Genomic DNA, 72,089 nt, shown 5'->3' with positions numbered 1-72,089 from the left:
ATTAAATGTATTAAAAGAAAACAAAACTTTCAGGCTAAGATTGAATCTGATATTTTATCCTGCTATTTTTCATGATATTAAACACCAACAGGAACCAATTTAATACCAACCTCTGTACATAAGACCCATCGGGCAAACATCTCACAATGACTGGAGGCAGACCTTCTTCAACCCACAGCCTCGATACAGCTTACCTTTGACATTCACAGGGACTCTGAAGAAAGAAAGAAAAAAACTTTATCACGTTGATAAAGGGGACTAAAACACAGGCGTGGAATTGGACCCAAGCTGGCCTCTAGCTCAGACATTTGCTCATGGGGCAGCCATGGATGGACGAGGCAGCCTAGCAATACGGTAATGTCTGAGTTGTTGGCGGACTTGTCTAGCTTGGTGTGGATGTAAGAGAAGATATGATGGAGCCTGAGGAAGTCTGGGAGCAACTCAGAGCCAAGCTGTTCATGCTTCTCCACCTGTGCAGCCAGCACTCATGGAGGTGTGGAAAGTGCTCATGTGAGCACTGGGTTCTGCTCCCACATGAAGACAATGTATGACAATGGTCCCGGCTCCAGCAGACACTCAAGCAGCTGTAACTACTGCTTCTGTTCTGGGTGCTCAGTCATCCACATTAACTGCTTCATTGCTCTAAATTTGCTGGAGCAAGGCTTGGGACACATCATTCAGAAAGCCTCTTAACGGTATGGCTGGCAGTGCCAGGTTGGGCACTGGGAAGTCCAGAATGCAGGGCTCAGCAGTGCTTATGGACTTTTCACTCAAGCCTCCCTGCATTCTAGACATCTGTCAGAAAGCACAGTTCAGTACCTCCTATGCAGGGGTGAACTTTTCTGTGGTGGATGAGTTGTGCTATTCTACCTCTGTATGGATTGCAGGTGCCAGATAAGTCAACTGGTCTTTGGGGTGCTTCTTGAACCATCCACTAGATTTTGGCTGAAGACTTGAAGCTGCTGAAGGAGAGACATAGCCCTGAGTTGTGGAAGCACAACTCTATCAATCTCCTGGTCCAACAGCAGCTGTGTAGAAAGAGTGCTGCCAGTCCTACTTCTGAATGTCTTTGAACTTATAAATGTTTTGCTCCTGGCGTAATGTTGCAATCAATCTATCTATCTATCTATCTATCTATCTATCTATCTATCTATCTATCATCTATCAATCTATCTATCATCTATCATCTATCTATATCTTCTTTCTATCATCATCTATCTATATCAAGATATATATATATTTTATACATATATCAAAATATATATATGTATATCAAGAAGGAAGACTTTCTTGAAGCCTATTCTATAAAGGGAAGAGACAGGAACTCTGAGCTCAACACAGCTGGAGCAATGAATGGGTGGGAGAGTTTTGTTAAGCCAGTATTGGGGTGGGTGGGTAGATCTAAATTTGCTGAGACCATCTGTGTTTGCTAATGGGCCTTACCCAAAGGAAAAGAAAACTTTCTCTTATCATCATGACAAGAAGCAGTTTTACAACTTGGAGTAGGATGACCACCAAGTTACAAATGACTATACCATAGAAATTAGAGATAGAGGCTCTATCTTTCTTTATAGTTACATTTCAAAGGGAGGACTCTCAGGCATTTGACAAAGAAATCCCTGTAAAACTGGCAAGAGACTTTTAGAAAGATATACATCTTAAAGAAGCAAATAAAGAATTTATAATTACAACTCTTCTAAAGTAAATGCTCTAAGAAAAAGGGAAGTCATGAGTCAGAAAAAAATTTTGTCTAAAACTTAGTAGAGCTGAAGAAAACTTTAAGACCAAGGCTAATTTAAAGTACAGCAGGGTTATTTGTAAGATTCAATCTTATATATATGTTCTATTTATTTTGTGGATTTCCTCACTTCCGGAAGCTTTCTTAATTAATGCATATGGGGAAAAAATGTTTGATGGGAAACTCAGAGAAACATTACTAGGATTTATTTTAGGGATCCATTCAGAAGGATGAAATGTAGTTAAAGAAGCAAAACAAAAATTAGTTTGGATACAGATGGACCTTAATCCTCTCTACAAAATGGCTATTCAGGTAAATTAAGCAAGCTGAATTAATTTTCCATTAAAATTAGTTATTATTAATGCAAGTTTTTTGTTTGTTTTTAGAATATCCAATTTTGTTTAAAGGAAAGAAAACTTACAGAGCAGATGAAATTAATAAGAAAGGTTAAGCATAGGTGATAAGTAAACTAGTAGCTTATAATACTAAGCTCATAGGATGTGCTAAAAAATATATAGATAATAAATACTTAAGGAGCTTGTGAGAAGGGTAAATAATAAATAGGTTAGTAATTGGTAAGACAGGCTAAAGAGAATAAAATTAAGCTGAAATAAATGTGTAATGTTTAGATACAAAGTGACAGAATAAGTAAGGTGCTATTGTACCAGTTCTAAGATTTTAGCTACGTTATTCTTAAATCAGTCACCTACTGACGACACCCAGTGTAGTTTTATTGTGGTTCCATATGTACTCTGCTCAGAAAATTCTGGAAAAAACAAAACTCTTTAGTAGCTAATTGGTGAACTGTGTCTGTGGCCATGTGTCTTTCTCATTTTATCTGTGAGCCCCCTTGCTCAAATCTCAACCATAAGTGTATTAACCACATCATCAGCAGGGAAGGTTGGAATATGGCAGAGAGAAAGACAATACGTAAGAACTTTGCCTAGCATTACCTTCAGATCTACTCATTTGGACCTTATATTAAATATGTTAGCGTATTCCATCCATTTTATCTGTTCCTTTACCAGCTGTTATACATTGCATTAATTAACCATATAATTTGAGCATTTTAACTTGGTCCATGAATCTGTTCTGTTTCTCTGGGAGAGTTTGTGTGGAAGCCACCACTGCATCAAGAGTCATTTTCCACATGACAGTTATTGTACGTAAAACACCTAGCACATGGACTCCTCACAGTGGATACTCAATGAATGATTACTATCCCTTATGATAATTTTCGGACTTGGCATCATACTGTAGTTCTTAAAAAGGAGGAACTTTGCCCTCGAAGGAATATTTGACAGTATCTAGAGACCCTTTTGGTTGTTACTACAAAGGGGCTGCTGTTGTCATCCAGTGAGTAGAGATCAAGATGATGTTCAACATCTTGCGATGCACAGTATAGTCTCCCAGCACAAAGAATTATCAAGTCCAAATGCCAGTATTGGTGTGGTCGAGAAATCCCATCTAGAAATATGCCCCCCCATTTTTATTGAAAATTTTTATATCCGTCTAGAACTAGAAATGTATATTTCAATTAATAAATTCTACTTCAAGAAATGTATTTATTTTTAAATAATTTTGCAATAGTGTGTCTCATGTGATTACTTCAGCCATTATTTAGCACATTAAGGTACCAAATGATCATTATAGCAAAATGACATCACAGAGATTTAAATTCAATTCTGAGTATTTATGAAAAAACAAGAAAACTGATTAGTCCTTTGCTCTTAACATTTCTCAAATATTGTCAGCTATGATCCAGAGAACAATATTCCTTATCAATTATACTTTGAAAATATTATCATAAAGAAATATTTTCTTCAGGGCTCTGGTTAAGCCAGGGACATTCTCTTGTTAAGAACATGAAAGTCAGCACTTTAGCTGTGTCATACTAACTGGCTAAAGGTAGTAGAAGGCAAGATTTAGTAGGGACTAAAAAGTAATTGCCAAACTTAGAAGATAACCAAGTTTATCTTCCCAGTTGTTAAAGGAAGAAAGGCTAATTTCTCCCTTGATTTCATATTAGCATTAGACAATTTTAATTGGCTGGTGTCTCAATGTTTTTTTTCATTTAACATTTCACACTTTATTTTCCAATTTCTTTTATTACATTTATATTTTTTATTTAGAAAAACACAACATCCTTTGTCAGTAGTGTGTTAAAAAAAAAAAAGGTTGAGTTCTCAAAGAAGAGGAATAAATAATAGAGGGCATAGAGTAAAATTGATGGTCTGTTTTCCACTTTCTTTTCTGTGGAAACCTGCCCTGGTCAGCACACAGAACAGATTGATCCATACATCTGATTATCATCTGGACAGACAGAAGTTGTATGTGATGTGAGAGGGGCCAAAGATGAGTTTTACATTGGTGAGCAAGTGGGTGGAGTGATTGGCATACTGTCTCCCCTCACGGCAAATACTTCACATAATGTGCCAGACAGTCTCGCCATTCTATGTCCTCATCTAACTATGTTCACAGATGTTAACCACCCCCCCTCCAAAATTTAGTAGACAATGTTTTTTAATATTCTAAAATAATGAGTAGAGCCTGTGATAATAATGCTCCCCAAAAGATGTTAGAAAATTAATATTTATAAAATTATCTACACTTCAGAGAGAAAGGAGGGAAGGGTCAGATTGATAAATAAATTATCGGAGCCCTTACTCTGTCATATAGCACCATCAACATTTAATTCTTGCTCTGTCTCCTATGAAGGCTTGAGACTATTCCATTATGCTACCTTTAATCCTTGTGGGGTCTTCATTCCCAATACAATGCCACATCTCACTTCATTTCAATACCCTCTTCTTTTTGTTTATCACATCTTACCATTTTAACTGAAGCTGTATTGAAGGCTAGAGTACAGTTCAGCTCAGACTGATTTCTCCTTGTCTGAACTATCCAAGAACATTGGTTTGAATCATTCACACCTTTAAAAATTTAAACAAACTATATAGTTTTATTTTTTACTAGATTGCATATTCCTTAGCATGAACTACACTTTATACCATGTAATGTTCAAATGCTTTATTTCTAATATTAAAGATACTCTGCAGGATAGTCCTATACATGTTCCACCATGGTTGTTGTGTGGACTAATTGAGACGAATATACGTGAATGTACCTCAGTTGATGCTTGTCAGAACAGTGCATAAGAACACAATAAATATTCACGTGTATAAATATGTAAGACAGATGGAAGAGTGAGAGCAAGAGGAAAACAAAGCGGGGCAGGATGGAGAGCTGGAGAGTTAGAGATAGAGATGATGGGAGAGGGAGGGTGAAGGAGAGGGGCAGCGTAGATTCCAGCAATTACTCTTGCATGTGTTTGGCAAAATAACACATTATTTCAGAGTGACACATCTCATGAACTATCTGTACCCAGACTGGTTGCCAAGAAAATACTTGTACTATTTGTAAATTAGAGTTATACAATACTAATTATATCTAATTTTTATACTCACATTTTAGTTGCTTGAAAATTTCTAAGGTATTCTTGCTGCCTACCCATATCTTTTATCCATCTTTTTTTGAATCTCCATATTAATATTTAAAATGACTGTGTTTGTAAGAGAGGGAGCTTCACTACAGTCTTTGTACATTTTCTTCAGCCATGAATATTAGTTAACATCAATAAGTGTGCTCATTTCATGTTTTCTGCTGCAGTGGCACTTGGTAAAATTTAACTATTGTGTAAAAGTAGTTATAAGGACATGTGAATACATCAAGCATATTTTTTCAACACGTGTTCAAGATTAGAAGGATACTCTGGCAATCTGAAATGCTGAGGATCCGTGGAAAAGTCACATGATGATGGCTCAATGCTTTAGGAAATATTAGGCTATATTTTTAAAGGTATATATGGTGCCATATTCACTTTTGAGTCTTCTGTTGAATCCAGATCTGGGACATATATAAATTCTCAATAAACATTTACTAAATTGAGTGGAAGTTGAGCATTAATTCTTACTGTAACTAGAAAATATTACCCTAAGAAATTGTTTCCACTAGATGACTGATCCAAGTCAGAAATATCGAGCCTGGTTTAATCTGGATGTATCGCTGGGCATAAAAACCAAATAATGATTTTTGTCTGTATGGTTGAGGGAGGAAGGTTGCGGAAAAGTAAAGATGGACATATCACAGTTTCCAATGAACTTCTACCTCCCCCTCTACCCTTCAATCCAGAGAGTGTTTAAATTGCAAATACTTGGTATTTAGGCCAAAAACACCATTAAAATACTGTTACAGAGACAAAGAACCTGAGCAGATAGCTAAGTACCCCTCTTACACATTGTCTAGTGTAGCCTCATTGCATTAATGCAGATAGGTTTGTAATTTGTGTAATAGAATTCTGAAATATTATTAAGTTTAAATGTTATGGTTATATTTGTTATAGAGTAAGTGGAAAAATATTAAGATCTTATTTTAATTAATCCTCTATTAAGAAGGCAAACATGATTTTTGAACTCATGTCAATTATCCATTGTTGCATAACTAACCTCCTCAAAAGTTAGTGATTGACTGAGCTCAGAAGGGTATTGTATGAGTCTCTTATTACAGTTTCAGGCAGGTGGCAGCTGAGACAAAAGTCATCTGGAGGCTCCATTGAGTCACTTGGACATAGGACAGTTCGGTCTCTCTCCCTTTATATGTAGCATTATAGTCTCTCCACATCATTCCTTTATGGTAGCTGAACTATTTACATGACACCTTAGAAATCCCAAGAACACAAAATTGAAACTTCTAGCCTTCTTAAGATTTAGAAGCAAAACTGACAGTGTCCCATCACAACCTTCTATTCATTAAAGCAAGTCACAGGATCATCTAACAATCCTTGTTGGGGAGGACTACACAGTGGGATGAATGCCAGCAGTGATGGTTCATTGGGGGCCTTGTTTGGAAACTAGCTACCACAAGAATCATTCAAGATTCCTTTAATTGAGTAGCTCCAAGAGGCAAAAGGAAATATGTTGAAAGGAGGAAAAGAAGCAGCATATGGTTTAAACAGTGAGAAAATTAGCTACACATATGTGTCTACATTCCCCATGCAAAATCTATTCCCCTTACAGTTCACTGTATTCATATTTTTATGAAATATCATATGTTCTATGTCAAAGCAATTTTTTCCATTGAATTCTCCCTGGTAATTGTTTTCATGGAGATAATGCTGTCTAATATATTCTCTTTTTCTGAGTCCTGAAACAAATGTGAAAAGATAACACTGAAACCACCTGCTCTATATGGTGTAACTATTGACCCTAAAATACATGAAAGTTATGTTGAGGGCATTTATTACTGTAAGGACTCCACCAAAGAAAAGTCACATTTGTAGCCTAAATTCAAAAGGTAGCACCCAGATAGTGTTGATTTTCATAGATATGCAAAGAACATGTTTAAGTTTTTCTTCTATGACAGAGTAGATAGCATTTTCAAAAGGGAATTGAAATACTGAGAAGCAAAATGAAGCCGTGCATGAAGCACTCATGATACATGAGGTACAAAGGGAATGTATGGACTTGATAAAGGTTAAGGGAAACCACCCAAAACTACAGAAAGTCGATATCCCACTTCCTGTCTGTCTGTTGGGAATTTATTATTTTTAAAATTATTTTAAGAGCATTGTTTCTACACTAGGAGAGCAGGAGGGAGAGCAGTAGAGTTGGCAATTAAATAAATATTGACACTGATGATGGAAACTTGCAGTGTCTTTTAAGTGCTATTTCCTGCTTTGAGTGGGGTGTGTGTGTGTGTGTTTTGAAGAGTTGGAGTGTTTAGCTATTCTGAAAATACACTAAGGTGGAAGGAGGTTGTGAGTTCTCCATTTAGATGGATATCCTCTCTGAATCTTCTGCTTTTTAGTGCTATGCCTCTCCTTAACCTCTGCTGAAACAGGTCAGCTGTGCCTCTCTGATTTATTTTCCCTGGAAAATTTGTCTCTGGTCTTTTGGCTGAGGAGTGGGGAATGAGTTGGTGGGTGGGGAGAGGTAACAATAGTTGCATAGTTGCTTAAGGGAGAAAAACAGCAGACCAGAGTTTCCCACAGCCAACCTGACTTTTCCACTGTTCAGAACAAAAGCTTCAACTAATCTTTCTACTCTCAAACCCTTGTCCTACCGCTGCCCTCTGTGAGGCCGGCTGTGTTTAAAAGCTGAGCTTCTAAAGAGGTTTTGTGGGGCAAATTGACTTAATTCATAATGTTTTCCCCACTGCAGTCAATTAAAGTATACCTTCCTTTGCATTCTTAAGTCAGTTATTACTCTTCTACCTAAATAACTTCTTCCAAAAATATATATATATACACATATATACATACACACATATACATGTGTGTACACATGTGATGTCACTGTTGCTGTTGATGCCTAATGCCTTTTTAATTTATAAGTACCATTTCAGTGGGATTTTGTAAAGGGTAAATGACAAGTACTCATGCTCAAGTTAAAGTTTTAGCTGTTATTTTTATTTATTTATTTTTGCTATATGATCTTAAAATTGTTTTGTAAAGTTGAACAGTCAACTCTAGTAAACTAAAAATAAAAATCACAAGTTCTTTCCTGATTGAACATCGATTCAAACTTCTTTGGTAGATTTCTTCTAAAAGTGTTTCTAGTTATTTTTTTTTCTCTATACAGTCTTTTATAAGGAATAAGTAGGTTATTAGAAAACATAATCCAATATTGATTACCCCCAAGTATTTTTGATTTAATAGGAAAAACTACCAAGAGCAACGTAAGAATTTTCTCATAATATTTTTATCACTCACTATCTTTTAATTAAATGGAAAAGTGAGATGCTGACCCAGAAATCATGTTAGTAATGCTCTAAAGACCAGTACTCTAAATATACTACCAAATAATTGGTGCTGGGAGATTGTCTGATAATCCTTAGCCTCTGTCCTCTTAAATGTATTTCAAGTCTCAGTTTACATTGGTATTATTTGCCATTTTATATGACTTTAAATTGTTATTTTTACTGATGATGGAAAATTTTGCTTTAGAAGTCATCATAAGAACAGCTAAAATAATTGTTTCACTATTGTGAGAAAAATTGCTTAATAGCAATTATGAAAAACAAAATTATTAGAGTAAATACTTCCTTATGTTAAAAATGAACATTACTAAATATTTTTATATAGTAGTTCAGTTTATTGATTCAATACGTAGCTGTACTAACAAAACAATATTGACAACAAAACTATTGTAAGATCTGTTCTTGGGTTTTTATGACAAAATAAGTGAAAATGCCATGGATACAGGTAATTAAGCTATTTCAGAACTTCCTTTTCATCCTGAGAAATTGTGAACTTGGCTCACATGTTCGCAGATTGCTCAGACAATTTAAAAAGTATAATTGCCTTTGTGCTAAGCAAGAACTTACAAATTTTTATAGCAAAAAAATTATTTTGTTGTCTCTTCTCTAGGCTTTTAAATTAAAATCTGGTTGGAGTTAATTCCTTAGAAATAAATTATAAAGTATAAAATAGGAAGTCATCAATATTAGAACCAGAAATGATAATCATGTTAGAAGTTAAGAGATAGTATAGAGATAAGTGGCAAAAAATTCATCACACAAGAGTTACGCCCTGGTAAGAAAGGAAATAGAAGGATATAATTTACATACTATGCAATTCAGAATTTAAAGTGTACAAGGCAATATTTTTAGTAAATACACGAGATTATTCAATCATGACATTTCCATCTCTTCTAAAGAAATCCTGGACCACTTAACAGTCAATCTTCATTTCTGACCACAGCCCTAAGCAACCACTAAGGTACTTTCTGTCTCTATAATTTGCCTGTTCTGGCAAATTTCTAGGGACTTTGAGATGTTTGTTTGTTTGTTTGTTTGTTTTAATGTATTTTCACTGATTAAATTGTTATTTTGTGGGAAGAGTTCCTTGAGTTACTTACTCTGTCATTCTGTTAAGTCCTGTTCCCTCCAGTTGTTCTGACTCATTAAATATTTTAATTCAAACAATATTAAATTTAAACAAATTTTAATACAAATTTTGAATATGTGTTTTAGAAGAAATCAAAATAACTGTCCACTTCTGTTATAGACAGAAAAACGGCATCCCAAAGATGTTTATGCTGTAATCCCCAAAACTTGTGAGTTCTGTATCTTTCCTGGCAAAGGAGCATTAAGGTTACAGATGGGATGAAGGTTGCTAATCAGCTGACCTGAAAATAGAGAGATTAGCCTTGCTTATCTAGGTAGATAATCATAGAGTCCTTAAATGTGGAAGAGGGAGACAAAAGAAAAGATCATGTCTGAGTAATGCAATATGAAGAAGACTTGACTGGCCATTGTAGGTTTTGAAGATGAAATGAGATCACAAGTTAAAGAATGGGGAGTAGCTCTAGAAACAACAAAAGGTAAAGAAATAGATTTTCTACTAGAGTTTCTAGAAAGGAATCAAGCCCCCTGACATCTCAGTTTTAGCACGATCAAACTTATTCTGAACTTCTGAAATCCATACCTGTATTACTCTATGCTGCCAAATGTATGTTGTATGTCACAGCTGCAATGGGAATCTAATACATCTTCTATCTCCTTAAAACACTAAATCATTTTGAAATTAAAAAACAAAGTCAGAAATCACAAAAATCTTTGATTTAAGAGAAACTTCTGTTTAACAATATGATACCTGTAAGAGGGATTGAGTTTCAGAGTTGAACAAATCTTTTATTTTATAAATATGAATATAAATATATACACACTCCCATTACATAGCCCCAAATTACAGCTAATTCCTCCAACTAAACTTTTTTTACATATAGACATCTGGGGAAAACAAAGATCTTAAACATCACATCACCTTGCTGAATTCTTGAAAGAAATATTTTCAGAGAATGCTGTCAGTGTGCTATAAACTAAAAATTACATGAGATGTCTAACATCAAATGAAAACAATAAAGTTGAACATGTAAGAGAGACAAGAAATAGTAGTAAGGAAGTCTAAATGAAAGGGAACATACAATCTATTTTAATCGTTGCACTTGAAACAGAATGTATGTGGAACCAGAAGCTGCTGATAAAAATATTTTCATTTAAAAAATAAATTATTATAAAGTTACTTCAGAATTATCACTATTTTTTAAACATGAAAATTTGGCACATTTGTAAGAAATCCAGAAATACAAATTTAAATTTCAAAGACAATTATGTTTCTTGTAATCTTTGTATTTGTCAAATACAGATTCTTCACAAATACATCAAATGTTAATGATTATCTCCAATGTGAGATGACTTTCTTGAATATAAACACGATATAACTCCATCAATTGGAACCACTGAGTTTAGCAAGGTGACTCAATCCTGAACATAGGTTCTGACTAGAATTAAGAACTTTGGTTCTGGGGGAATCAAAAGACACTCCTGATTCAGATCATGACTCAATAATTTACACTGGCTCTATTAAATGTATTTAATCACTTCCTACACTAAGGCTTGTTCTGGAGTTTCTCCTTTGTATTTTTACTATGGAACACTGATAGAAGAAGGTGACAAGCCAATTAAGAATATCATATTTAAAATTATATATTATTTCACATCTTCTCTCCCTCAATTTCGTGGGATGTAAACCATTCAGAGAAAGGAATTAGGGCCTAAGATTATTGGTGCTCCGTTAGCAGTTATTTTCGCCTTTGGAATTTGTTTTGTTCATAGTCCATCTTCTCTATTCATGTAACAACTACAATGGGTACATTATTATTGAATAACTGGTCTGTCCTCTCTTTGTCATTCATTAACTGTGGATTAGTGTTCAGAGAAATAGGTCTATTACTTTTTTTTTTGTCACTTTATTGTCAGAACAGAGATCAAAGTAATTTTTTGTTGTTGTTGTTATACTTCTGTAACCCTTAGTTTTTCATAGACTTGTGCTTCTCACTTGTATTTGTCTTTGGTTATGTGTCCTTATTTCCATCTTTTATACATTTCATTTAAGTCTTTAAAAGTTGTGCTGGTTGGAGAGCTCTCTAGACTCTCATCCTATTGCTTTAGGCACCTTCTCTTTTTTTCCATCATAAAAACAAGTTATAATTGCATAATCAGAAATATGTTTTTGAGAGCTTCTCAGCTCTCCAGGGGTACTTTTCCTCTTCCAGCTTCAAAATATGGAATGGCCCAGTAGTCTCTGAGTCATATTTCTTTCTATCACTTTTGTGTTTATCTCTTCCTATTACTCTTTTTTAATGACGATAATAAGTATGAAAGTTTTCCTCAGACACTTCAAACTCCAGTACAACTGTAAATTTTCATTTTTTTACATTGTAGTTTTTTTCTTTGTCCTATGTGTTATATTTTCCACTTACAATCATCTTGACACTCATTTTGATTTCTTTCCATCTTCATAATCTTATAAAAACAGTTTCTTTTTGTATTGTTTCCTGTTTCTATTTAGGTACTCTTCATTTATTCTGATAAGTTAGAGTGTAGAGAGAAAAACATGCCATTTTTCCTTCCTCTAAATCACGTGGCTATTGATTGCCTTAAATGCTAAAGCCCTGCAATAGTTCCACTGGAGTTGCAATCATTTTTTTTGTGATGCAGTTTAGAGGACACCTAATAGTTGAAAAATTCTTCAACTCTACCCTTCTATCATCAGACAAAAATGGGTCAAGTGTTCTACTTGTGTCTCCATATAATTCTGTACAAACCATTGTATAAACATTACTGCATTCCATTTTAATTACCTGGTTACTTAAAATTCTTCTCTGTATTACTGTTATCTCATTGGAGGGATGGATTTGATAAATTAATTTACTGTATAATTGAGAGATATGTTGGAAGTAGACTAAGTAGAACCTGATAATTGATTGCATGTGATAGAGGAGTAAAAGTGGGTATTTAGAACCGTTCATAGGGTTCTAGATTAGTGAATAAGTGGAAAATGAGGCCATGAACCAAAATATGAGATGTAGGAGGGAGATTTATTTACATGTATTTTCATGTAGGTTATTGAGCTGGTTCTTATGATAGCATCCATTTTGAGTATATTATGGTTGTTCATGAATAGTAGCAATATTCTAAAATAATAAGATTAAAGTTCAAACAGTTCATTTTAATTGCCTAACTTCACATAACTAGTGAGTTCTAGGAGAGAGTCTTGGACCAAATGTCTCAAAAGTGTCTTCTCCCTTCAGATACCTAATGATACCCAAGGTGTTCCAGAGTCTTTCAATGTCAACTTGAGTAAAGTCTTTATAACTTATTAATTATTCAGCACAAGACAAATGGATACCTGAAAGTAAAATATTTTCAGAAATCTTTAATCTTATTAGAGTTCAGGAAGCTAAATTTAGAGGAAATGAGGGAGAAAAATTCACATTCCCCTCCCATGCCCAGAAACAGTTTAGCCTTGGTTTATCTTGATGTTTCATAGTCTTTAACTTAAAATCGCTCAGTCAACAAACTCAGTTAATTTTCAGAGAAATTTGATCACTTGGGAGTAGACTTTAAAATCAACCTTAAAAAATCACGTTAAAAAAAAAGATACTGATTCATTAATCTAGAACATAGAATAGCAAACTACCACCATGATCCAAACCTGTCCCACTGCATGTTTTGTATGTCCCATAACTTAGGAAATGTTTTTTTCTTTACATTTTCAGATGATTCGAAATATCGAAAGAAGAGTACAATTTTATGCCAACTTTGTGAAATTAAAATAATATTGTTTATAAATAAAATGTTATTGACGCATAACCATACAACCTATTTTCATATGGTATAAGAATACTTTCACATTCCTTGAGTGAAACTGAGTAACTGCGACAGAACTCTTATGATCCCCAGTTACTCAAGTATTACTATCTGGTCATTTACAAAAAATAGTTTGCCAGTCCCTAGTCTATAATAAGGAACATGCATTTATAGTAATGTACTTTCACAATTTAATATAAAGAATATCCCCTTCCCTTCATCAAGCACATCAGAAATAAATTAATAATTAGTTGATTTCAGCAAGATGAGCATTAGAAAGTTTGAGGAATATATATTACATATTTAGAGAAGCTCGATGATTTATTATTGTCCCCAAATAAGGCCAGATATAAAAGTGCACGGGGCCATCTCTACTCTTTTCTTCCAGCAGTATTAGGAAATGTTGACTGATCATTTGGGTCTCACACTGATGTCTTTGTTATCATACCTCTTCACGTGTGTTAATTTAAAATCATTTTTTTCTATATCACTAGTTCTTATACTGTAGTGTGATGGGGCTCACATGGCAGTGCTTTAAAGCATAGAGCACACGGCTGAAACGCTGATTTAGTAATTCAGAGGGAGTTCCCAGGGGATTTTTATTCTCAGGCTCCTTAGATGATTGTGATGAAGTAAGTTTTGGAGCCACACTGGGATAATTGTGCTCTAATTTTTAAAATAAAGTTATGTAACAGATTTCTGACTAAAACCTGCTCACTTGACTAGTCTTTTAAAATAGCTTATTTTATCCTTTGTTGTTCTGTCTCCTATGATAGTGATTTCTCTATGTTAAATTTGTTTGGGACTAGGAAAAAAAAATTTTAAAGTGAAATGAAACATGGTAGTGTAGCGAGAATGGGAATGCAAGGTAGCAAATTAGCTTCCACCTCACATTATCATTTTAACACCAAATAAATATGAATGAAATTAAGTCAAAATACAAGATATTTTTTATAGTTAAATATTTTGACTATCGTCATTTTATTTTTTCTCTTATAGAGCAGCAAAATTATAATCAGTCACAGTCACTAACCAACACTGAAATCACTGCCCTTAGAGTGATGTTTATTTTGATCTTAATCTCACAAATTAACTACATTTCCAACTTTCTTGAGATTTTACTATATCATCTTCTATTGTTCTATTTACTGACGTAATTTCTAATTTCAGTAACCTGTGGTTTCCCTAGTTCTTTATTGCTTTCCACCATATTTCTGTATGTTGAGGACAAGAAAAGTTGCTAGAAAATAACTCTCCAGCTGGAGCAAATAAGAAATCTGATTGTTTGGATAACATGAGCACTTTTTTAAGTTATTACAGTCCATGATGTATAACTCACAAAAACCCAGGATTATAGCATTGGATTTGAACACTAGAACAACTGAATTAAACACAGCCTGAATCAAGATATTTAGATGAATTCTACTAGGAATAGTCTAATTTATGTATTATTCATAAGTGACCATGTTATATCTCGTTCATTTTATAAATGTTTATGACCTTATCGATATTTTTGCTGTATTTTTAGCCTTTGAGAGAAATGTACACAGAACAATATACATGTAAATATATTTTTGGACAAATTCTGATTTAACCTCAAGTACGCTTGGAGTATTGTAGACATTTTTACTCCTAATCATAATAATTTACAATATTTTTTCATGTTTATGTAAATTTCTAATAATGAAATGACAGTTATAAATACACCCAAAGAACACTATTAAATTCCAAGGTTTCAATTCTAAAAAAGCCATTTCTTATAAACATAATTGCATTTCCCTATGAAAATGACAACATTAATAAATTATATTTATTATTAATATGCAAGTTTTTAAAATATTAAAAAAGAAAGACATATTTATTAACCTTTTTAGATATTCATTTATTCATTCATGTGTTTCTGACTCTTACTCCTTTCCAAACCCTCCCACAATTTTGACTGTCAAACACCTTCATTTTTTAAATCTCAAGTTAAGCTCCCTCCAATGACACATTTCTTAATCATTTCATATCTAATTATATCCTCTTGCTCTGCCATACATGTATTAAATCCAAGTCAGAGAGTCACTGTAACTTTATCATAGGTATTGTAATTACTGAGTTCTGCGTACATAAACTTTGTAACTTGAGACTATGTTATTTAATATTTACATTTTCATGTACCCGCATAACATAAAGCACAAATATACTAACATAAATATGAATAAATTAAACTTATGGTTTAATTGAGTACCATAATGATACAATTTAGTACAAAACAAACAGAGAACTCTTTATAAAAACAAATTAATTATCCTCACTTGTTTTGAAACTTGGACAAGGTATGACATAGGATAAGGTGCAAGAAAAATTCCAGGGAAGCGGGGAATACTTATCTACTATATTCACAAACATCTAAAAAAAAAAAAAAAGAAAAAAAAAAGCCATCTGGTATAGAGAAGAATTCCAATCAATAACTGGCAAAAAATATTGGTTTGACAATCTTGACATAAAAGCTACTTATTTCCAATGCCAATTTCTATGTCTTGCCAGTTCAAAATCTCATCTTTCTGAGAATGTCATTTAGTCTCATTGGAATCTGATATTCAAAATAGACTATCTTGTCATATCAGGGATTAATGTGAATGTATTTATGTAAGGTGCCAAACTGTAATGTCGGATCAATCTATAATACAATTTGCCAAATGAATATGAACTATATGAAGTAATAACTGTAGAAAAGGGTATCCACCATTAGAATCTGTGACTCAGACATGGTGCAGATAGCCTGAGCTGACACCAGGAAATAATCAGCATACAGTTTTACTGAGTATTTCGCCATTATTTTCTGTGCAAAAAAATTTTTTTTTTCTCTTGCCATGGTGACTTAGGAGAGTCAGAGAAGGATCTCTCCAGAAACAGGAAAACAGAATGTGTGGTCTACACTATGTAGCCTTATTCTACCTAAGAATATCACCCTCAAATGGCAGAAGTCTGAAAATGACTAAACCATACTGTATTATTTCGAGACATCTTTCGATATCTTTCTAATAATAACATTGTGGTATAAATCATTGATACTGATAGTTCTTCAATGCAAAAATCAGTGAACTTAATTTTTGCCTTTTTCCTCTATGTTCATGATAAATGAAGGCTAACATAGAAAAGAAAGTAATGACTTCTTGATTTAAAAGGAAAGAAAGCCGCACTCTACAATATTCAAATCCTTGGCACAGATAACAAAAGCAATCTAGGAATAGTAAAGAAAATGTGGATGAGAATGCTCCAGGCTGCATAGTGGAGGATTCCAAGAGAATGGCAATATTAACCTTTCAGACGTATAAATTGTCTCACTCATCTGCAAAAGGAGCCGCTATTCCCTGTTCTGCATTAAGCAGCTAAGAATAATGCTTCTTACAACAGAAAAAAAAACTAAGTCAAAGTATAACATTTTTTTAAGGCCGTTTGTTATTCATTGACCTCTGGCCAGTCAAAAAGCAGCAGGTTCTAGGTCACATATACTTAAAATTTTAATCATAATTATGAAAAGGTTGCACCTTTTACAGTCATTTGTAAGCCCTAGAATACTTTCATATAATTTATATGAAGCTATCAACCTGGAAATGAATAAGAATTTCCTTTACCATTGAACTAAGATATAATTTATTTCATTGAGTTAGGATACAGAATAATTCTGTTGTCTGAGTTAATTCAGTATTAAACATTTAAAGATACCGTTTGTTATTTTCTTCATTCTAGCCCAGTAAAATTTCATCATTTAAAAACGTAAATACACTTATCTAAATGTAAATATGAAAATATACTCATTGAGTGTTTCCTATTCCCAGGCATGGTGTCAAATATGTGCTTCTGCACTTAATCCTTCCATCAGCTCTTTAAGGTTTAGGCTGACGTTTGGAAATGTTAACTCACTCGTCCAAGAATGTGCAGCTGCTAAGTGTAAAACCTAGGACTTGCACATTCATTTTTCTTAAATGGCCGCCTTGACACTTAGTAAACACCTTATACTGCCAGTCCACGTAGAAGTGTCAACTCACTGAGAATTCCTGTTCTGAACTGAGTTCTAGCATCAAAAAAAATTTATGTCATTTGGAAGTTAAGCGAACATATATATGACCTCAATGAGCAGCTTTCCATATATGCTAATAAATTTATATAATTAATTGTTAAATCTACTCACAATATATTGTAAAGTTTCAGTTGCTAATATAAGCTACAATTATATAATATAAAATATTAAGATCTCTTGTGTATTAATATTAATAAAATGTTTAATACATTGTCTTAATTCTAAAGTTCTATTTCTTTAAATTGACTTTCTCCTCCACTTTAATAGAGAACCTATTAAATTAATGAAATTAAAGAAAATAAGGTCTGACGTAAATGAAATAAAACCTTAATATTAAAATACTGGGTTATTTCTATGATACTGTAAAGACTATAGGAACAGAACAACTTGTTTTTGCGTACTTTTGGTAAGTTTTTTGGAACAAATTCCTGAGGAACATCAGAAAGAGACAATAACCTTTAGTTTTTGCTTTGATTCTCCTATGAGCTTGAGTATATGATTGATGTACAAATGCAAATATAGGAAACTATTTTTATTTCGTGGGTGTTGCTGAGTCAGTGACATTCATATACAGCATAAAATTTCTCTCCTTAACAAATATCCAAAATCAAAAATAGAAGCTCTCAACATTTAAAACTTCATGATTTTTTTCTCTCTAACATCTCAACAGCCATTTGAGCTATTGGAATTATATGCTTCTAACGGGACATTTATAACAGCACACCTGATATTGGGAGATATTAGTGAACTCATCGTATAAAACTGCTAATAAAGTTTTGTTACAATACTCAGTACTGGTGCTATTCCTAAGAAAGAATAAATGTAATTACTGCAAATAACTATATATGCAGCTACTTTGCAAAAGTGAAGTTGAAGTTATATAATGGATAAAAATAATAATACTTAGAATTCTCACCTGGACTCCCTTTCAATTATTCAGTAAAAAAAGCCAAAATAGTAACTCATTTTTCATAGTCTGTCTCTGCCTTTGAAGTCAACATGTGAAGCATATGCTTTAGTTCTTGTAGTCTTAAGATCAGTCTCCTGGTGGTATAGGGGTACATGCACTAGAGTGAATCTGTCAATAATCTTCATGGCTTTCTTGGGGTATTTTAGGGGGAAATAAAAGATGTTTAGCTTTGGAGTTTGGAGCTAGTTTCAAATTTCAGCTCCTCCTCTTGCACTCTAAGCAAGAGAAGTAACCATCTGAAGTCTGATACACCGTGCAAAAGAGATGGTCTCAAACCTATTGTGTAGCCAGCTATATGTCATCAAAAATATCTGAAACAAGCAAGGGCTTAAGTATTTATTGACTATATCTGCAAACAAAGAAAATCTATACCTGCCCTGGAGAGTTATAGTGAGGATTATCAGAAATCAAGGGTGAGAAATAATGTGACATAATGCATGGCAATTGAAAGAAATCACTAGGTCTTAGATTCTTTCTTTCTTCTTCTTCTCCTTTTTGTCATGAATGCTCTTAAGACCTCTAGATTGCTTGCTCTTATTCATATTTCTAAAGTTAACTCATCTGAGTTATCTATATTTGTGGCCCTTTGCTCACCTCTTTTGATTCAAATAATTGGGTCTCCAGAGTGATTTATAAGATTGTCTAAAATTGTGTTGTTTAGAATGAGGTAGACAACCTTAATTAATAGGTACAAGGCAATCAGATTTAAATACTATTTCTTGGAAAATCTTGACGTGGCCAATAATATTAATTAGAAGTTTATGTAAAATTTTAGCAATATATCTTTTCCATGTCTAACCTTTAACCATTTTCCTTTTCTCATCAGTTAGTTCCAGTTAAAATACCTGTGGTTGCAGGTACCATAAACTGCTTTCAAATCAGCTTTAAAAATAATGAAGACTTAATATATAAAACAAATGAAAAATCAATTATTATTATTAAATAATGTGATCAGGGCTCATTTTTGTCTATGTATGTCTTAGCTCAAAAACCTGTTTTGGATTCTTTCTTGGAAAACTCCCATCTTGCTTCTGAAAGATGTCTTTCTAGGACTTACCAAGACTACATGCTCCCATATTTAAATCTACCAGAAAAGAGAAACTAGTTTCATAAATCTAATTGGATTTGTAACCATAAGGTATTTTAATTGGATTATGTCAATCAGTCACTTTTTTAATAGGGAGGGGGAGAATTAATCTCAATAAAACCCAATGACTGGAAAATATAAATTGTTATTAAGAGATAGGCCACCAATAAATATCAATCTCATTGTAATTTATTGACACCAATTAAAAAAATTGCATCTTCTCATTAATGACGCTTAAAAATGTCAAAAAATACAATCATATGTACTTCTAAAAGGAAAGCAAAATTCGATCTGCTGTTACATTGAATTTCAGACTCAGGAACTCTGGGTAATATGCAGGCCTTTTTGTGAAATCTGGCTATAGCTTCGCAAAGGCTGAAACTATTAATTTATAAGTTTAACTAAGTTCAGAATGTCTAATATATTCATATGGGAAAAGTATAAGGCAAGGATAATAAAAACTTCCACTAAGAAACACATAATTGCTGCTAGTTTATAACGCACTATTTGGAACTATCTGTTGGAATGGAATAATAAGCTATTCCTGTGCTGTCATTTAATTATGCTCTTTTGGTTTTACAATCTGGGGCTTTCGGCAATGTTTTTTGGAATAATTTGCCTTGACCATTGGATTTTATTCTTGCTGATTCTTCTTTTTTGGAGAAACTTTTTTTTTTTTTTGAATAACTGTCTCCCTCTCTATACCACCATTGTTACTTTTCCACATGTAATTTCTTGTTTGTTCAAGTTTTAATATTTAGAGATTATTTTAGGAGTTAAGCAATCACATATTCTAACCGTATAAATTGAGCTGTGCTTGACATAAAACCTATGGAAAGACTGAATCGATTTCTTTTCTGTTCATTTCTGATCAATTTTCCAGCTATTTAGCTGTAATTTTTAGTCTAGAACAACACATGTTGAATTTCTCTTTTTTAAGCATTAAATGTTTGCCTTTTGCCCATTCCTTCAGATTTCATTTTCCTGGAATTTGCCATTTTAATCTCTGCCAGGAGGATATTTGAAATAAGTGCCAATAATTTGCACCTGTCCCTACATGACATTCAAGTTGTATTGTCAGAATGATCCTTCTTATCATAAATGGTGGTGTTAATGAAGGAAAGAAGGGTTGTTAGGTGTTTGTGAGAGATCTATGAGTCTAGGCTTCTGAAGTCCCGTTATTCTTTTCTAAATTCTTACTTCCGAAGGTTTTCCAACTTTGCAAGCTTCCACATTATTTCACTCAGTTTTCTTGGTTGACAGTCCCAGGTTGAAAAAGTCTCACTGACAAAGCCATGTGTTCTTCACTCTATGATTCCAGTAGTTAGTTCAATAATGTGATTTTTTTTTTTTTAATTTTAAAAAAGTCACTAAAAGATTCAATAGTAGCCATCAGCCCCTAAGAGTGTTAATTCCAAGATTCCCAATGTTGCAGTTTAGGGAGGAACATGACCTGTGCTACAAAATACATTAATCCATGGTTTACAAGGGTGGAAAAAAGATTTGTTGATTTCTCTGCTCAGGAAGATCATCATTGCTTTCATCAAAGAAAAAGGGAGCAGTGTGGCAAGTTATCATTTTAACTTCAACAAGCTCAGTTCAAATACTTCCTTAGTGCAATCAGGTAAAAATATTAATTTACGTACAACTATAAGCGAACTCATAAGACAGACACTATTTGCAAAATACCCCGGGCTAAGCCAAGAGAAGAAGGAGGAAGAAGGAATATGTGGTCAATGGAGTAGCAGACTAAGAAACCATGACATTATGCTGGAGCAGGGACTGGCTGGAAAACAATATACATAGATAATGGGAAAACTGAACATGTTGAGTTGATCCACCTGTTACCTACTAGTGAGGAATTCTGTAACTGCAACTGCTAGTAATTATCAAATATGGCTCTTCTTGGACCCACAGCATGACTACATTTCCAAGGCTTCCTTGAAGTTAGGTGTGATCATGTCCTTTAGATTTATCCAATGAAAGATAAGAGGAAGTTGCCTGAGATTCTCTTCTCTCTCCCCAAATAAACATCTTTTCATAAAAAGTTCTCCATGCTCTTTCCCCTTCCTGCTGAATGGACAGAGAAAACTGTGGTAACCTAGAAGCTAAGAGAACAGACTCATCCTAGGTTTCTGAATATGTGAAGCAGACCATCTCATTCAGTTGAATACTGCCCAAGACTCTTATTTAAACAAGAAATAAATTTCTATTGCATAGACCTATATAAGTTTGAGTCTAATTGACATTGTTGTCTAGCCTACACTAATTAGTACAGAAATCAGTATTAATATTTCGCTGTCATATGATAGGCAATTATTAAACCAATATCAGAGACTAGAAGGGATTCCCATGTCATGCATTGATTAAAAACACTATGTAATACCATGATTTCAGTAACTCACTAGGCGAAAAATTTACCATTACTGTAGTTCTAGATGAAGAGATCAGATAGAGTCCATCCAGATAGAATTTTAGTGTATGTTGACTTAATTGCTGCATTTATCAAGGTTTTAATAGAAAGAAATTAGCTTAAGTGAGAACTAGCTGTTTGAGAGGAGAGCTATAAGGGGATAATAATCAAGGAATTAAAAGCTTTGCAGAGGTAGAAAAATTAACTGCTCCTGGACCCCAAAGTATAGAATGTAAGGTTTTCTACTAAATCATATTGTTTTATATTGTCTCAGAGTTGAATGACTCCTATTAAAATTAACCAGACATGAAGGAAAAAGAGATAAAATTAATTCTAAGAATTCTTTCCTGGAAATAAATTGAGTGAAAATTACTGAGATATAGTACTGAATGAAAGCAAAAAACCACTATATCAGAAGTTTATTGAGTTGTTTTTGAGGGAAACCATTAGCCTGATCTAAAACAAACAGACAAACAAACAAAACCTATGTTTGTAAAAACCTGGGCTGTAAACAGAGTATAACCTGATACAAGTTATATTCCCTAATGACCACTTCAAATGTAATCACACAAGTAATAGACAAGATAGGACTACCCAGAGGATGGAGCCAGTGGCCACAGATAACCATAGATGAGCAAGTTCCATGCAGAAAAAAGATCCGGAGTATAATAAAAGAATGTTGCTAATTTCTGGCTCATATAATGTTTTCCCAGCAGAGTTGCATCACTTCTATAAATAAATAACTGCTATGTGTTTACTTTGATTCCTTTTATGAATAAGAATTTATTTTATTATGTATCATCTCTTTCTTGCTACACCATTATATATTTGAAGAGGAGAAGTTGCTGGGAGAGATAATTTGCATTTTTATTTTATAAGTTGACTTACTGTGAAAAACCACATGTAGGAAATATGGAAAGAATATTTTAATACCAGGAAACTCTGGAATTTTGAGATAAATGCAAAAACTGGAGTATTTTGTGAGTGCATGCATGGAAAGAGGAGTACAAATGCATATTTGATAAACAAAAGTTTTCATTGAGCAGACAGCTAACTTCATCAAAATCAAATTCCTCTTTCCTTGACAAATAGCTCAAACACACATTTCAGCTTCATTGTAGTTATGTGGGACTGAGTCCCGAATAATAGAATATGTATCAGTTAGCTTTTGCTATACAACAAACAATCCCAAATTTATAACAAATGGCTTATAGTAACCATTTGTTTAGCTCATCATTTTATAAATCTGCAATTGGGCAGGGTTCATTTGGGAAGTTTCATTTTTTAAAAATTTTTTGTTTATTTTTGGTTTTACTGGGCTTATTTATTTATCTGTGATCTACTTCTGGAGATTGTTTAATGTATTCATCTGTTTAGCTGTTAGCTGAGGCAATGGAGAATTCTGAGCCATCTGTCTCTCATGACCTGACAGATTATCTGGGACTTCACATTGTAGTGGAAGCAGGAGTTTCCAAGTGCATCAAGAGAAAGTAAATCCTAAAGTTCAGTCATTTATCAGGGTTCTGTGCGTGTCCCTTGATCAAAAAAAATCCAATAGTGGAGTCCAGATTCATAGGAATATAACTGATCTTGTAATGGAAGCCGCTAAGCCCCATTGTAAAGGGACATTCAGACGACAATGGGAAGAGTCTATGGCCACTTTTTGCAATATATCCAGAAAATGAATAAAACAAATGTGTGTCACTTCTAGACCTACTCATCAAAACTTCTCATGCTCTTTCCATTTTTTTTTCCCCCTTAAATTAACTGATAGAGACAGTTGCTTTTGGGGGAGGAGTTGGGTATTATAGCTATCACAGATTCCTTGGCACTCTTTCCATCAGGATGAGAATTTCTGATGGCCATGTGAATTGCTTGAGCAAATAAAATGCAATTGCAGTGGTGTGTCCTACTTTGATATGTAGGCTTTAAGTGTCCTTATAACTTCAACTTTTACCCTTTTGAAACCCTGAACCACCATGAAGAGTTTCTTCTGCATTATTAGAGAGACCATGTAGAGAGAGAGAGAAATGACTAGCCAGCCTCCAACTCTTCCAGCAAAATTCACATATCTGAGCTGTCATGGATTTCTTACCAGATTTGAAATACTTCAACTATTCCATCTGAGCTGCTGGACATGTGACTGAAGACCAAATTGGGACTCCAGATGAAGGCAGTGACGTGAGTGAGCTTGGATGAAACCAGCAGAAGAATCTCCGAAGTGAATTCAGAGACCGTTAGTAAATTGTGAACATGTTTTTGTTTCTTTTCTTCAGTCATTAAGTTTTAGAATAATGTTTTCTACAATAATAGGTATCTGGTAGCCTTGGAAGATAATTGAAGATGTGAGAAACTATCTACTTGTATGCCTGAATAATAATGATGATAAACTCTAGCTCTACCCCAATTCCCCAGCTCTTATAGACCAGGAGAGTAAGGAGAGTGAGAAATAAAATGTTATCCTATTGTACCATTTCATATGTAGTTCTATTTCATTTTCCTGCAACTTAATCTAAATCTAAATGATAAAAGCTGTTATTATCAGTACTCTGTTTCCAGATTCTGCTCAGCTATTGTCTATCCCATTCCAATAGAGGCAACTTTCTGGTGATTTAGGACATCTCAAAATATCCTACCTCTCCAAAAAATATAGAGTATGAGGGTGTAAGGCATCTTATATGTTAACAGAATTATAAAAAAAAAAAAGGTCTTGCCTGTGGCCAAAGTGGAACAAGAAGAATAACTGTGAAATTGCCCACTTAACTGGTACAATGATAGAATACTTTGCCCTGACATATTAGAATACAACAGCAAACAAAACAAAACAAAAAAACACATTTTGAGCTGACACAAGAAAGATTAAAAATATTCTAGAGGTAATGCCAAATGGAAATTGCAAGATGTTAATTTCCCTGAAAATAAAGCACTTTAGCATCACTCAGGCAATCTTTTGTACAAGAGTGATTATTCAGTCTGCACATAATCATAAAATATTTCAGGTAAACAACAGAGAATGATCAATTGCACAAAGATGAGTTTATTCCTGAAAAGACCAATATATTATTTTATAGGATGTATACAGAAAAAAAATTAAAACTCTGAGAAAGAGGGTAAGCTTATTACATCCCAGGAACAATCTTGTCTTTGGAGAAAAAACTGTTTCTCATAGAATGCTAGAGAAATGAGGTGGTAACAAATAATATGAAAGATTAAACTACAAGGTAGAAAATCAATGTAAAATTTTAGTACTATAGAGTAAAGCAGCATGGAAGTATACAGGACATACTCAAAAATTAATCACTGTCAAATCCCCAGTGTAAAATCTTAATGAAAGCTTGGACAATATGTGTATTGTATATTATATATGCATATTTTCTTTGAGGAAGAATATTTACATAATCTGGACTGTTTAATACAGTAAACACTGAACAAATGTGGCTTTTGAACACTTGGAATTCAGTTTTAAATTTAATTAGTTTGAATGTCCATGTGTGGATATTTTAGTAGGGCTACTAATACTTTTGGGACAGCTGATGATTATAGAGCTCTTGAAATAAGATACCATTTTATTGAGATCCAAATAACTTTTATTTGAAGAAAAATCTTCTCTTTCAAGTAGTATCTGTTCAGTTACCAAAACTTCCTAACCGTTCTTGCCTGATAGTGTGTTAGCTAGCTATCAGTGTTGAAAGACCCAAAGCATCCTCTGAAGCTTAATGGAAAATGAGATAAGTGGATATTATCTTGTTTCAGATCCACAAATGCAGTCAGAGTTTAGCACGTAATTTTGGCCTTTGTATTTACTATCAAGATATTTTAAAATTTGGCCCCAGCCTGATTTCCAGTTCTTTTGCCAGCTATTTCTTTTATTGGAGGTGAATCTCACTATTTTACTTGGAAGTCATTCCTTCAGCTATACCCAATTCATCACTTCTTCCTTCTCTTCCCTCTTCTGTTTTAGAAAACTTATTCTACTTTAAACTCAGTTAAAAATCATCTTTTTTTCAACTTTTACCACCCTTAAAATTCAGGCAGAATTCATAAAAATCAATCATTTTTCCTACTATCTAATTGCATAACTTTTATGCATATCTATATATGTTATAATTTATCATGAATTCCTCCTACTTATTCATGAATGAGTCTTTCCCTGCCCTCTGAGATCCTTGACCCCTGACTTAGTATATTTTTCTAATTGCTTTCTCTAAGAATGGGAAAAGAAAATGGAACAAATATTTATTGGGTAAGTACTCTGAACCAGTTGTTTTATGTAGTTATAAATTTTAATTCTCATAAAAATTGTATGAGAAAAATAGAATCTTTTTTTATTTTCTGGATAAAGGAACGAGGCTTAGAGAAAATTGATAAATTGGCTAAGGCCCCATGGCTATCGTTTTCATTTAAACACAGTTTTTTTTTTTGTTTGTTTTTGTTTTCTGATAATAACATCTTCTTTTTGCTACCCTGTTAGCAACACTCCCTCTTAACAGCTATTGCCCTTTGGGACCTTGGAATACAATGGAAAAGAATATTCTGCTTAAAGAAAGCTTGGTGTAGATAACTGATCTCATAGCCTGCCATCCTACTCATAGGTTAGATTTTGCTTTGTCTCAAAGTAGGAAATATAATTTATGAAGAATTTTTAAATGATTCTTTGCCAGTATGAAAATATTTTGTCTACTACTTCTCATTTCCAAAAACTGGAGTTTCATACAAGAATGTCTGCCTCTTTTGAGGTCTCTAGAATCATACTGGCATTCTATTATGCACCAAATCACAGGCTTATGCTGTAAAATTCAGGAGGCCAATGAGACTTGTTTTTTTCAGGAAGCCAATATGAAATGTGATTTCTTCTAAATCTTACTGTGTGGCATCCATGTATCACAACCTATCAAAATCTTCTGTTTTCACCTTTTTGTTATCTATAACCTAATTTCAGAAGCCTTAACCAAACCCAATCTGAAATCTAAAATGCCCTCAGATCTCCACTCTCTAATGTCAGACGACTCTATGAAACAAAGGGACATAATGGACTTACCTGTCTTGGGATAAGTGCAGCATTTGGACAAAGAGAAAAAGAGTATTCAAGTCAACTTTTTTCTATCTTTAGTTGAGATCTCTTTAAATATATGTGACTGTAAGACCTCTGCAACCATTGATGATTCCCAAGAACTTGGCACTATGTCTGAGTAAGTGGAGATGGTGGGATTCACAGTTTTCACTCTTCTCTAAATCCTCTCTGATCGGTGAGAATAACAAGCACTATCCCATAAACTTTTGGTTATCATACAAAATCTGGGGACAACTCAATTACTAGCTTGTTTTTATTCCACAGATATCAAAATGCCAAGCAGTTTTAGATCAAGTGTAGTGTAAGTCCTGCTTCCTTGGGTTATATTAGGTAAGTTCTTACCAAGTGGTTCAGTCAGTTCTCTGACAATAAATTTACTAATCTCTACTACACTCTCAATGTATTCTGTTATCAAGCCCAAGTTTCATTAGATCCTTAGTGATATTAACTCCATGTGAAATTTCTAAATGATGTTGATCCAATAATGAGACTATAGCTCCCTATACTTATCATTCACTTGTGTTCATCAGGTGGTATTTTATTTTATGTCTTTGTCTAAAGAATTGAATTATTCTACAGAAAGAGGTTTTCTCTCTGTATTGTCTTTCCAACTGGATGATTCTTAGCTACAACAAACATGATGCATTAATAAATCTGATAGAGAATAATATTGACTTAGAATGAGTTGTTTTAAAACATTTACTTGATCATATCTTAAGTTCACATGTCCCATCTAGCCACTGTATCTTTTCTGTTACCCATAATGAGCAACTGGAATCACACACAAGAAAGTTTCGCTTTGCCAGAGTCATGTTGATATATTATTGTCTACCAAATCATTGAGCCTGCTGATCAACATTATGTAGTCCCATACTGGATACTACTTAACTTCATACCTGAATTGTTTTTTTCCCACCTTTCTTCTTATCTATTACAAGCCTAGATGCACATGGGAAAATTTAGTAAGAAAGTACAATTTTTGATAAGAAATTTTGAGGAACTAACATCTCTGACCTTCTCATAAGTCATATTAGACAGAGGACAAACTGAACCAAATTTGTGTGAAATAGTTTTAATTTCATTTTCTATGTTCTATATGAGAGATAAGAACATAATGCCTATTGCAACACAGAAGACAATGTCAAGAACTATCCGTGTGGATTATCTGTGTTTTTATGTTGCTCGTGAATACTTGCTATCTATGAATATTTTTCTTAGAGACATCAGCAGAATGTTATTTGTGGGGTATTTTCCTCCTTATTTATAAACTTTTGTTCCCAGAGGCTGAATTTAACCATATGAAAGTTGGCAGAATAATACATAATAATGAAGAACAGAGATTTTGGATTCAGACCTAATAAAAGTTTCTATGTGGTTTTTGAATTGTGTGATTATGGGTAAGTACATTACTTCATATTTTTCTTCAATTCATTATTATATAAATGGGGATAACTATACATATTCTACCTTGAGTGTGAGGATTAAATGAGATAATACATGTAAAAGACCTATACTATATGAACTTGCTCAACACATGTCCCTAGTCTTCTCCTGTCTTATGAAGGCACAAGGAACATGTGTCAGGTTAATTCTAAAATCTTTTATTTTATCTTTCCATGAAAGAAAGTGTTCAGTTTTAGCTAAATACACAAACTAAAATAAACTTAGAGGCTGTTGTTAAGAACCAGCTAGTTAGAAAAGAGTATTCTGTTCTAAATATCTTTTTTTTGGTAGAGAACTTTATTTTATTTTTTATTTTTGAATGTATTGGAGGTGATATTTATTAATAAAAATTATATAGGTTTTAAGTGTACAATTCAATAATACATCATCTGTATGCTGCATTGTGTGTTCATCACCTTAAGTCAAATATCCTTCCGTCTCTACATATTTGACCCCCTTTACCCTTATCTACCTCTTTCCCTTCCCCCTTTGCCTCTGGTAATCAATAACCTTTTGTCTGTGTCTATGAGTTTTTGTTTGTTTCTCTTGTTCATTTCTTTCTTGCAATTTAATATCCCACATATGAGTGAAATCATATAATTCTCAACTAAAAATGTCTTGATGTTCTGAATTGACTCCACTTGTCATTAGGGAACATGGATTTGACAATGACTTAGGATTGACAGTATTCAAATAGAGTGAATTCTTTGATTATGGAAGATACTGATGTCATTCATTTTGTGAAGAAGAAAAAATATTGTAATGATCAAATGTGCATTCTGCATTAATGAAAATATGCACGTGAAGAACAATAAACTTGTATTTCAGTTATTCTCATTCTCGACAAATAAGGAAGATGATAAAGATCTGTGACTCATCATTTCTACTTGTATCTCTAAAGTACCATGCAATGAGGAAGAAAAGAAACGAAATAATAGAATGACATTATTTTTTTAACATTTTATTTATTTCTCCCCCTCCCCTCTGGTAACCACTATAGAATGACATTATTTTTTAAGATGAATTAGGAATAACATGTAATATAGGCTGAAAAAGTGAGGCCTAGGTTTTTAAATTTAGTATAATGCAAATATTATTCTTTTTTTTTTCTAAATTAGGTTTGGCTTAGATATTCCATTATTTCACTTTTGGTGCCTAAGTTCTGGAAGTCTCTGAATAGGTACATATATTTAAAATCCACTGTATTTAATATAGAGTTGATGATTTATAATTAAATGTGAAGAAAACTATACACGTTTTCTGTATAGATACTGAATAGCTTTTAATATAATAATAAATGAGACCTTTAGGAGAGGTGTTAAGGTAACCTAACAGAAGAGACAGACTTTGAATTATTTTTATCCCCTTTAACTTAATTCTTTAAAGATTATGAAATAAAATAGATATGATTTACATTGAATATTACATTCCAACCATATACAAATAGAGTGTGTTTAAGTAGACTCCTTGAGATAATTTAATAATGTTATTATCAAGATGTGGCTGTGATTTCACTAGTGTTTGGGATCTGTTAAACTAGTCAACCAATTAGGTTAAATTGTCAACAAAGAAGTTGATCCATGAACAGTGCAAACCATTCTACACTAGAGTGGTCACATGTGATGCTTATATTTTCTCTCTGGCTACTTTAGGCATTAATAACCTTGGCTAATAAAAAGAATCATGAAAGACTAACAGTATCACATCAATAGTGTTGGAAATTTATATTTCATACATTTAACCATATAGACTGTGAGTAAAACTGGTGAAAAAATTTAAGAAAACCAAAACAATGAGAAAAAAAAAGTCATCCTAAACTCAGAATTTCCATACTCTCACATGTCAAGATATTTAACGGCACTTACAATTTAACATATACTTCCAATTTTGCAGCCCTTTATGGTTTTCTTCTGTGCCAAACAATGCTAGTTTTTATAGTTATCACTTGTGACAGGCAGATTAATGATTCCCCAAAACTGCACATCAAACCCAGAACCTATGAATACTTTAGGTTACATGGCAAGGGGGAATTACAATTGCAGATCAGACTGTTTACTAATCAGATAACCCTGAGGCAGAGAGATTATCTGAATTATCCCAGAGAGCCAAAAGTAACTACAATGGTCCATAATGTGAAAGAAGAAGACAGCAGAGGAGTCAGTGTGAGAAATTACATGATGTGAGAAATACTCAAGCATCCACTGCTGGTTTTGAACATGGAAGGAGTCCATAAGCCAAAGAATGCATACAACTTCTAGAAGCTAAAAAAGGCAACAAAAGGACTTCACCACTAAAACCTCTGGGAGGGAACACAACCCTTCCAACACTTTGATTGTAGTCTAGTAAAATCTATTTTGGACTGCTGACCTCCAGAACTGTAATAATATAATTGGGCTACTTTAAACCACAAAATCTGTGGTAATTTGCTATAGCAGTAAAGGAGAATTTATACATTGCGCTAATCTTATCAGTATCCTTGATGCCTCACCCCTTGTCCTTTTCCTATAATTACGTTATCAATCTTGAATGATTAATTTTCAGCTCTTACTCTGGAGTTGATGTAATATTTTTAATAAATACTTATGCCAAATAGGAAAGTAAGCATGATATTATGTTGCAAGGACAAGGATTAGCTGAAGAGTAAATAACAGTCAAATTTACTCTTCTATGAATTATGGATATAAATTTTAGAAGTGAAAATATTTCATCTATCTTTTCTGTGGTTGGGAGTAGTGGGATAGTTTCAATATCTATATACTCTCACAACTTGACTTAAAATTCTGTCATTACAAATTAATTGTTAAAATTCCCCTTTTAAGTGACAGTACATTACTGCTAAAAAATTATTTTACTTGCACCTGCATTGGCTTCATTTTGTATGCTATGAATCATTTGGACCAACTCATTCTATTCAAACGGCACAATATTATGTGAAGTATGGACTCAAGTAAAACTATTCGAGTTTAAATCTGCTTTTATTACTTGTAAATTGAGCTCCTTTGAATAAATTATTTAATCTATCTGTGACTCAGCTTTCTTATCTGTAAAATGAGTGTACCTAACATTAACTGCCTTGCAGAATTGTTATTAAAGATTAAATGCAATAATTACCATGAACATGGCACATAGTAAGAAATCAGTAAAAAAGATGACTCATTTAGAATCATTTTCTTGTATAAATGATCTTTTAATTAACCAAGAAAATACATACTTTTAGCCACAGATAATCTTTGTTTTCCCTCTGTGTGCCTAAATTTTTTCATTTACATATCCTTCCATCCTATCTCATAGTGAAAACTGTCCCCATTACTGTCTAAAGCTAAACCGTATACACTTGTGTTCTATCTATACTGTAACCCATCTTGACATTTATGGGATAAGGATCCATCAATCATTGTCTCTCTTTTTTTTTTTTTTCTGTTTTATATTAGTCTCAGATGTACAACATAGTGGTTAAGACATACCTATATTTCACAAAGTGATTGTCCTGATTAGTCTAGCACCCATCTGGCACTATACATAGTTATTACAATATTATTGACTGTATTTTCTATGCTGCACTTCACATCCCTGTGACTATTTTGTAACTACCAATTTGTGCTTCTTGAAGCCGTCACCATTTTCACCTAGCCTACCCCCCACCCAATCTGGCAATCACCAGTTTATTCTCTATATTTATGAGTCTGTTTTCATTTTGTTTGTTCCTTTATTTTGTTCCTTAGAGTCCACATATAAGTGAAATCATATGATACTGGTCTTTGTCTGACATCAATCATTGTCTCTCAAACTGAAATCTTTAGTTCACTCTCTGGAACAGTTATTATTTCTCATTTTTAAACACCTCAATTCTCTCTCTTTACAAGTAAATAGTCTCTAGCTTGTTCACACACGTTCCAGGACTCATCTCCCCTTCAACAACAAACTTCCTGAAAGCATGGTCTGCTCTTGCTGCTCATACCAACTCTTTTGCTAAAACTGAAAATATTCTTAACATTATTGATGGCTTTATAAACACAAACTAAATTACAGATTTTCTTCTTTATCTTTCTGTTCCTATGGTTACCCCTGAATAAACTTTTTTGAAAGCTTTTGCTTTCCTTTGTTGTATTCATTATTACTTATCTAGGAGTTTCACCTATTCCTTTTGATACTGTTTATTTTGTTTTGTTTTGTTTTTTCTTCATGCGTTTTTGCTCCTTTTCTGACATTCTACATGCTAAAGCATTTGTTGCATTTTAATATCTTTTCAGATGGCTTGGGGAAACTCATTAACTTTTATAAATAAATAATATTATTCACCAATTATTTTCAAATCTTTACTCAAACCCTAGCCTCTGCCCTAAATTTTAGAAGTTTACTTTCATCATTCTTCTGGTTAATACATACAAATGTCTTGTAGTACCTCAAATTTAGGAAGCAAAAAATGAACACATTGCCAGCCAGTCCGTAAAGAAATAAGGCCTCTTCTCTCCTCTCTATCTCAATTAACAGGATCACCTCAGCCTATCTATGTAGCAGCTTCAAATATATTCCTGGTTTCATCTTTTAAATACCTCATTTGACTATATTGCTTAATTGTTAATTAAGTATTTAGCATCTAATATGTGCCATTAATTAATAAAACTTGAGAATTCCAAGATTAATGAGTAAGACAATACTTCTCCAAAGAGGGATAAAATTTGGTCAAATAAAGGAAGACTAGGAGTTGTACCTGAGTTCTGAGTGTGTATGTGTATTTTTTTAAATGGACACTGAAATGGATAGTAGATACCATGCTTTACTCCCTGAGAGCCTTTCTATCTAAAATGATTAATCTGAGCCAATACTGTTAATTACAGCCCTGCTAATGTTGAATGATTTTTGAATGGCCATTTGATCCATTTCTCACAAATGAGACATGAGGATTCATATGCTGGATTGATCTGGAGAAATGTCAGTTTTAAGTGAGAGTCATAGGAAGAGGTGTTTTTCTTATTTCTCTGGTCATGATTGCAACTCTCTTTTAGAGTCTCCTATCATCCAACCACAGCATTCTGTTTTTCAAGTACATATGCATCCAAGGTTGTCCACTTTAGGACATTTTGATGCATCATTTGCTTTTTGTACTAATATTGTAAAAGTAGTAAAATACAATAATTTTTCTTTAATGTTTTTCTAATATCTTTATTATGAATCAACATGTAATAGCATGTACTTATAAAGAGTGATGTTGATATACCATTGAGAGATCAAAGTTAGAACTTTACCTTTATTAATCTTTGTTAACCTTTATAATACATAAAATGTCAAATGTAAAAGTGATAAAAGAACTTTTTTATCATTTATTTTAAAACAACCAAGAGCATCCTATTTATAAATGAATTGGGAAGGAATAGAAATAGAATACTACATGCTTTAAAGATGATTTTTAAAATGTAGAGTATTTAAAACTGAACATCACAAAATATAATTACAAAAACTTTCCCAAATCAGAGGAAGTCAATCACTTATGTAAATTTAATTTTGCAAATACACTGTTTAAAGAGGAAACATTATACCCCGGGTACCAGTTAACCAAACAATAAACAAAGTTTACAATGAAGAATATTTTTTATTTATATTTGATTTATATTTTTGATTTAAATGAAATATATTTGACTTTGCTGTTGCCCAACACTAATCTCTTTGTTTATCTTCTATTTGTTAATTTACAACAGAAAAGACTTTCTGCTATTCTCTCAACCTGAAATCACTCTAATTTTATTTAGTTTTTCCCTCCCTACAGAGTATTTGGAATATTTTCAGTCCTAGATCACATTTCCTATCTTTTCAACATTTTATGTAATGTTAAAGTGATAAACATATTTTACAGCATGACAGTTTAGCTGTTCTTTTCAGATGATCAATAATTTCATATCTAATATATCACAAAATTAAAAAGAAATGAAGTACAGTCAAAATTTAAAATATTTCAGAAAACAATTCACATTCAGCTGTTTAAAATATTTCTTTTGATAAATTGAGCATCAAATTTAAAGATAAAATTCTCTCCTATAGCAGTACGAGATAGCTTACACCTCCGACTTTCTAAATGAAGTAAAGTTAACAAAATTCGGAATACACTAAGGTGTCTCCTTATTTTAACATGAATTTTTGAGAATTTACAAACATATATTAAAAGGTATATTTTTAATCTTTTTCTGAACACAGCAAAAGACCAAATATAGCATCTGATATTTCTAAAATTGTGGACATTAAAAAGACCATACATATACATACATTTTTCTTTAACATTTTCTGAAATTTAAATACAACTTTGTTGTTTCAAATCTACACAGTAGATAATAGATTTCCATTAGTTGCTTGGCAACATTGTTTTATGCTCTACAGCTGAATTTCATATAGATGATTTATTTTTAAAGCTACCTGCATAAAGGTGTAGGGAACTTCAACAGGCATAGTTAAGTTCACTCAAGTTCCTATGCACCTGGAATTTATTATTTCAAAGAAAATGTTTAATATAATTAGCAGATGGTAGATGCAGAATAAATTGTTGCCAATTTCCCAATTTGCTTCTTATCAATTATATGCTCGAAATCTTAATTGTATTAACTCATTACTTTAAATTATGTTACTTTAAATAGTTGTGAAAATCATCTTCCAGCACTGAAACTTAATTCTGCATTTAAAAATATGTTTCTTAGTTTACTTTACAAATATTTATATAACATACATATATATTGCATAATATATGTATATATGTATATATACAAACACATATATGCACACATTAATATCAATATATAATATTAATATAAGTATATACAGATATATACACATATATATTTATATATGTACATTTATATATGTAAACACAATAAGAGTGATATTTTCCCTTAGCAGTATAATTTTGGGGATTCTAAAAATTATATTTTACCCTGAAAAATCTCTTGATAAAATGCCTGAATTTCTATTATCAAAGCCACATTTCTTTATGTTACAAATTTGTGTTTTAAAGACAGGTGCTCAAAGCAATAACACCAACCTAAAGAGATGTCAGTAATTGTTTGCATGGAATTCATGAGGTTACTTTTTATACTAATAGACAAGAATCAAGACGAGAGAGTGTGAGAGAGGTGGATTCTTATTAGGTTTGATGTTCAAGAATGTGACCTGGCTGGGGCACAGGAATCCAGGGACCTAGCATGTTGGCTATAATTTGATTTCAACTAGGCCTCTTGGTAAATAAGTCCAAAGTTGGAAAACAAGAAACTGATAAGGGAGGTAAGGAAGCACTAAGGTTCTTAAGTTGTAATTTTTCTTTTCTATATATACATGTTAATATTTCACCACTTCCTGGAACTTCAAAATTTAGGGCTATTCTTTGATTCTGTGTTTTTTCTGGTGAGAATGAGCTGGGGTAAATTTTTGGTGTCTGAAGGCTATAGTCCCCTCTCTTTTTGTGGCATTCATTCCTATTCTTTGTCTAGTCCTAAATTAGCATTTCAGCGTTATTATTTATGAGGGCTCAGTGAAGCCCAGTGACATATAAGTACCAGGTATTTTTACAACAAAATTTGGCTTTGCTGTTGCCCAACACTGACCTCTTTGTTTACCTTCTGCCTACTTATTTGTTTATTTATAAGAGAAAAGACTTTCTGCTATTCTCTCAGCCTGAAATCACTCTAATTTTATTTAGTTTTTCCCTCCCTAGCAGAATATTTGGAATATTTTCAGTCCTAGATCACATTTCTTATCTTTTCAAAGTATTAGTGTTTTCTTTTTCTTACTATGTAATCTTCCATTATCATGCCATTCTTCTTTGTATGGCAATAAAATGTTTATCTGTGTCTGCCACACATTGTACACTCAACTGTGGCAGAGAAGTTGTCTTAATATCAGTTCCCTTAATACAATACATTTTCTGGAATTACATCTTCTCTGAGCATACGAATGTAATTTCCCATTTGGAGAGGTTTGTCATTTGATTTACCAGGAGGCTGTAGTGTCTTGCTCTCTTTGATGTCTGTCTGTAGTACTGAAGGTTTTCCTGCTATAAGCCACTGAATGCTCTTTCATTCTCAGCCACCCTCGGAGCATCCAAAGTATGTGGTTCCCATCACTGTTTGGAGACAAGCAAGACAAAAACCACACCCTCAAAGGTGTTCCTTGAAAAGCCAGAATGTTGAATGAGTATTCTCTTCTTCTCTTTCCCTCCAATGAGAGAAGCCACAGTCAGGCTTCTCCTGATTGTGCCAGGTTGGTGAAAGAACTAAAATTGTTGAAATAAAACAACTTTTCTTACTCATTTTTGCACCAGCGGTCTTGGCTTTGAGCTTTTGGGGAACTGTGATTTCCTAACTGGTTTCTAGATTTCTCATACAAGCTTTGTAGACTATATATTGTATATTGTTATTTCTGTGGGGGAATGAAGTCTTGGACTTTGTATTCTGCCATCTTGCTGACATCACTCCAGTTTTTTGAATTTTATTCTCAGTGGACATGTTTAGGATAGAGGGACAAAAATATTTGTTCTACTCGTATAAGCTAATGGGTCTGAAGGAAGAGTGGCGAACTCTGGAAGGAATAATGGAATGGTAGCAAACCATTTCTAAGTGCAAAATAATGACAGTATAATACAATGCACTAAATTAATAAAGCCTGCATTTATTACTTTGTTACATTTTGATATGAATACCCATTGAGTTGAATATAACTACAAACATTAAAAGAAATGGGCAAAAACAAGGCATCTTTAAGAAATAATCTCAGTAGAGCACTTTCGATCTCTTATAATTTCTTGTAGAATTTCCTCACTCAGACCCTGATGTTTTTCTCTATCATAAGTTTTTTATTATCCTGCCGATGTCTCTTATTCATCACAATCATTGAAGAAAATTCCAGAGAGCCATTTTTTTCTAAAGTTAGGTTCAAAATCAGCATGAAAACTTTTCTGTTATTAATGATTTAAAAATTTTGTGACCTTGACATTGCTATTAAACATTCTCTTTAAATTAGAATACTGATATGCTCTAAAATTGTTTGCTCTTCCTTCCATGGGAGAATGAGAGATTAGAATATGTTCTATAGCTCTAACTCTGATCTGTGGGTCAGCACTTTTTAGCTTTCTCTTATTCTTTTGACTATTCTTGATTATCACCTTCACTCCATTCTCTTTACCCCATCTACACTCTATTGGACTTTTATGCAAAGTTATACCTGAGGTGCATATGTAGTAAAATTATAGGGTCATAAGATACATTCATTTTCCACCTTCTCTATATTTCCATAAAGAGTTCCTTAATGATTATGTAATTTTAAGCCCTCCAAAAGAGTATATGAGAGATCCTCTTTCTACAACCCTTATCAAAACTTGACCAGGATTTTTAATATTCAAACCAATAGTTTTGATATGACATGCTTTTTGTTTCCTTAAATATAGAGAGATAGAGCATTTTAAAAAATATGCTTCTGATAGACAGAATTTCAAGAAGGCCTCAAAGAATCCCATCCCTCGGTGTACACATGCTGATATAACCTTTGTGTGAGAGAGACTTGTGCATGTGAGCAGGTATCACTTCTGTGATTATGTTATGCTATTTGCAAAGGATATTTGTGTATATGTAATTAAGGTCAGGGATTTTTTTTTTCCCCCAATGTAATTAACATCCTTAATCAATTGACATTGTGTTAGGGAGATCATTTGGGTGGGACTTAATTAAGGGGGAACTCTTTAAAAAGGAGAAATTCAAAGCCGGATATGCTCTCCTGTTGGTTTTGAACGCATACTCGGCTGTGTTGTGAGAGCAGGAAGAACTGAGACAAAAACCAGAGAGCAGCCTCCAGAAGCTGAGAATGGCCTGCAATTAACAAATAAGAAAGTGGAGACTTTCCTGCAAGAAACTGAATTCTTCTGAACAAAATGAATGATCTTGGAAGAGGACCCTGAGCTCCAGATGAGACCTGTAGCACAGCTGAGTTTTTGATTTCGGGCTGGGAGAGCCTGAACAGAGTATTCAGCTAACCTGTACCTGGACGTCTGAGTCCTCAGACCTACAAGATAATAAAGATTTTTTTAGTTGCCACATTTGTGAAAACTTATTATACAGCAAAGGAAAACTATTATAATTGTTTTTTAGCTAAGTAGATTCTACCTTCTGTAAATTACTACCTAAAGTCTTTTGCTAATAATTCGATTATTATCTTTTGCAGTTCTTTATAAATTCATAATATTAATCTTTTACCTGTTTTATATGAGGTAAATTACTTTAGTTGTTTTATTTTAATAATGGTAATTTCATATATAATTTTAGTCATGTGAATACAATTGAGCAATTGATTTTTATATGATTTGCGTTCCTTGGCTTAAGAAACTGCACCCTATGATAAGGCGAAAATATCTCTCTGAAAGAATCTCACAAGCATGTTTATCAACATAATAAATCACAGATATATACATATTTAAATCAACACCGAGAGAGTACACAGTTTGAAAATCTGTGAAATGAGCACATCCTGTTTCTCAAGGAAAAAATAGTGTTTGATGTGAATTTCCAAAGAAATAACATATACGATAAACTCCTCTCACACTCTCCATTTTGCTGAAGACTGTTAAACATGGATTCTTGCCCACTGAGGCACAGCAGGATAAAAATTAAAGGGTGTTTAACCAGGTGTCTCTAGGGCTGTCCACCAAAATGTTCCAAACAGTTCCTCTCAGACTATGTTCATTAATGAATAGGATGATGTCTAAAACCATATGGGAATCTGTACTTGCCTTAATTAAAATTAATTGCCCCATGAATGATTAATGCTTAGTCTGAATTTTTTATAGTTTCTATATTACTGAGATACCAAACAATGGAACTTATCTACATTTTATGTTACTTTTTCAGTCCCCATTAAAAATGTAATTAAGTACTGCATCTGTTTTGTTTTACTAAATATGACTAATTGCTCATTTTTAAGCATAAAATATTTACTGCAGAAATTTACCTGAAGAAATTTTTGGCAACTATAGTAATTTATATTTTGCTTGGAACCATGTATAATAACTATCTGATACTATAGATAACCCTAGAATGAATTGGCTTATTTATTTATCAATAAGAAGGCATATGTACATTCTTCAATCAATTTTGGATAATCAAAAAAATAAAAGATATAAAATACATGTAAATATTTAAACAAAAGCAATCTTTCAAAAATATTTAATTTTTTCTTCTGTGATATAACCTTTGAAAATGATCGTTTCTATGTTTTCTTTGTAAAATAATTATTTTCTAAAAATATTTAGTGCCATGTTCAAGAGATTATGCCTTCCAAATTAGTAAATTTATTAGAAAGTTCTTATTCTGGGAAAGATATCATAACAATCATCTAGCCTTACAAAGTAATATTCAGATTACAAAGAAAATTCATAACAGAACCTGAACTGAGTTTTATTTCCCTTAAGAGACACGATCTCCTTATCACAGAGCTATAGTGGCCATTAAGGCTTGCAAAATACTAATTGGACCTAGGAGTTAAAATTTTGGCGAATTAGTGGTAAATGTCTTTTCAAATACATTTTAAGCAAATTATATTATTTAAGTAAACTGGTCAAATATACCACATTGGCTCATTAGTTCAATGCTCTCAAACTCAGTCAACCAATTTAGATTATAGCTCATTTATAAGAAAGCTAAAGAGACCAAGATTTGAGTTTATTTGAGCATATTAATGTTGTACACAGACAAACTCAGCCCCCATCATCTGTTTTAACTGTGTACCAATGTTAGTGAACAAAATGACATCAAAGAAGAAACAAGATATAACTCATAATCTTTCATGAGAAATCCATATATCATGTTTAAAAAGGATGAGTCAGTAACTTAAGGAAGAATTGACACAATTTCTAATGTATCTTATTTTAATTTTTATTAAATAATAACTATTTACAGAATAAATACGCGATTTACTAAAAAAAATAGTATTACATGGTTTATAATCATAAAAAGTAGTCCCCTGTTCCCAAATCCTCCTCATCCTTACTGTCCTACTCTAGAAGTGTGCACTTTTAAGTCATTTAGCTAATTTGTCTTAGTATTTACCTCTGCGTTTCTAAATAATTTTCTCCAAGTTTTCTCAACTTCAGATATTTCTATATTCGAGTACTTTAGTTTTCTTATACTTCTCTCCCCAAAAAACATTACAAATTTATGAAAAAATGCCCTCCCTGTAATTTTCTCAAAAATTTTACATAAAAATAATTTAGTCAAATCCATAATCTGTTTATGTTATGATGATGATTCAAATACTGTTATTCAGTGTGACAGGTGGAGTAGCTTCTAAAGGCGTTCCCTCAAGACTCCTGTTATTCGGTTATTCAATCAGTCACTAATCTAACTACTGCAGACAAAATTAAAGTTGCTAATCAGCTGACCCTAAAATAGGAAGATTATACCGGAGTGCAAATGTGGCAGAAAAGACAGGACAAATGAGGCAGAAATGGAGAACAGAGAGATTTGAACTGTGGGTTGACTCCCTCTCATTGCTGGATTTGGACACAAAAGGACTGGGAGCCAGGAATGCAGGTGGCCTCTTTGAAGCTGAGAATGGATCCTATAAAAAGCCAGCAAGAAAGCAAGGACCTCAGTCATACAAGCAGCATAGAACTGAATTCTACCAAAAACCCGACTGAACCCAGAAGCAGATTCTGTCCCACGTCCTCCAAATTAAGGGTTCAGACAAGCCAACACCTTCATTTTAGCACAAAGAAATCCTAAGCAGATATTTTGGGTTTCCATCAAATCCACTCACTTCTATCTACAGAACCATGAGATAATAAAAGGGTATTGTTTTGAGTGGGTGAGTTTGTGGTGATTTGTTATATAGCATTCGAAACCTGATACATTCATCATTGAGATACATAATACAATACAATAAATTTCATCTAATAAACAATCTGAACACAGATCGCACTTCGCACTTGCCATACAGCAATCAGCAATCACCATGACCATCTCCTTTATCTCTTTCCTGTGATGGATCCACTGTTTCCCAGGATCCCAGATCTTCCTCTTATTTTTGTGGAGAGTATCCTTTAATAGTTGGGAGAGAGAAAGAGAGGGAGGGAGGGAGAGAGGGAGAGGGAAAGGAGAGAGAGAGAGAGAGAGAGAGAGGAGAAACTGATTTGAATGAACTTCGTTTTTGAAACTTTTTGAAACTGGCTGAAAATAATTTCAGATCAAAACTTGATAAATAATTTGATTGAAATATTGTCTAGATATAAAATTCTAGCTTGGAAATAATTTCTCTTCAAGATTTTGAAAAGCAATGTCCAGCCTGGTTCAAAAGTTCAGTGCCATTTTGATGCCAGTTTCTTTATATGAAACTTTTTTTCACTCTCCAGAAGCTTTTCTTCTTTCAGTAGGTCATTGTTTTTATCACTAGTATTTGAAAATTTCCTGAGCTGTACCTTACTGTGTTTACTTTTAGTGTGATTACTACTTGGTTAGCTCTTTCAATATGGAAATTTATGTTTATTCATTCTGGAAAAATGTTTTTAAAATTATTTCTTTTATAATTTTTCCTCTCATGTTCTCTGTTCTTACTTTTCCACTTAATGAGAAATTGAATAGACTAGTTTAATGCACTAAAATACTGAAACATTTTCTCTTCTATTATGTATTTTTATCTTTTCTGTTTTCTTGGAGATTTTTCTCAAGCTTATCTTAAAAGCCGTCCTTTGACATTTATATTTCTGCTATAATCTTTTTAATCTCCAGGCATTTCTACTGTGTGCACATTTCTAAGATTTCTTATTTTCTGAATGTTTCTTTTATACAAAATTCCGTTTTTGTTTTATGGTCAAAATTGATTCTCCTGTATCTCTAAAGAGATGTTATAATTTATTGTGCTGAATTTTTCTTTTATTTTCTTTGATTTCCTCCTTCCTTTAGCAATAATTGTAGTATAATTTTCTATAAAAACAATGGAAAGTATTGCAGCCTCATTTTTTTTTTTGCTTTCATGGTTGATAGAAGCATATTTTTGAGTATTCGTACTTGAAATGCATAAAATATATCCTTATGTTGTCATTATTGTTTATAAGGAAAAACATACAAATTTTGATAAATTCTATTTATACAATATATATTTTAAAACAAGATATATGACATAGTTATAATTGACTCTGAGACATCTTTAAGATTAAGCTTTTTAAGCTTCATGCTGACTCAACTTCTGCAACAAGTTTGCTTTGGGTACCCATCTGGGAAACTGATTGGAAATATGGACTTTTGCCTTTGAAAGCCTATAAAATAGATCACAATTGAAAATTAAATAAATAAACTTCAAGTGAACCCTGTACCTAAATCTGAGATTCTCTCTGCTATGCAACACATTAGATCTGGCTGCATTATTCAGCACAGCCCATCAGAAGTTAAGCGATGAGATAAAACTTCAACATTATAATGATGTTTTAAACTTGAAGTTAACCTATTCCCATTGTGAAATATACAAGAAAAAAATTAAATTTAAAAATTAAATTCTCTTTTAAATTGAAATGCAGATAAAGAAATACTTCTTAAAGCCTAAATCATGTTACCTCATGCTGAAGAGTTGAACTTCAATGCAAGTAAAAGCAAAGAGCTACCTTTCCCAACTTCTATTTCTACTAATCTCATTTAGAAGGGTTTTAAACCCTCAGGTAGAAATGGGCTTCCTCTGGGATGTGCAGCTTGGACTATTTTTCACTGAGAAAGGCATAGTTAATTCAAGAAAGCCACTGTTGTGCTAAATCAAGGCCTGACTTCTCACAAACTTCACTTGAATAGAGTGGAAATAGTTAATAGCTCCTAGGATGTTATTAAGCACTAGCCTTGTATACAGCCCATTTAGAAAACAAATGGATTCCTTGTTCTTAGAGCAGTTATTCAAGGCAAAATTATGTTCTCAGAACTCAATAGTTACAGTTGCCAAAATGTGAAACAGTGATTCAGTTTAATCTGAGTGTAAGAAGGTAGTTAAAAAAAAATTTATATATATATATATAAAAGTTTCAGCTTTGCCAATCAATCAATGTATGCCAGTTGCCTAGAGTCCAAGACAGACTTTCACTCAGTTTTGGAACTTTCTCATTTTGTATTTACTATATCATTCTGGGGAGATGTGACATGGAGTGGGAACCTATATGCAAAAATCAGCTTCAGTGTCAGAGGGTTATATTCAAATTGTTGGTATATTTTTGCAAAGTTTAGAATATGTTATTAATTGCAACCTTAGGCCTCCAGTCTTACTACAGCTGTCATCCTTTCCCACAGAGCCTATTCAAAACTCATAGTCCATTTTCCCTGTGAGGTCTATGTGTTATGGCACTCTAATGTTGCTTTTTCTGTTTGTTAGGATACTCTAGTGATATAGCATCCACACTCTTCTCTTAGAGGACATTTTTATTAATATGCCACAGTGGCTATTCCTACTACCTTTTGGCATAGAATGGTTTGGGCTATAGTAAACTGTCTGTTGGGAAATATAATTAATTTTCAGAAGCGAATATAGGGCTGACTGCCATTCTTAACACTAATAACCTATACTGCTTTGCAGCACATGTGAAAATCGGCAACTTAAATCAGCAATCTAAAAAAATAGCAAATATTGTTCTGTGCATCAGTACTTCAAAGTATTTAATCCTGCTTCAGCCTAGACTGAAATACCAGGGAATAATGCAAGTTCGCTTTCCAAAGAAAATGAGGAGAAAACATTTTCATTGACAATTCCTCTTTTCAACTCACCACTCTAAAAAAGCCACCTCTTCTATCCTGGGAAGAAGTGTAAAAAAGGGTTCAGAAAGACAAAGTGCTATTTTCATGAAACTCTCTACTAGGAAGACAGTGTAAGGAATGGTGAAGAAACAACAATTCTGTAAGTTGTCTTCTAATGCCTGGTAATTTATTCACATTTAAGAAGGTGTCCAAAAGTTGGATGGATGCTCTATGACAATGTTGTTTCTTTTGTACAGTGTCTCAGTCATTTTATTATAGGAAACACAAATTACCTGATTTTTTTTTAGCCATTTTTCATAGGTTAGTTCATTGCTCCTGAATGTATTTTTCTAGTTTCTTATCTTGAACATACTGTTGCATGTCATTGATCTGAGATATGAGAAAGGAAAATAAAATGAAATTCTCATTATTCAGAAGACAAGCCCATGTTTCAGTCTCATGCATTAATGTCACTCTCCGTGGTGATACCAGCTGTCACCACCGAGTCTGTAGTATCTCTAGTTTAAATTAACGAAAGAACAAATTATCCCCACCTTGTCAGAAGAGGGGTAGATGTTTAACATCATGAGGAAAAGAAAATGTTTTGAAAATTTAATTAAATTATATACTTTCAATTAATCCTACTCTTTCCAACCTCTCTACGTTCACTACTTTCACCTTCAGAGGTCTGGATGCCTCCAAATCTGGAGGCTTTTGAAGCTTCAAAAGCAAATGTTCTTGCTTCTCTACTCTTCATTACAGGCAGTTGAACCTGATCATTTTATGTTCTATTAAGTCTATTACCACACATCTGTCCACTTTCCATTTTTTATAGTTTTATTGGCATTTCTCATCCAGTATACCTTCATAATATTCTTCTGTTCTTTTCAGACTTAAAACTTTGTTTTTATTATATCACCATGACTTTTAAAAGTCATTTTTTTTTTTTTGGTATGGAAACAAGATGACACTTTCATTCAAACTATTATGGGCATTCTGGACTGAACTGTGTGCTCCCAAAATTCACAGGCCCAGCCCTAACCCCAGTATGACTATATTTGGAGATAGGAACTTTAAGGTGAAAATTAAGGTTAAATGAGGCCAAAAATGTGGGACCGGCACTAATTCAATAGGAATGGTGTCTTTATAATAGACAAAGAGACAGGAGAGATGATGCGAGGACACGGGGAGAAGGTGGCTGTCTGCCAGACAAGAACAGAAACTTTATCAGATACCCACTCTGCTGGCACCTTAATCTTATACTTGCAGCCTATAGAACTGTGAGAAAAGAACTTTCTGTTGTGTAAGTTACCCAGTCTGTGGTATTTGGTTATGGAAACCCTAGCAGAATAATGCAATGGGTTATTAGATATGACTTTATATCTTAATAAATTTAATATCGCACAATCGTGACAAACAGATCCTTCTCAGTCATAACTGAGGACTTCCTCCATCTCATTCAGGATACCATAAAGGATTTGAGACACTAGAAAATTTATAAAGAACCTTCTGTATTGTGGTCAACACTCTTCAATTTTTATGCTTCTTTGTCAAATCTACACCCTCCCTCCCCCGATGGCATGCTGTTCTTTGCCTTTAGTACTTCTTTACGGGTCATTGACAAGACCACCTTAAAATACGTGACTCACTCTTCCAAAGGTCATTCTGCAGGCATCCCTTCCAGATGTCCTGATCTGTTCCAGAGACCCAGTGAAGTAATGGGTTAGGGCTCCCCTCCTGGGATCCTCAGAGTCCTAATGTTGCGCTCTTGGTTATGGGGCTCTAACCCTTCTCTTCTAACATTTACTTCTTTTCTTTTCCTCTCTCATTTACCACCTCTTTATGTCAATTGTGTCAGCTAGAACAATACTGAAAAAGTGATTATGCCAGAGGTTGTATGGTTTCAATGTCTTCTGTAGATTTTATTTTACTTATTTTTTTACTTTGACCAACATGATTTTTTTATTAACTTATTAAACCACATTTTTAAATTATGGATTTTTGTACTCCCTTGACAAATTTGTGGATCTGGCAATATGGACTAGTCGAAAATCTACCAGAGAGAAGTAGAATTGCCTAATTTTATGTGAACTAGGAGCACTTCCTTCATACCATGAACTTGTGCACACTTACAGTCAGTCTGCTTCTCTTATGTATAGTTTCCTATGTCATCCGCATACACCTTTAGATTTATGAAGTAATATTTTTTTTATCAAAGATGTAGAGGGCAGCCACAAAATGTTGTGAAGACTGGGCACCAAGTAACCCTAGGTGATGTAATTCACATAGATTATTAAATATATGACACTGCCCAGGTTTGTGTATTATACAATCGTATGTAGTAATCTTTGGACCTAGTTTTCCTCTGTCAAAATCTACTCTTGCCTTGAAACACAAATATTGATATTTATTTCCTTAGAAATAGCGGTAGGAAGGAGTACCAGGACAACAAAACAAAAATTAATATCTCAATAAATTGTCCTGTCACAGTAATATATAAGGAAGAACACAATTAATATATTGTCTTTGAGGATAAAATATTTAACAAAAACCTTGCAAAAGACTGAATATAGCTGTAATATTACATGAGGCTGTTATGGAATTATCTAGGAGGAAATGTAAATAAAATGTCAAAAATTATGATAGCCAATGTAGTAAAGAAGTCAAAGGTCAGAATTCTTAATCTTCCTAGGATGCATTGCATTTACTTGTTAAAAGAGGGATTAAACTAAGTGATTACCAAGAACTCATGTTATGTTTAGATTCTTTGATTATAGAAAGTAATGCAAACTCTTTCGATTTCTAACTCCCAAGGAATGTAACATTGACGAGTGAACGCTCCTTTTATGGTTGTTTTTAAAAGAAGCTTTCAGCGGAATGATGTTTGTGCTCAGAGCAATCTTATACTGACTTATTTTACTTGTATTATTCTCATTTGTGATAGAAGAATCTTTGGTTTGATTTTTTTTTTCCTGGAAGCCACTGCAGATTTAATTTCCCTCTAAGCAGTAGAGTAATAAAGCACTCTCCTTCACCCCACAGCTTGAAAAGATTGAGAGTTTTAATGGGGAAAACATTCAGTGCAGGTAAGGAAGGCCCCAGAGGCTCGAGAAAAGGAGCCCTGAACTTAGTAAGAGAGATATAACCGAGGTATGAGTTCTACTGTTTGGCTTCCAGGGAAAATCTATTCTTTCTACATTCTCAGTTCTCCCTCCCATGTTTTATTTTCAATCTTGTTTCCATTTCCCTGAATCCTTATCTATTCAGTACTCAGTGGACCAAGAAAAACAGCCAGCCACTGTTGCTTTCCCTCCATCTAAGTCTCTCTTCTTCAGATTATCTTTTTTAAAAAATATTATAAATACATTCTTTGAAAGAACATTACACTTCTAAAAGTTTTCAGAAATAAATTTAAATCATTATTGTTCAACATCTTAAAGGGTGATTAAAACACATTTTGAGGCAGTGGATTTCACAGTCACCATTAATTTTATCAATACTTATTGGTCACCCATTACAAAATTTAGAGCAACAGGAAAAGAAGAAAAAAAGCACTATGAAATCTAATGTCAACCAAGAAAAAAAGCTGGCAGGAAAAGACATCATGTTGAGGAGATCCCAGTAATGTCTCTTTTTTTGGACCATATGTTCTGGTAGAACTAAAAAGAGAAACAACAATCTATGTCAGAGAGTCTGTTCAAGAATTATGAGTTCAGAGGAACTTCTTAGAATCCAAATGAAAGTCCAGTGAAAAATATTTTTTCCACTACTAATGCTAGATTCCTCATGAATGAAGAGGACATTTTAGTGCAAAGATTAATGAGACCACTCTTGATTTGATATTTAATATGTTTTCCTTTAAGTTCAATTCTGAATTTCAAATACAGTATAATTATACACCATCTTTTAGGGAAGCTAATTGGTTATCAATTTAATATAAAAACAAAAAATATGACAGAAATCTTACATTGTAGTAACTATATGAAGACCATATTTTTCATGGAAAATTTAATAGGGCACTGAGAAATTTCTGCTTAGAGTTGTTAATTTTGTTTACTTTTCTGTAGATTTTATTGCTGCAGCATTTAAATCTTTTTCACCCCATTTTTACAATCTAAAATCTTTCCCTTTTCCATACACACACACACACACACACACACACACAAACACACATATATGTGTATATATATATATATATGTATTTTTTTATATGTATACATATTTTATATGTATACATATATATATATATGTATTTTTTTTCTTTTTCTCTGTACTTGCTATGCGTCTTCCTGATGGCTGGTTTGTGATTTCCACTTCTTCAAGGAAGTTTTTTATGAATGCAGAACCCACTTTAGTGAGTGCATCTTGCTCTTTACTGTCATGCTATTTATGTTCTGTCCTAATTGGCAAAGGCACACTGTATTGTATAAAGTCCCAGATGAGAAATCTTGGTACATAGGTTCAAATTTCTGCTCTATCACTTAAAATTCTGAAGCTATCATTTTCAATCTCTAAAATTAATTGAAAAACAATTTCAATTTTTATGTATGTCAAAAACTGAATGAGTGAAAATATATTAATGTATAACATGTTAGTCATGTGTAACTTTGTCTTAAAAAAACACTGTAGACTGTGAGAATAGGGACTAAATTTTCTGAAATCTTTCTTAATGTTGGGCCTAAATTTGTGAACAATATTTGTGAACAATATAGCTGCTCAATAAATATATAATGGATCCCAAATAGAGTTGTGTAAAACAATTCTCAATCTTGGTTAATACTGAATACATATTTTTTCTTTCTTAAACATTTAATAAATAGTAGATATTCATAGCCATTATACAAAGTTATATAACTTGCAACTATTCTACTCTCCAGATTCCCTTTAGAAAGAGCATAACTTTGTAAAAATAGGGAGAGAGATTTATGGAAGGTCGTTTCTTGTGCATTCTATAAACTAACAATTCTCTGTTTACTTCTGATCTCGGAAATAAGAACAAGGATAACTGAGAAGGAAAAATCTGTTTTCAAAGTCATAGGAACATTTAGTTGAAATATTTTTTTATAGTATTAGATGAAATTTTTATATGGTGCTGTAAATACTACCTCTAAAAATACTAACCCTAAACATTGTATATATAATATAGTTTCCCTGTCAATTTTTTTACTGTGATAAAATACACCTAACAAAATTTACCCTCTTAACCATTTTTAAGTGTACAGCGCAATGGTATTAAATACATTCACAATGTTGTACAATTATCGCCACCATTCATCTCAATAATTCTTTTCATCTTGTAACTGAAACTTTATACTCATTGAACAGTAACTCCCTATTCCCTACTCTGCCCCATCCCCAAGCAACTACCATTCTATTTTTTGTTTCTATGATTTTGTCTACTCTAAGTACCTCCTGTAAGTGGAATCTCATAATATTTGAATTTTTGTGACAGGATTATTTCACTTAGCATAATATTCTCAAAGTTTATCCATGTCATAACATATTGCATAATTTCTTTCCCATTTAAGGCTGAATGATATTTGATTCTATGTACCAAATTTGGTATATCTACTCATTTATCAGTGAATACTTAGGTTGCTTCTGTGTTTTAGATATTGTGAATAATACTTCTATGAACATGGGCGTACGAATATCTCTTCAAGACCTTGCTTTCAATTCTTTCGGGTATATACCCAGAAAAGGAATTGCTGACACCTAAAATTGTCTCCTACATATTAATTTCCATAATTCCCTGTCTTTAGCTTTGTTCATAACATGATTGTCTCTCTTGGGTTCTTAAAACAACCTTCCAACCTTGCCTCCAGAATTGTCTATCCTAACCCTGTCCCCACATAGACAGAGGAATATTTCTATAATATAAATTTGCTTATGTTTCCCTTAATTAGAAAGATTACATAATGTCCCATTGTCCTCAGAATAAAGTTCAGATTTTTTAAAGAGCTATATAAGCCCCTTGCATATCTATATGTTTTTATAGCACACTCTATATTCCCTATGGTAACATCATGATTTATTCTCTTCAATTGTATACTATCTGTCTCTCCTAATAGACTATAAGCAATATAAGGGCAGGGCAACATCTGTAGCCCCATTCTATGCCTAACTCATAGTGATCAATTAGCATTTATTTGTTTGATGAGCAAATAGCTATGATTAATGAACAAACTGGGAGACTGCAGAAACAGCTGCAGCATTTATATACTCCCAAGGGACTCCTGGAATGCACAGATTTTTGCTTGAGATAATAAAAATGCCCTGAGTTGACATCTGACCTCAACTTTTTTAATATATATTTTAAAAACATTTTAATAACAAAATTTTAGCATTATGTAAATACTGGTTTGATAGATTTTTTCATTTAAAATTGTATTTTATGCAATACGCAATTTTAACTCACTGTCACAAATGAAATTCAAATTTGTATGAATCCACTTATAAAAAGATTTCAAGCTAATACAAGGTGATGCCTTTTGCCTGCAAAAGTTTTAGTTTTACTGGGTTATCTTCTTGGTCCTTGTTTTTTCTTATGCAATTCCTTGAATTTTTAGTATATTTTTGCTTTTGTCACCTCATAAAAATTCCTTGGAAAAATGAACTTGATAATGTCAGCAAGCATAGATCTAAGTATTATTATAGAACTTATTCTTCTCTATCAGAACAGAATGTCATGTCTTTCAGGAGAACTGGGGGTCTCAGCCAGATATGAATCTTGTTTGATAGAAGCCAGTCATAGTATTCTCATTCTTTATGTCAAATAACAATTTACACAGTCATGTGACCCAGATAAATCGAAGAGATGTAATAAAACATTTTCTAAAGGACTTATGGGAAAGTATACATCCTTCTTAAAAATGGACATAAGGTACTGACATTCCTCTTTTATTTTTTCCTGACCTGTTTTACTGAAAGAACACGTCAGTTAAAAAATACTGCAGCCATCTTGTTGATTGAGGGAAGTGCCGAGAAAATCACACATGGGCCCATAAAGAGCCATGACTTCGCTGAGGCACTGAATAAAAAATGTCTATGGTGGACCCTACTTCTAGATTTCTTATATAAGTAGATACAATTGTTTCTCATTCTTTATACTTTTTTTTAAAAATCAGGGATTCTCTTGATGTTAGTGTTCATAAACTTACTGTAATTTAGACAAAGATGTAGATTACTAGGTATGATAAATCTTGTGAAAATCTAAACCCTAAAATTAGGACTGTAACTGAGCTTAGTCTATTATGAAGGAAAACAATATCAGATTAAAAAACATATGTAAATGTTAAAATAACATTAGCGTTTGCATTTAAAATCCAAAATATAGTTACAAATTTTATACTTTTCATTTTTTGTAAATAGAAAAATACATTCTAATAAATAAACATGTTTTTGGCATCTACACTTTCCACTTGCACATATATACTTGGAATTGCGTAATTATATGAAAGTAGGAGACTATTGTAAGTTCTCTTGATATATATATAGTTTTTGTCTAGCTAATTATATAAATATGTATTGTTTGAGTGAGAGTAAGTCACCCTTCCTTTTGCTTTTTATCTTCTATCATTTCACCAATGTTTATAAATTTACCTAAGTAGAAAATTTGTGCTTTAGGTAATCTGATATTATATTATTAGACAGAATAAAACTGTTCTGTAGTCCTCATGGTGTGTATATGGATTCTAGATAATTTTGATATATCTGAGAATAACAAAATGATGTATTTTTTTCTATAATGTATTCAAGATATGTAGGTTCCTAAGATCAAATGCAAAGATAAAAGAACTGCTACTTTTTTCACGAAATCTCTATATATTCAGAACATAAAACAACTCCAATTAACACAGAAGTTCCTTAAGCCATTTATTAAATCTGTGACTTTCTAATTCATATCATTTTTTTTTAAATAGTTCTTCTAACCAATGAGCGTTATTATTGATTTTTGGTTTTAGTTTTATTTTCTTTTTTTCCCCAGTATTATAATCATTATTCTTTTTATTTTTTAACCTGTGGGGAGAAAAGTGTATGTGTTCCTTCTTCTAACTGGGTTCTATATCTAAAGTTTAATAAGACCAAAAAAGAAGAAGCCTTGTTCATCTTACTCCCCTCAGGTACTTCAATTCACAGAGTTGAAAGTAAGCTGTCTGATTTTTCTTTGGGGACCTTACTACACTAATGAGCACTCAGGTGTAATACACTAGAAAAAGTTTTGCAGGTAGAAATTGTTTGTTATTTATGGTGAGAATGAGCATGCTATCCCAGTGTAAAGTGATTTATTACAACTTTTTGCAGTACCAGCGAAATGGTTTATACTTGCCAATTTTTGCTTTATGTGCGAAACTTTTTAAAACAAGTCTCTGTATTCTTGATATTAATTATGGTAGTATTTCCAAACAGTATAAGTTCTGAAAAAAGTTTAGATATTTCTTAGAACAACTATTCTTGAGGCAACTAGACAGTGGTATGAATCTTTTGATAGAAGGCTTTTTTACTTATTCATAAGCACGCTTTAAAATATCCCAGAATACCACAAATCCTATGTGCTAGAGATGATGGATCTACTTTGAAAATATGAATAGATAGGGAAGGACTTTCTATTAATGTGAATTACTTCAAATTGCTTTTACATGCACAGAAATGTGTTGACATGCTATGACGTGAAATAGTCTGTGAATCATTTAATTTTACACACATACATTTTTTATCTACATTTTTTATATTTCATAGGTTTTTCATATCACTTTTTTAAATTTTGGATTGGTCATTGTACATTTTGTGCTTAAATACTTATCTTGATTGTTGTAGTGGCCTTACTTATATACAATAGCACACCTCATTTAATCGTTTCTGTAAACTCATATTCTGTAAACTCAACCTCAGAACTCATATATATATATATATAAAATACATATTGGGAGTACAAATAATCCATTTTAAAGATCTTATCATTCTTTCCTGGACAGTTCATCATGACAATGTTATAATGTTTTCACTTTCATCAGAAGGAAGTTTCTCAAGGAGCATTCATAACATTCTATTCTCTCTGCATTAGGTAAAATTCTATCAACTGAATTATGATCAATTTCTACTGCCTTTCAGTACCCAAAACACATGAAACTTGTAATTCGGCCAAAAGGAAGAGTCTCTTCATAATAAGGTACTTTGCTGGCATAAGCTTTTCAATGGTTTATACTCTATTCCCAATAACTCTGAAGCTTCCTTTGAAAAAATGTACGAACATGGATCCATAGACTTACCGAATTAGAGTCCCAGTTTTAACATCCCCCTCTCTGGGGTGATGACTGTGCAGCCTGCCTAGCATCAATCCAGGGAACTACACTTGACAGCTCTAGTCTAACAGAACACACTTGCTATTGGAAAGGCTCCCTCACCACTCTCAATAAGAGTGATGACGTGGTTGCCCATCTTGGAGACCAAAGTCTAAATAGGACATCGATAAAGTCTGGTGCTGTTCCAGTTCATACATTAGCTAGCTTGAGACCAGGACACTTTGCTTCATTTCTGTGGGCTTCGGCTTCCAGCCTGTGTAACTTGGGAATTGAACTAGATGATTTTCAGTCCCTTGACAAGAAATTTGATGATACTTCAAAATGCTTTACTCTATGAGAAGATTTCATACCAATAAAGTTACTGCATCTATATTTGTGGGTTGTAGTGAACCATGTATTTTTTTTGTCTCTTTTGTCCTCACTAGGTTTTGAATCATAAGAAAACCAACATCATTGACACAGTACTTAGAGGAGGTGACTATAATCCTTCTGAAGGCAGAATATTTATCTGTTTCATTCACATATTTCCTTGTCTAGAAAATGTCTAACGTATTGCTAGATGCTCAGTAAATATTTGTTGAATAAATAAATTAATGAATGAGTCATCACATAGAGTTTCCTACTCACTAATAGTAAAATCAGCCTTTTTCTCCAAGAGTTATACTCATCCACGGATTGAAAAGAAATACCGATTTCAGTAATAGGCAAATCTGAATGTGATCTCGGTGAATTTGTGTCATAGGATGAGAGTCTTTGTATCATATAGTCCATTAGATAATGGTGATGACGATGATTATCATGATAATGCTGTTAATGATGCTGATGATGATCATAGGTAATACATAAAGGTATGTTCTAAACCATTTATTTCCTTACTACAATCCTATAAAGTAAGTTCTCTTCTTAACATCATTTTTAACAGAAGAAAAAACTGAAGCACAGACAAGTAATTCACACAAGGTCATAAAACTTTCCAGATCAAATACCTGCCAGTCTCTACTTCTGTGAATCCCACTATCTCTCGCTCTTTCTCTGTCTGTCTCTCTTACACACACACACACACACACACACACACAACCTCAGATAAAATTCCACATAACTCTGTTATTAAGGAAACATTACTGTATACCATATACATTGGCCATAACACCACTTTAAATGTCAAATATTGGAAAGAGAGTCAGAACTCATAATCTTTGCTTTAAGTCAAGGAAGAAATTCTTTCATTTTGGAGCACTCTATTTATGATAACCAAACACACTCAATCAACATGTTCTGCAATTCATCAATAAGAAAAGCAAAATTCACAAAATGTTCACAACAAGAGAAAGTATAGTTCTCTTTCACCTTTTGCGATGAATGTATCTTTATCCAGAACTTGCCGTTTTTTTTGAAATGTATATGATGCATTAATTATATAAAAGATTGTCTTAGAATAAAAAATATGAGGCACAGCAGAGCTCAGTGATTAATGAGAGTCCTTTGTATTAGTTTTCTGAGGCTTCTTTAACAAAGTACCTCAAAATGGGATGTTTATAATAGTGGAAATTATTCTCTCACAGTTCTTGAGGCTAAAAGTCATCGGAAGTTAAGGTTTTGGCAGTGTTGGTTTCTTCTGAGGGCTCTGAGGGAGAATCTGTTCCGCGACTCTCCCAGATTCTAGTGATTACCAGCAATCTCTGGCATCCCTTGGCTCGCAGATGCATTACCCCTCTCTCTGCCTCTGTTTTCACATGCTGTTCTCTCTGTGCATTTCTGTGTCCAAATTTCCCTCTTCTAAAGCGATGCTAGTCATATTGAATAAGGTCACCCTAATGACCTCATCTTATATTAATTAAAACTGCAAAGACTACTTTGAAATAAGGTCACAGTCACATGCATTGTGATTTAAGAATTGAACATATCTTTGAGTGGACACGATTCAACCCATACCACTATTTTCACAAATTAAATATTTTTTTCCTCCAAGTAATACTAAAATCTAATTTGACCACATGTTCAAAATATTTGTTTTTTTTAAATTACTCTTTATAACATGGTTAATACGTGCCATGCATTTTACTGCACAATTTACCTATATCAGCTCATGAAATATTTGCTACAAGTTTAAACAGTAGGGATTTGGACCAAGGAAATCTGGCTCCAAAACCTGCCCACTGGCCTTATACTGTATTCTTCTTTTAGTCTCATACTCCTGCATATTTTCTCTTCTTCTTTTCTTTTCTCTCACTTGGCCATCTCAGAATTCGTCTAATCTGTCCTGCAGATTGTTCTCTATGTTGCCTCCATATACATTCTAGACATCCTTCCTCATTGCTCAAAACTGACACAAATGATATGATTTTTTCATTGCCAAGATTTTAAGAATGAAACTTAGGCTAGCCTGCTAAAATATACATGAATGGTAATGGATGTATGGGTTACCCTTTCTAGGTCTGAATGTTAAAAGTTGGAATCATATATATATGTATATAAAATACTTAACTATAAGGGCTAGAATTATTTTAGTATAAATTCAGAGGTTTGAATTTCAAAAGTGTTTGATAATGAATCTATGCTCTGCCACAAAGTAGCTGGCACATTGAGTTATATTTAATTTCTTTAAAATAAGGATGTATATATACATATATATACAGATATTTATATATGGATGTATATGGATGTGTATATATATGTATATGTGTGTGTATAGATATATGTGTGTGTGTACATCTCTCTCTATATATATATACATATATATATGTAAAGCAAGTTAATCTTATCATTCCCTTTTAACAGATTAAAATCTGAGATAGATGAAGTTTGGGTAACTTGCTCCAGTTCACATATATAATAAACAGAAGCTGTCTTGAGCCTGCATTGGACTAAACCATACTAATTTTTGTAAAATTATTTATAAGAATTAAATAGATAATACATTATAAATCATCTCTCTGTGAGCCTTTTCTATGTTTTCCTGTTGTTTTCTTTAAACATGTCTGATTAGCAATGAAAAGGCATATTCTAATTCTCAGTCATATTACAATTTTCCTAAAGACTTGCTTGCAGTTGCAAGTCAGTTATCAGCATCACATACTCTTATCTTTGACTAATCTTCATAACCTCACATCAGAACTGATCCTAAAATAAAAACATATGAATAAATAAAAAAGAATCATATTTAATATTGCAACATACATTTAAAAATATGCTTGTTTCCCTTTTAAATAAAAAAGCTAAATAATTTAGCATTTTGTGTTAAATGTAAATAACAGTCTGTGTTATATACATTTAAAAATGTCAATGGCTAACTCTATTAATCAGCTTGGGTTGTCATAACAAGATAGACTAGATGGGTTAAGAAACAGAATTATATTTCTCACAGTTCTTGAGACTGAGAAGTCCAAGATCAAGGTTCTGGCCAATCTGGTTGCTGAGAGAGCCCTCTTCCTGGTTTGCAAACAGCTGCCTTTTTTCCATGCCTTACATGACCCCTCCTTGATGCATGCAGAAGGGGATAAAAAGAGAGACAGAGAGAGACAGAGAGATAAAAAAGAGACAGATCTCTCTTCTTCCAAGCTCCCCCACCCTAAAGGATTAGGACCCTATCTTTATGACCCCATCTAAAGCTAATTACCTCCTAAAAGCCCTGTCTCCAAATACGGCCCTATTGGGGGTCAGAGCTTCAAAATATGAATTTGTGAGGAATACAATTCAGTCCATCGACTATTATCCATTTTACTTAAAATGATTCATATTTAAATAATATGAGACCTTAAAAGCAGGAAAAATGTGGAGCAGAATTTAAAATGTATCATAATGAATAAATTCTAATTTTATATTACATAGTAAGTCTTAACTCTTTTTATAATGATTAAAGCATTAAACTTTCTTAGCTTGCCTTTAGATATCTGTACTTAGATTTGAATTTTCTCATAACATTAAGTAGAGATTGTTTTTTGGTATAGTCTCAAAAACTACAAAAAATTGTTGGCATAATCTTTTTATAATTAAATTCCCATTTATAGAAATTTTAGTATTTGAATCGAAAGTGTCCTATTTCCATAAAACCTCAATATGCAGAATCTTATTATCCACTTTACTACTCAAATGTTAAAAAGCTCAGACTGTGAAAACGTAGTTATATAGTCAATTTCCATTTAAGCAAAGAGCTTTAATAGAAGCATCCAAGGTGCTATTTACCTCATTAGTACTTTTCTATGTCTTCTTGAAAGAAAGCTTGTACCTTCCAGTTTTACAGCTGTATTAAAACCAATTATAGAAGAGCTCAGTCAATATTAGATCAAAACTCATTGTCAGGAAGTCAATTATCTTGGTCAAATTGTGCTTTCAAAGGAAGGTACTGTGCTTAGGGCACATGGAGCAGGAACGTCATATTCATTTTAGGAGCTTCAGAGCCTCCCTCTCAGTGTGACATTCTAGGCATATCAGGTGTTCCAGGTGTCTCTTGGCTAGAAAATGCATACACTTTCTCTTTCACTTTTTATACCTGTACCTTGCTTTGTCAACATCTTCAGTAAAATGAGAAATATCAATTTAAATGCCCTAAATAAATAAATCATTCTTTGAATGATTTTTTTTTGGTATGGTTAGCAGCCAAATAAGAACATGTTCTTTACATATATAAAGATGTAATTTATAATTGCCTATTAACAAGGCATACTCTTTTACAATGTTATTTTATTCATGTACGTGGGAGTAATAAAATTACTTGGATCACTCTACACTCTTTCACGTGTGTGTGTTTGTGTGTGTGTGTGTGTGAGAGAGAGAGAGAGAGACAGAGAAGAACCAGGAGACAGGAGGAACAAGAATGAGAGGGAGAAAGGGAGGAGAAAGGAAAAGGGAGGAGGAGGAAGGAGGAGGAGGAAGGAAAAAAAAAAAAAAGGGAAAAGAGAAGGGAATTGTTTCTTTATGTGCCAAATACCATTTTAGGTTCTGAGATGTCATGATGGACCAGCTCTTGCTCCCTTGGAAACCACTATCTGCCAGGGGAAACAGAGACATGTGCCAGAAACTATTAAACTATTGGGGTTTTTTTATGAGTTTCTCTATAATAAGAAAATAATATGCTTTAGTAGCACAGAGAAGGGCATGATATATTCTCCTATGGAATAAGTAAAGGAGATCAGGAAAGCCTTTAATAGAAAAGATGGCTCTGTAGTAAGAAATTAACTTTACCCAAAGAGAAGTCTGTCCTTTGTCCCAGATCCTCGGCGATATCTCTAAATCCTTGAAATTTCCCAAGTTATGGGAGTATCTTTGTTATTCGCAGTCAGCACCTAGTGGTTTATGCCAACAAGCCGATTCAGATTGAGAGCTGGCTATGCCAGAAAGAACAACTGTGTGACTGAAGGGGTGGGGCTTTGGTCAGCTACTTGGGCAATGATTCAGTCAACTGTGCCTATTTAATGAAGCCACAGTAAAAACTAAGGAGACCAAAGTTTAGGTGAATCTGGGTTGGCAATACTCCATTCATATTATACATAGATGGCAGAAGGGTCATGCATTCCTGAGGACTTGCTCCTGTATGTCTTTTCTTTGGCTGATTAGAATTTGCATCCTATAATCATAAGTATAACAGTGTATAACACTTTTCTGAGTTCCTGGAGTCATCTCACTGAACCTGAGGGTGACCGTGGAAACTGTTGAATTTGTAGCTAGCTGGTCTGAAGTAAGGAAGCCTTGGGAAACCCCAGACTTGTGGATGGTGTCTAAAGTAAAGGTAGTCTTGTAGGGACCATTTCCTCAGATAATCCAGTTTGCCTAACTCCTGTCTATGGCATTTAATTTTAGTGAATAAATTTATGGATCTGGATGCCTAGATGGATATTCTCATGGAGAATGGAGAATCCCCCCATGTTATAATTCACGCCAAGCTTGACATACCAAACCTCTAGGTTTTTGGAAGGAAGAGATTTATTCAGAGTAGTGCATCTTGTTTCACAGTCTTTTTTTTTTTTTCTATACAGATTCATATTAGGTTATAATTAGAATCACATAAAAACTAGAGGGAGAAAATAGAAATGTAGTAAATAAAAAATTTAAGTGATGTTTCAGTGAAACTGTGTAAGACCCTGGTACACAAACAAACAGCATTGGCTTGGGGCCATTATGGGCAGGTGGAGTTGGATTACCTCACTTACTCATTTTGACCTCTTCTAGTATATCTTTTTTGTATTGCAGATCTTATAAAACTAAAAGTCAATTTTATGATTTCCTTACAACTAGAATTCTGAATGTAAGTTTGATATAGTTGTGTACATAGATCTTGTCTTGGAAATGAATCGAATGAGCAGAGAAGCCGGGTATGAGCTCTTCGTTATCCAGGTGTTTAGCATAATGATGTTGCCAGAAGCTGTGGTTGTGGCTTTCCCACCTTGTAGATTATACCAAAAATGGTTTGATTCTGGAGCCAACTACTGTAGTGGCACTTATATTTAGCATAAGTAACATTCTGATCTTATCAATATGTTATGGTCCCTTGGGGTGCACTTCTGAGGTGAGCTTCGAAATATCATTCCCCTGGGGACTCTATATAAGGTCAATCTGATTAGGCTAAATAAATCTGAAAGTCAATTTGAACTTAATGCTTAATCTAGTTATATTTTGCAACTAAACCCTAATTGATAAACTATGATTACCTTCTAAGAGAAGGTATACAAAACAAAACAAAACAAAACAAAACAAAAAAACTGGAGACATGAAATCTCTAAACAAATATACCTAAGAGTTTGTTAGAAATATAGAACCTCTGATCCAACCCTAGACCTAGTAATCAGAATCTGCATTTTAACAAGATTTTGACTGACTCTCAATTAATATTTTTCTCCCATCAGTAAAAAGAGAGAAAGAAGTAAATAAAACAAATTGAGTGACAACTGCTAAGAAGGCAAAACATGGAAAGGATGTATTACAAAATCTTGAAGGCAGGTTGGTACTACCTTAAATACATTTGTCAGGATAGGCATCTGAGAGGTGCTAACATTTGAACTGAGACTACAATGGTCTTAAAGATCCAGGCGTGAGAAGATCTGGAGAATAACTCAGACAGGTCTGTCAACTGCAATGGCTTTGAAACAAGAATGGTTTGACATATTCAGGATATAGAAAAGATATTTTGACTTGAACATGGTAAGTAAAGAGGAAATGAAAAAGTCAAAAAGGTAACCATGAACTTGACATGTAGGTTTGTTTCTTATATGAAAAGAGAATATTGATTTATACTAGCTTCAGTTGGAAGAACTATTAGTGGATTTTAATCAAACAAATAATATGATATAATTTAACTTTTAAAAGAATAAACTGTGGAGAATAGATATAGACCTGAATAACTGGAATCATGGAGTCTATATTAGTACACAGGCAAGAGATAAAAGTAAATTGAGCAATAGCAGTGGCAGTAGAGATAAGGAGAACTGGATACATTCAACATTTTGTACATTATTTCAACAGGAGTTGGTAATAGAATGGGTATGATAGGTGAAGGAAAGAGATGAATCAAAGACAGCTCTGAGGTTTGGAGTTTAGCCAACTGGTATGATGATTGTGATATTATGGAGATGAAGAAGGCAAGAATAAGAAAGGTTTAATTGTAGGTTTACTAAGAACTCCATTTTTATACATCCAAAGTTTAACATATTTGCTAGACCTACAAATGCATATAGTAAATAGAGAATTTGGAATGAGGCTCAAATTTAGGAGAGAAATCAGAGCTACAAATGAAATTTGATGCTCATCTGTACTCAGCTTGTATTCAAAGCCAGAGGCCAAGATGAAACTTTCTAGTAAAAAAAATTAAATTAAATTTAAAAATTATATCTATATCTATATCTATATATCTATATCTATATCTATATATATATCTATATATATATATATAGAGAGAGAGAGAGAGAGGGGCAAAAGGGCATGAAAATATTAAGAACCAATCATTGAGTTTCTCTTGTATCCACTGAATATGTAAACAAGGAAGAGACAGCAGCAGTAGAAACTAAGCAGAAAGATTAGTGAAATTGGAGAAAAAGAATATATATGGTATCTCATTCAAGAGATAAGGGACTTGGTTAACACTATCAAGAGCTGATAAAATTTGAGATAGAAGAGAAGAGCAGTTACCTTTACTTTTGGCAGAATTGAGATCACTGATAATGTTACCAAGAGAATGTTTGATAGACTGATAAAAATGGAAGCCTTGATTAAGTGGGAAAAAAGAAATACAAGCAGCAAATATTGAGAGGTTTTATTAAGAAGGGGACAACAAGATTGGGGCAGTTATTGGAGCAGAACATAGTCTTGACGATCAAGTTTCCATTTAGTTTTATTTTGTCTGTGAGATAGTAGAGAACGTTTGCATGATGGCAGAATATTATTATAACAAAGAGAATATATACATTAATTGCAGAGTAAAATCTCTAACAAATTACGAATAATGGGATGTGGAAAAAGAGAGATTTTTTTTTGATAGAGCAAAGACTTCTTATGTTTTTTTTTTTGTAATATAAAGGAACTTAGAAAATATGCATATACACAGAAGTACATTTTTATATATGATGGTAGGAAAATGAGGGATTTCTTATTTTTTCAACTGATTTATAGGGAAGGGTAAATGCCAGGAGTTTTCGAATGAACATGTAGCCCTGCTGTTACTGAGGTAACTGAGGCAAACTAAAAATGAAGCATGATGGAATTGGTACTGTTAGTCTTCTGAAGTAAGAGGACCAAGTAGTTCAAGCTAGAGTCCAGACTGTTCAGCTTAAACTTATTGGAAATGTAGGCAGCATTTCTCTTTACCTAAAGATGGTATGATGGACATGATTTTAAAAGTCTTATTTGAATCTAAATGTAGCCAAATGACTAAAGTCTGGCAAATTAAACAATGACTTCTGATACCCAGATTTGAACCATACTCTATAGGTTAAGGGCATAGTCTTTACTAGACTATCTTCACCTTACTTCAGATGCTAGATACAGCCTCAAGGGTCCCCATTTCTGACCAACTGGCTACAAATTTGAGGGTCTCACTATCTAGTCAGGTTCAATAAATTTCTAGAATGACTCAAAGAAGTTAAGATAGCACTACACTTATGATTAATTTTATTATAGCAAAATTAACAAATCAAAACCAGCCAAAAAGAGAGATGCATAGAATATGGACTGAGAAGATCCAAAATCTGCAGCTTCCTTGTGCTCAAGATGTATTAGCCTCTCAAAATATCAATATGTGGCAATATGCAGAGTATTGCCAATCAAAAGACACTCACCCAAGTTTCAGTGTCCCGAGTTTTTGAGGTCTCATTACAAAGGCATGATTGATGAATCATTATCCATATGGTTGATTTCAATCTCCAGTCCTCTCCTCTTCCTGGAGTTCAGGCTGCTGTCACAAGGCTCAAAGACCCAACTCTCAGATTACATGTTTTATCGTTCTGTTGTAGACAGCCCCCATCCAGAGTCCTCTCATTAGCATTAATAATTTAGGTGCTCACCATGAGTCGTTTCATTAGCACAAACATGTGTGATCTCAGGGGCCCACCATGAATAACAGTGACACTCTTATCACTGGGGTAATTCCAAGGATTTAGAGATTATTTCCCAGGAAACAGGAACAAAGGCTAATCAGATTCTTGATTTTAATGATTTAATGGTTATCTCTCAGGAACCAAGGGCAATGACCAAATTATCTATTATACAGATATGTAAGTAAAATGTTGTGTAGGTTCTCTTTGAAATCAACTTAAAAGCTATTTCTAGTGTGAAGGAAACCTCATTTGCCCTTCTACCTTTTTTGGTTCTTATGGCTTCCACCTTGAATATTGTGTGTAGAGCTCTAACAGCTATCTTGGATAATAAGTTGACCTTGAGGATGAAAGCACATTCTAGAAAAGAGCTTGGTAAATTATGACCCATGAGCTAACTCTGTTTTTCTCTATACTGTTTTATTGCAATACCTATTCTTGTCATACCTATTCCAGTAAGTATTGCGTAAAGCTACCTTCATGCTACAATGGCAGATTTACTTTTTGTGATAGAAGTTGAGTTGATTAGTTATGATAGAGACTGTGTGGCTTGCAAAGCCTAAAATATTTCCTGTCTGGTATTTATCACAGACAATGCCTAATATGTAAAAAGTTCTTTATATTAAAATCTAATACATTAAAATGTTTACCATGTCAACATTTTGCTATATGTCATTTATTTTAGAGAGATTTTAAGAACTTTTATTTTTTGGTAATTTGGCAATTTCAACGTCTCATTTTGTTAGCACTCATTAGAAAAGTGCTAATTAGAAGAAAAAATTAAAGTGAGAATTTTAAGACAACTATTAATATCTTTCCTCTTTCTCTGACATGATTTTCTTGGTTTTCACTGAGCCAATATTTGCCGTGATCCAAAAGTATTCTGAGAATGAAGTCATTACTGTAAATATCCCACAGCAAGATATAAATTCTACTAATTACCGTATGTCAAATTTTTGATCTCCCCACTCAGAAACAAGATACCAGTGTATTTTTCTGTGATTAATGCCAGAGATAATATTTCTCAAAAAAATTACTATGCCTTCACTTAACAGAATATCCAGAAGCTTGACTGAGTTTTCTAACATTTTATATAAAATGTTATTAACATCTGGAGGGATATTCACTGATATCGAATGAATGCTACATTAAGTTTTAGTGTTATTAAATCTTACAGTAGATCAAATAACATTCCAATCTACATCAGGCAAATGCCATAGTTACAAGAATTTATAGTAGTATCTCGGCATAGTTCCATAATTACACATTTATTTAACCAATTAAGCATGAAAGTGGCATTATTGTCAGAGATGTGATATATGACCTGAACATAATTTGGTTAATGAGGAACAAGAAATGCCTGCTAAGTAGGGCAGGTATTCTGTTAACAGAAGACTGCTAATTGTCCCTGTCATATGTCAGATTGACTGGTCTTATGTAAAAAAATGCCGAGTGAAGAAATCTTGTTGAAAACAGCCATTTTCTTTTTATTTATAAAAATTTTATAAACATTTGGCTCTAGGAAATTTTTTTAAAAGTTTGCTATACACTGTAGTTGAAGACATTGTACAAATTCTCCTGTGTACCCGGTCAATGATAAATAACTGCTGCCATTTCAGGTTTTTGTCTGTTATGAACTTCTAGAGAAAAATCTTTACTCCCAATTTCTAATTATCTAGACTCCCAAATGTATCCACCCACAGAATCCCCTGGCTTAAGTTGGAGCCAAGTCTTAACTTATAAAATCCCTTTAACTCCCTTAACTCTTTCTCTGCTTTTATAAATAAGGAAGACAATCAGTATTTTTACCTGAGGATGAGAAAAGTGTTGAAAGTAACAGATTTTTGAATGCCTGTTGCAGGATTTCAATGAAGTTCCACGGATTGACAAAGAATTAATGAAACAAGCAGTCCAGGGACTGTGGAGTGGGGTTTTTAAAGGGGATTTCTGCTAGGAGATACAAAATTCCAGATAAAAATGGAAATTGTGAAATACAGAGTGTGTATCTTTATTAATACATTTTTTTTTAAATCCTGCTTACTCAGCTTGCAGTCTCAGAGATAATTCAGTATAATTTCTAGAGCCTAAATTTGTGTCTCTAACCAACCTGTATTAAAACATGGAAATGGTCTATATGAAATACTAATTATGAACTCTTGTTCTTTACTTTAAATATTCTTTGATGTGTAATTTGTTATTATGGCTGTTTTTAAAATGCTATGTTAAGGAAGCAGTATAGCATAAAGTAGAGATTATGGTATCATATAGTTACACCTACTAGATTTATCATATTGGTCATTTTAAAGAACTCGGAAACTTGCTTCATTATAATGTAATTATGTATATTTGATATCTTATTTTATTCATACATAGATAAAATGTACTACATAATATATATATATAATATAAGAAATCAAGAGAAGTCTGAGACTCAGAACTTGAAAGGGCAGCAATGAAAGGATTAAAAACAATCACCAGGAGCAAAGATGTGTCATTAGGCCCAAGGCTAAGATCATCCGCACCCTCTCATTCCCACTTACTGTGTACAGGTGCATAAGTCAGATAATGAAAAAGGCTGGTTGGATAAACATTGATTCATTTGAGATATAGTATTGGAAGAAAGCTCTACAGATACCCTGCTACCAGAAAGATGACCAAGTAGGTCCTAGAGCAAATTAATTCTAAAACATCCCTGGAGGTGAAATGACAAAACTGAAGCTTACCCACTGTGAGCACATCGTGAGGACATGAGATTCTTTGGGAAAGACGCTAATTCTGGGGAAAATAGAAGGCAACAGGAAAAAAGGAACACCAAATATGAGATGGATTGACTCCATAAAAGAAGTCATAGGCATGAGGCTACAGAAGCTGAGCAGGGCTGTTGAGGACAGGACATTGTGGAAATCACTCATTCATGGGGTCTCCAGGAGTTGGAGCCAACTCAATGGCATGTAGCACACATGTATTATTATGGATCCCACGGAAAAATGGCATTTAACGTTTACATATAATAGTTCCATCTTCATCCCTATTTCATACCCTCTTTCTACCACCATTCAAAAAGACAGTGCTTTCTCTTAAACATATAGTACATTCAATTTAAAGAAATATGCAATGGGCTACATAAGAATTAACATAATTTGTCAGCCTCACAATTAGTTTAAACTTCGTTAAAAGCAAGAGTATATTTTTCCAGGTTTACACATGCAATTTTGGTCAGGTTAGTTATATAAAACTAATATCGAAGTATTGGAAAAATTTTAAATATAATTTAAATATCAATATAATTTAAATATTAAATTTGTGAAATATCTTAATTTATGTTTGGTTCTTTATAATTCTCCTCACTGATAAAAATCATTAGATATAAACCAACTTTTTTTCTTTCATGTTCCTTTAAAATAAGGGTAAGTAAATTTGACCAAATAAATTTTAAAAATATATATTTTTGTTGCTAGTTTTCTTACTTTATGTAAATTGGAAATATCAGAAACTTAATATTTTTTTATATAACACATAATGCAATTCCATATTGGTGTGTGCAGTTACTATTGTGTACTAAAACTTCACATCATTTATAATCAAGTTATAGTTAATGAAAAATGGAGTATGCTTATTTGGGGAAAAATAAAGGCATCAAACTCTGATTTCTTAAATTAAAAAAAGAAAGTCTTAAATTAAAAGTCTTAAAATTAAAAAAAAAAAAATCTTCTTGATGTTTTTTTTCGTGATAAATTGAGAAAGTTGTGTTCTGAACTTTTTCCATTTGTTATTTCCCAACCACATTTTATTGAAAATCTATGACTCACATCTTGGCACTGTTTCTAATTGGGATAAGTTAGTTTTAGCTAGTCTGAAAACACGTTCACAAGTCTTAAGTTTCATCTGAGTTTTATAAAGAGTAAATGTTATGTGTATTTTTAACTATCTTTGCAGACTAGCCACACCCACATTATTTATATTTATTTCTTACCATTTTTCAAACAGACTCCCGCCCTAGGAACTCTGACACTCAGCATGGAGATGGTGGTTTCTGATCATTCCAGCTTTCATTTTGATGCTTAAGTTTCACATTTGTCTAGAATTCCCTCCACACCATTTTATATCACACTAACTTCTTAATATCTTTTGTCTCATTCTTGTTAAGATCATTCATGGCTACTCTAGTGGATACTTATTTCCCCACTACCTGGTAGATGTTGAAATCATCCCCACGAAAATCAGCAATGAATTATTTAAGTTCATATTTATTGTCTGTATTTGTTTCATAAGTATTAGGTTTATCTCCCAAATAGTTTATGGTCTCTGAGAGGGGAGGAGCAGCCTATTCTCTTTTATCACTCACAACTATAGTTAGAAAAAAAGTGTGGCTAACCTTTATGAATTATATTGTTAATTAACTTCTAGGTGCTACCTGTGTGACTTTGCTAAGTACTATGCCTGCCTGACACTCTGTGAGTACTCAATGATTAACAGCCATTATTATTGACATTATTTCTTCTTTTGGGCTTTTTTTTTTTTTAATCTGCATTTCTCAGTATCCCTGTTGAAATTATATACATTTTATACAAAGTGGATTTTTTAGATCTTCTTCTCTTCTAGACTTTTAAATTGGATGTGTCTTGGGATTAGTGCTCTTCTCATATCTCTCTATACTCCTTCACTTAATTCTTCCCTCATTTCTTATGGAAAGAGAAATTGGTATAGTTATACAGTGAATGGGATAAAGGATAAATAGATAATTCTTTATTTTTAATATTTTTTAGGATGGGAGAAATGTAGAAGTTCATCATAGAAAAAGAGGTGAATAAATATAAATGTATATGTTTGCAAAAGATGAAGATGTAAAGTTGAGGAAGATGGTATCAGATGGCCTCAGTGTTCTTCATGAAGCAGAGCTAAGATAATTAACAAAGAAAGAGATATGAATGGTTATGAAGAAATCTTTAAGATTTTAAAGATTTTTTATTGTCACCGAGCAGAAAGAAAGGTATCTTACTTCAGAGGAAAATAAGAATTAACTGGCAGTGCTGGAGTCTTGATGTTTTAAACTTAAGTGCATTGCATTAAAACTAATATTCATTCAAAAACGTATAATTTCTGTTCTGCAATAAACTCAAAACTAGTTTGGGAAACAAGGTTACAAATGTGTTGTAGGTAGCAAACTGATAAATACTAAGTTACAGCAACAGAAAATATGCTAGGGACTTTCAAAGACTGAAATTTTACTTTCTTATAAAATGTAGCTAGATTTCTGAGGCAATCCCATTACCTATACAAATTGTAAAGTCTAAGAGTGGGAGCAACTGAAACTAGTCAAGTTCCTTTTAACTATTAGGGGCTTTCAAAGGTTTTATTCATTTGGTATTATACAGAATATGCAGAGGTATGAAAATAAACTTGAAAAGGTTTGTGTATTTGATGAGCTCAAACTCTGCAAGAATAAAGATGACATGTATGCAAGTGATATAAAACAAACTTAAAAATGATGTACCTCAAAAGATATGTAGACATTCAGATACAGAAAAATAACTTGTTCTTGAATGTACTACTACTCTCATTCAAAGATTGAGTCTATGCTGCCAAGAAAACTAATCATCTTGATTATTTATTTCTATGGTCTATTTCAGATTATTTCTTCAATCAATCATCCTTCTTCTACATCAAGAAATAGTAGAAAATGGTAGTTAACATTTACATCACAGATACTTTTAATATCTATGTTTTTTATAAGATTCTGAACAAGTATGAACCTCAGTTTTCTTTTGACAATGTTAAACTTTATCAAAGCCCTGTGATCCTGGAAAATAACAATAGTTGAGAAATCTCCTATACTTTTTTTGTTCTAGTATACAACTAATTGAAAACACCATCCTTCCCCCATATAACTTAGATAAGTCTTAAAGATGCCCCATTTGTTTACCTATAACAATATCAGACTCGGCTCTTCCAAATTCTTAGTCTTTGCTTCATAAATGATTAGCCGAAATGTTTGCCCCCCTCGATCAATTAGAACAAAATGCTTGTTAATCAGTTTTTGGTTAAGATTTGCCCCCTCCCCAAATTTTAGCCCACCCTCAGGCTGCCAGCATATAACCCCTCTTTAATGCCCCACCCCCTATAATAGACAGACCTCAGAGTAAAACATTTTTTGATCTACTATCAGATCACTGCCGCTTCCACCTGTTTATCTCATTCATTCTACTTACCCATCTCTAGTTCTCCTTAGCCTTTTTACTTCTTATAAGAAAAAGTTCCCTTTATGCTTAAGTTCAAGACACTTGCAAATATTATTGTAGAGGTTTCTTTTTGCTGCAATAGTCTATTTCCTCTTACTCTTATAATTCTGTCAAATAAATCTCTCCATACATAAATATGGGCTGTTTTTATTTCATCCTTCTCGGTAAAGTTAGACAAAGTTGAATTTTACCTGAGCCTTCTGCTCCCTAGAAAACAGAAAAGTAGACAGTTAAGAAATTCTTCACCTTTTTGTGTTGCAAAGGAGCACTTTTGCCCTTGTCAAAGAAAAATTAAACCAGATAGAATTAATCAGGCAAGAAAGACTTCATTCGAACTATTGCAATAGGGAAAAGAGATCAAATTCAACTCTACCAAAACAAAAAGCAAGAGAGAAAAAAATTAAGTGCCAGATGAGGTAGTGGAAAACTCCTGGAGGATTTTAAGGAGAAGTTGGTCAATTTGATTAGTTTGTTATTTGGTTCTTATCTAAGTTAGGCTCTGTCCTTACACAGAGCCTTGCAGATAGGGTTTTTTCTTTCTAGGTAATTATACTTCAAAGAGATGGTTTCTGGGTCCTTGAGAAAGACATACCTTGTAAAACTAGCAAGAGTCAGGGAGAAGATTTACATGTTTAAAGGGTCAACAAAAGAATTTAGAATTGTGAGTTTTCTAAAGTAAATGTTCCAATAAAAAAAAAGAGATCAGGGGCCTAAAGTCAAGGAGAAAGCAATCATTGTGACCAGTATCTTCTAAGGGAAGGCCCCTTTGAGTCAGGAGGAGTCATATTCTGATGTCAGCTCTGGTTGGATCAGACAACAGAATCCTCTCTTAATAACTGGAGGACCATAGCCCATAAGACCAACCAGCAGAAATCGCGATCTGGATAGTAGTTCCATGTATTCCAAGCTCAGGGTCTGATGGATTCTTATGTTCTCTTACATGAGAATAGCAGGATCCCTATAGATTTTCTAAGAAAACAAGTTTCCCAACTTTATTTCACCAATGAAAATTTATGCCTGATGATACTCATGCTAATTACTGAATCCTTTGTGCAGAGTTAAGTGAAACTACTTAGGTCATTTGCTATAACCTTAGGAGTATGGATTCCTCATCCGTATCTTTCAACTGCTTACCAAAATTCTCTTGAATGTGAATTCCTGATTAAATTACTTCACATGTTAACTAACAACTCTTAGATTGGTACTCAGAATTAACCGTATAAGAATACATCCCGTCTATGGTCATGCTACCCTGAACAAGCCAATCCCATCTGATCTCGGAAGCTAAGCAGGGTGGGCCTGATTAGTACTTGGATGGGAGACCACCTAAGAAGACCAGATGATATAGGCATAAAAAAATTTTAAAAACTAAGAGATTGTAAACTGACAATGTCCTTGCAATCTGTGATGTCAACCAAGGGTTGCCTCACCTAAAAAAAAAAAAAAAAATATATATATATATATATATATATATATATACACACACACACACACACACACACACACATATATATATACACATATATATATACACACACACATACATATGTGTAAATACATAAACATATATATACATATATATATGTATCCTACTAATTCCAACAAAATATTAATAAAGTAATATTATATTAGACATAATTGATATTTTATGTTTTGTTTTATATACTGAGTAATAAATCTAGACCTACATTAAATTTTGTTTGTCATTACCCACATAAGCTTTTATAGATTTAAATGATAAATTTTCTTCCACAGGCTTCTCTACCAATTTGAAGAGATGACATCTAAGCCAATAGGCTTAGAATATAGGGTTTTACTTCACTGAATATTTCATAGATCAGTTTCAGTCTAGCTGGTCTTCAGTTTTCATTGTTGATATCTTTTTTGTTTTCTCCATTGTCTGAGCCTATTTTAAGTATATAGAAATGATCTGAAGATCTGATGAGGTTTCAATTGATCTGAGTAAACAAGCTACGTTGTGTATAAAAAACAAAAAAAAGAAAGAAAATATATGGCAGAGACATTAAACATAAGAATAAATTTAAATTTAGCTCAAGTTTTAGTTTAAATTACATATCAAATGCCAGAAGTATAGAAATGGGAAATATACATCAAAATAGTCAGTTTTCTTTGAAAGGCCTAAATGCATTCTTCCTTTTTTTTTTTTTAGTGTGCCTGAAAGAACTAAAAAAACAACAATAAAATAAATATTTTTTAGAGTGCTGCATCAGCTCTTAAAGCTAACACTACTGACATTTTAGAGTGTGAAAGGGAGATTGATTTGGATAGAGAGACAGAGGATGCTAAGAAAATTTAAATGCTTTCTTGACAGATTAAAAAAAAAATCTTTGTTTCCTCTTGCCATTCTCTATTTGCAACATTATTCACACATCTTTAAGTTTTCTAAAGCCGACAATTGAGAAACAACATTTGAATTTGAGTGGTTAAAGTATTTCGAGGGCATTTTTAAAAAGGAAATATTTCAAAAAGGAAATATGTCTTGCAAAATTATCAGGAAAGAATTAATACATTTTGTTTGCTAAAAAGTTGCTTTCAGATTTTTTATGTTTACTTAGCTCTGCCCTTGAAATTTTTAGTTTTTATTTTTTCTTGCAAAGAAATTTTGATAGACTACATAAAACTCTAATCATGGCGAAGTACACATAGTAATGATTTCAGACATGAGTCTGAGTAGTGGGGATAGAGAGGCACAGGATTTCATTTATCCCTCTTATTTTCTCCAGTGGACAACTTTGAAAGTCCCATCATTTTAGGAACTTTTTCAAATTAAGTTAATGTCTC

The 72,089-nt window shown here is 33.1% G+C and overlaps 1 pseudogene; it reads left to right on the top strand.

The window, feature by feature from the left end:
- Positions 1-70,521: 70,521 nt before the first annotated feature.
- Positions 70,522-70,638, top strand: LOC120591365 (uncharacterized; annotated as a pseudogene).
- The last annotated feature ends 1,451 nt before the right edge of the window (positions 70,639-72,089 follow it).

The sequence above is a fragment of the Pteropus medius genome, unplaced genomic scaffold (assembly GCF_902729225.1).
Source record: "Pteropus medius unplaced genomic scaffold, Ma_sr-lr_union100, whole genome shotgun sequence".
Lineage (NCBI taxonomy): Eukaryota > Metazoa > Chordata > Mammalia > Chiroptera > Pteropodidae > Pteropus > Pteropus medius.
This window is presented reverse-complemented; position numbering and strand designations above follow the sequence as displayed.